General features: G+C 48.0%; 1 protein-coding gene across 6 annotated transcripts; it reads right to left on the bottom strand.

The window, feature by feature from the left end:
* Positions 1 to 1,102: 1,102 nt before the first annotated feature.
* On the bottom strand, positions 1,103 to 34,705 carry TMPRSS13 (transmembrane serine protease 13). 6 transcript variants are annotated; one of them, XM_055423104.2, is made up of 14 exons: positions 34,530 to 34,705; positions 22,621 to 22,855; positions 21,445 to 21,549; positions 18,753 to 18,791; positions 18,529 to 18,651; positions 17,473 to 17,602; positions 15,442 to 15,534; positions 14,403 to 14,446; positions 12,803 to 12,965; positions 11,407 to 11,579; positions 6,175 to 6,285; positions 3,605 to 3,730; positions 3,283 to 3,377; positions 1,103 to 2,586 (listed from the first exon to the last, which is right to left on the bottom strand). In XM_055423104.2, the coding sequence occupies exons 1-14, from the start codon at positions 34,548 to 34,550 to the stop codon at positions 2,560 to 2,562; spliced, it is 1,485 nt and encodes a 494-aa protein (XP_055279079.2). In that variant the 5' UTR covers positions 34,551 to 34,705; the 3' UTR covers positions 1,103 to 2,559. The 6 variants fall into 6 exon arrangements, with proteins under 6 accessions (XP_055279079.2, XP_055279075.2, XP_055279076.2 ...); XM_055423100.2 differs by having other exon boundaries at positions 3,283 to 3,435; positions 3,588 to 3,730; positions 34,530 to 34,702; XM_055423101.2 differs by having other exon boundaries at positions 3,283 to 3,435; positions 3,588 to 3,730; positions 6,175 to 6,273; positions 34,530 to 34,699.
* Between the last annotated feature and the right edge of the window lie 37,073 nt (positions 34,706 to 71,778).

A 71,778-nucleotide genomic window follows, 5' to 3' on the forward strand; every position in this document is an offset into this window, starting at 1 on the left:
CTGCCTCCTTCACATTTTCTTTCCTCTGTTCTCTCACTGGAAGCAGATGACAAAGTCACTAGGCTGAAAAAATCTTGAGTTCCTGAAAAATCACGTGGAAGCAAGGCTCCTGTTGGCTAGACACCCTCATTGGACCCTTCAATAGATGAGACATAGGCTTTGATTGGGTCAAGCCACTGAGATAGTGGGAAACTGTGGGATCTGTGACAGCAGTTGTGTACCCCTACTGCTCATCCAGTGGGCCTGGCACATGCCCCCACCTCATGTTTTGTCATGCAGATGGAACGAGAAAATGATTGGAGGAAGGATTTGCCCTGGCACTGGCAGGGGGAATTAAACACTCTGGAGGCATCCAAAGGCCAGGCCCATGCGGGCAGGCCTGGAGAATTCTGTGCTCATGCTAGAGGCACAAGTGTGTGTAGTGGGGGTAGTGTGGGTGCTGGGCATTCATCATGGGAACATAATATTAAATGAGGTCTATAATATAAAAGAGGTCAATATATTAAATGCAGGAAAAGTAAGTATGGAGCAAGAAGGACTAGATCTTTCAGAAGAGGCCAGTGGAACCACCCATCCAATTCTCTTGCAAACAGTTGAGTAAGCACTGAGGCTTCTTCGTAAACATGCCCTTTGCTGAGCTGGCAAAGTCAGAGGTAGAGAAAGAGGAAGGAGGCAAAAAGGACTACTGGACTGCTCTTCCCCCACTCATCTGCTTGGTGAAGACTCACATACTCTTTACGTCTCATTTCAAACCTCACCTCCTCTGGGAAGCCTTCCCTGACCTCTCTAGGTGAGGCTGCTGGCTGTGTTCCAAGCACAGTATCCACACTGAATCACAGATTCCATCACACTGGGTCATGACCTTGAGTTCCTGAGGACCACAGTTGTTTCTGTACCTCCTGGGCCTGGCACAAGTTCCTGGCACAGGGCAGGCCCCAGTATGGTGGGTAAATGAATAAATAAATGAAGCATGATTAAATGAGCAGAACCCAAAGCTGAGGAACCAAAACTAAGAACCAAACTGAGGATGCCTGAGCATCTGGGTAGACAGACTCAGTTTTCTACCCAGGGTACCACTGAAACATCCAATGACAAATTTTTCAGGTCACATAGTTTTTATTGTTGAAGATCACTGCTGGGGTGTTATGGACATAAACACTGCTGTTCCCAACCCCAGCCTTGATAATACATCACCAGCCCCCTCAGAACCTTCCCAGCCGTGCTAGCCAATCCCAGCTGCTCTTCCAGAACAGTCTATCCCCCAAGCAGCCACCTGCCTGAGCTGGGCTGGGCTGGGCTGATATGCTTGGACCCCGCTTCTGGGAGTCATAGCACCACCAGATAGGCCCAAGGAAGGTAGGAGACAGGGGAGGACCAAGTGCCCCAGAGAAAAGGATGCAGAAGATCCGGGACTTCAGCTGACTCAGAGGCCAGACTCACTGATGCCCAGGAGGAGCGGCAACTCAGATCCTTCAGGAAAGCAGTTTGGAGGCAGCCTGGGGACAGAGTCAGCTTTCTCTCTGAGGCAGTTTTCATGGCAACACTGTGTCCCTGAGAAGGTAAAAGATGAGGAAAGTTGAGAAGAAATTCCAAAGTTCCAGGACATCCCTGTGTACCAGAGATGCCCGTCCACCTGGATTGTCCCAGGCTCTGGGGCCAGCAGAGAAGCAGCATCGGTTCCTTCGTACTCCTGTAGCCCTCGGATACAGCAGCAGTGTGGCCGTCTTGGTGATGGATTTGCTTCTCTGAGTATCTCAAAGGGCCCCTTCATCTGGCCCCTTGAGGCCAAGAGCATTCAACGGGACACCAGGGGGACACAGCTGCCAGGAGTCCCTCAGAGTTCTTGGGGCGATTGAGCAGCTAGCTCTCTTGGCTCCTGGAATTTTGGGAGAACCTTTAAATAATACATTTATTTCTGTTACTTGAATATAAAAATGAAATGAAGTTTGCCTCCAACAGCCTGTGACTGAACGAAGACAGTAAGCCCTGTCCTGAGTGGTCAGAGTGCACAGCCATGGCGCGGCCCCTCTCCGCATCCAGCGAGAGGGCTGAGGGGGGCGGGATGGGCCGAAGGTCAATGGGAATGTCTTCCCACTAGAGGTGGTCCAGGCACTCCGTGAAATCTGATACTGTCCCTTGCTGGCGATGATGGCTGGGCCCCGTGGGCTGCCTGTTCTGGACTAGTCTCCAGTGAGGGTTGGGGAAACAAGAATTCCTGACGTGGCCTTCCAGACCATCCCTGGGCTCCTCCTCCTCCATCCGTTACAGACACTTCCATGTTGGGGAACCCCTCATGGGGCCCAAATGGTGGTCTTCAGGTGATTTCCAGCTGGGGGTTTGGGAAGAGCTGATAGCTCTCCTGATTGGTGAGGACCTTGGGAGAGCAGTGACACACACACACACGCACACACACGTGTGTATTCACAGAGGCAACAGACAGTGGAGGTGGCAGTAACAATGGTGTCTGGTGGCCTCTAGCCTAGGGGAGGTTGCAAATGGCTCAGTCCCTTTGGCCAGAGTCTTCACGGCAGAGTCTGTGAGACGGCGCAGGACAGCTGCTTATGATTTCCGGAAGCGTGCCTCCCTCTGGGGAAGAGGAGAGAGAACAGAGTGAAGCTGGGTGAGCACAGGGCGGGGTGCGGGCTCAGAGCCTAAAACTCAGCCCAGCTGTCACCAGGCACTGTCCCTCAGAGAAGAGGGGCAGCCAAGGGGACAAGATGGAAGCAGTTTCTGAGAGACCCGCCACCCTGGATTTCCAGAGCAGCCTTTCTACCCCTACCCGAGCTCTCACTGTCTGGGTGGAGAAGGGGAGGGCCGGCACAGCTCCAGGAAGGATGGGGGTCCAAGGGAGGCAGGGGCTGGACTGGGTCAGCAGACGTGGGGTAGACCTCCCCTTCCCGATGCCCAGTTTCCTGGGAGACCAACCTCCTGCCGAGGATGGAAAGGCCTCCCCAACTCTGTGTGTGAATTCATAACTGACCATCGCTGGGGAGAGGAGAGGGATACTGGGGGCTGGCCCCCAGCCTGGCCCCCATCCCTTTCCAACCCTCTGAGCTCTGTTTTGCAGGAGGGAAAGGAGGGGAAGAAGTCCAGGCAGCCGGGGTTGGCCCAACATTTGACACCTGTCCTGTCCCGCCCTCTCCTGGCAACTTCTGAACACCCCCAAAGGCAGGGGGTGCGGAGACCTGGCTGAGACCCTGGGGAAAGACCAGGCCTGCTTCCAGGCACCCCACCTTTGGGGGTCCCTGCCAGACAGGAGCACGCCTCCAGCAGGGCTCTCACCTCCATCTTGCTGTATATCCAGGGCAGCACTTCGGTCACCTTGGTGTACACGCCGGGTTTGTTCCTCTGGCCGCAGCCCGTGCCCCAGCTGGTGACTCCTGCCAGGTACCAGCGGCCGTTCTGCTCGCAGACCAGAGGCCCCCCACTGTCTCCCTGCGAGGGAGCACGCACATCAGCAGGGTGGGAAAGGTGGCCCTTGAGCAGGAAACAGTGGGCCCCCAACTCTCCCTCTGACCCCAGCACCCCAACCTTCCTCCCTTCCCTCTGGGTCCCAGGACCTGAGCCCCACACACAAGCACGCCCACCTGGCAGGAGTCTCTGCCTCCTCGCAAGTCCCCTGCGCACATCATCCTCGGGGTGAGGTAGCTGTCGTAGACCAAGTAGTCGTTGCACTTCTTAAAGTCAATGAGGCTGACCTGCACCTCCCGGAGAAAGGGGGAAGTCCTCTCTTCAGTGCGGTGGGATGGAGGAGAGAGAGGGTGGGAAGGGAGTGAGACTCTGGGCGGCTTTGAGGCCTTCCAGCTGCCCACCCCAGGCCCCAGACTGGCAACCTCCCAGTTATGAAGGGTACCATTCCCATGGTGAGCCACCCAGGACACAGGGGCACATACAGCCTCACACCCGACACAAATCCTACACATAATAGAGACACACATGCAGAGACAAACCCACAAGCCTATCAGGCTGCCTGACACGCGCACAATGCTTTTCTGTATTCAAAACAGAAAAGATAGAATGGAAAATCCGAAAGAACTTTTCAATCAACACAATAGATCATTTCATTTGCTTTAATGGCAAACCACTCCAGTATTCTTGCCTGAAGAATCCCATGGTCAGAGGAGCCTGGTAGGCTACAGTCCACGGGGTCGCAAAGAGTCGGACATGACTGAGCACCTTCACTTCAATGATGTGCTTTAAGGAGAGCAGGTGTGATGAATCCACTTACAGAAGGAGAAATTTAGGGCTGAAGAAGGACTTGCCCACAGTCACAGGTGGCACTAGTGGTACAGAACCCACCTGCCAATGCAGGAGGCATAAGAGACGCAGGTTTGATCCCTGGGTTGGGAAGATCCCTTGCTGGAGTACATGGCTACCCACTCCAGGATTCTTGCCTGGAGAATCCCATGAGCAGAGGAGCCTGGTAGGCTATAGTCCATAGGGTTGCAGAGAGTCAGACATGACTGAATCAACTGAGCAGGCATGCACAGTCACTGGATAGTCAGTTACAGAGCTGAGATCAGAACAAGGCTGCCTGCAGCCAGTCACTTCTCCATCCTACGAACAAGGTCTTGACACCTGCAGTGGCCAGTCTCACGAGTCTCACAGCCAGGCCAGCTGACTGATGTGCTTTCCTGACCAGTATCCACAATCCGACAGAACTGACACCAGACAAGGCCGCCTGGTAATCACAATGAAGTGAAGGAAGACCAAACCACTTTCTAACCTTGTTTCAGCCCAGACACAAACAAAGTAGGTCACATCACAAAAGGACCAAAGGGCCCCCTCTTCCAGCAAGAATGAGTGGCTGCTGCTTCTCCATTTCTTCATCAACTATAGCTTTCAGTTCAGTTCAGTTCAGTCGCTCAGTCGTGTCTGACTCTTTGCGACCCCATGAATCACAGCACGCCAGGCCTCCCTGTCCATCACCAACTCCATCTATCGACTGTTTCTAGATGAGGTTATTAAGATATCTGTGGAGTCCTATCCTAAGACCACAGTGCGAGGCTTGCACCAAGGCCACAGAAATGGAGCCCAGAACTAAGGCTACCTCCAAAACTGATTAAGTCCCATTGTAACCACTGCCAAAAGCCCCCCTGATCATCACCAGCAAGCTTCCGGACCCCAAATTGGCAAAAATGCCCAACCCGGTGCTCACCCTATAACACACTTGCATGCGTGCTATCACTTCAGTCATGTCCAACTCTTTGCAACCCTATGGACTGTAGCCCACCAGGCTCCTCTGTCCATGCAAGAATTCCCAACAAGAATACTGGAGTGGGTTGCCAGGCCCTCCTCCAGGGGATGCTCCCAACCCAGGGATTGAACCTGTGTGTGCTGCATTACCGGCAGACTCTTTACCACTGAACCACCAGGGAAGCCTGGCTTTGATGTATATTCAGGTGTATATATACACTTTCACATCCAGGCCCATGAATCTATATATCCGAACCCTCATCACCCTAGGTAGACCCTCATCTCTATACCCCTGCATATCACCCATACACAGAAACACACGCATAGTTTTTCTGAGAAGCAACCTGAGGTGACCTCTAAAAATAGTTCACTATTCACTTGATCCAGAAAATGCCACAAAACTATGCAAATCAAGAGGTTTAGATCTTCATGTTCACTCTAAGAACACTCATGAAACTGCCCAGGCCATTAAGGGTATGCACATCTGAAAAGCCACCAAGTATCTGAAGGGTGTCGTTTGAAGAAGTAGTGTGTTCCATTCCGTCATGTGCTCAGGTCAAACAGTGGGGCTGGAAAGGATTGGTGGCCCAAGAAGAGTGCTGAGTTTTTACGGCACGTGCTTAAAAAATACAGAGAGTAATGCTGAACTTAAGGGCTTAGATACAGATTCTCTGGTCATTGAGCACACCCAAGTGAGCAAAGCCCCCAAGATGGAGCACAGGACTTACAGAGCTCATGGTCGAATCAACCCATACATGAGCTCTCCCTGCCACATGAAGATGATCCTTACTAAAAAAGGGCAGATTTTCCTAAACCAGAAGTGGAGGTTGCACAGGAGAAAAAGATACCCCAGAAGATACTGAAGAAACAAAAATGGCCTGAAAAGAAATGCCACAAAAAAATACAAGTAAAAGAAAAGAAACATGGGTATACAGTCAAACACACACACACACACACAGTCTAGCATCTGCCTCTCACCATCTGTCTCCTTGGTCTTGCCAAAGCCTGTGATCCAGCAGATCTCATTGAGGCCGAAGGTCTGTCCATGCATGGGGAGGCAAGCAGGGTGGACATGAGCTGCGACAAGACCTCAAGAGATCAGTGAAGGGAAGAGGCTGGAGGTTTTGGAGGGGTGTGTGGAAGGACAGGAGTACCAACATCCTAGGACATCCTCCTTCCCCTTAGAGTGCTCCTGAATCTTTCAAGGCCTTCAATTGACCAGGCAAGAAATTCAATCACTTTATCTTGGCCCTCCAGTCTTCAGGGTACTCTCAGAGTCCCCCAGACATTCTGATTTTTCAGTGGGTGCCATGTGGGCATATGCATGTGCCTTGAGGTTTCCCTGTGCCAAGCTGATACTGAGTGGCAGAGGGTGTCTTCACTCTAAGAGCAGCTGTCCTCGCTGAGTCTCTTCCACATCTGTCCCCCAGAGCAAGATGCCGCACCTGCCAGGTATTATTGCCATGATGCATCAGTGGTGGGTCCTGCTTGGTCTGGAGAGGGCATCCCTGGTTACCCAGGGCCTGAAACTCTCCCTCCAGGGTGAGACAACCTCTCCAAGTGGGAAGAGCGAATCCTTAGAGGCACAGCCCACCAAACTGCTGCTCACTCGCTCCCCCACTCAGAATCTTATGAAGGTGCTCTTGTGCATCAGTTCATAAGTTCCCTCTGAGGACTAGTGTTCCCCTGTGGATTAGAGCATCGACCAGTTTGCAAGAGGAAAAGAGTTGATAGAAAGGATATTTGCTGTTGTTTGGTCGCTTAGTCTGATTTTTTTGCAACGCTATGGACTGGGGCCCACCAGGCTCCTCTGCCCAAGGGATTTCCCAAACAAGAATGCTGGAGTAAGTTGCCATTTTCTTCTCCAGGGCATTTTCATGACCCAGGGATCAAACCTAAGTCTCCTGCATTACAGGCAGATTCGTCACCCCTCAGCCACTGGGGAAGCCCTAGACAGGATATTTGCAGTGTTCATAATTGTTATGCATGCTGCAGATTCCTGTACCTAGAATTGTGCCTGATACATATAAAGTGCTCCTGGGAAGGAGGAAGGGAAGGAGCAGGGCAGAGAGGGAGGGAGGGAGGATAAATGTAAAATTTTTTTCCTATAAATAGGGAGTCTAACACATTTACCTGCTAGAGTGTAAACAAACAAAAAATAAATGAAGGCATGGCACTAATTACTAACCAAAACCACAAAATATGACTTAAAATAGTCTATGCCTCCGAAAGCATTCCCCCTAAGATCAGGAACAAGACAAGGGTGTCCACTTTCCCCAAAATTATTCAGCATAGCTCTGGAAATCCTAGCTACAAAAATCAGAGAAGCAAAAGAAGTAAAAGGAAACCAGATCAAAAAAGAAGAAGTAAATCTCTCACTGTTTGCAGATGACATGATACTGTACATAGAAAACCCTAAAGATAGTATCAGAAAATTACTAGAGCTAATCAGTGAATTTAGCAAAGTTGCAGGATACAAAATCAATACACAGAAATCACTTGTACTTCTATATACTGACAATGAAATATCAGAAACAGAAATTAAGGAGTCAATCCTATTCACCATTGCAACAAAGAGAATTAAATATCTAGGAATAAACTTACTTAAGGAGATGAAAGAACTGTACACAGAAAATTATAAGACACTAATGAAAGAAATAAAAGATGACATAAACAGATGGAGAGATATTCCATGTTCCTGGGTAGGAAGAATCAATATTGTAAAAATTACTATACTATCAAATGCAATCTACAGAGTCAATGCAATCCTTGTCAAATTACCAACGACATTTTTCATAGAACTAGAACAAAAAATTTCACAATTCATATGGAAACACAAAAGACCATGAATAGCCAAAGCAGTCTTGAGAAAGAAGGCTGGAGCTGGAGGAATCAACCTTCCTGACTTCAGATTATACTACAAAGCTACAGTCATCAAGATAGTATGGTACTGGCACAAAAACAGAAATATAGACCAATGGAACAAGATAAAAAGCCCAGAAATAAACCCATGCACCTATGGGTACCTTATTTTTGACAAAGAAGGCAAGAATATACAATGGGGCAAAGACAGCCTCTTCAGTAAATGGTGCTGGGAAAACTGGACAGCTACATGTAGAAGAATGAAATTAGAATACTTCCTAACACCATACACAAAGATAAACTCAAAATGGATTAAAGACCTAAATGTAAGACCAGAAACTATAAAACTTTTAAAGGAAAACATAGGCAGAACACTTAATGACATAAATCAAAGCAAGATACTCTATGACCCAACTCCTCAAGTAATGGAAATAAAAACGAAACTAAAGAAGTGGGACCTGATTAACTGAAAAGCTTTTGCACAGCAAAGGAAACTATACGCAAGGTGAAAAGACAACCCTCAGAATGGGAGAAAATAATAGCAAATGAGACAACAGACAAAGGGTTAATTTCCAAAATATACAAGCAGCTCATACAACTCAATACCAGAAAAACAAACATTTCTCCAAAGAAACCATACAGATGGCTAACAAACACATGAAAAGATGCTCAACATCGCTCATTATTAGAGAAATGCAAATCAAAACTACAATGAGATATCACCTCACACTGGTCATAATGGCCATCATCAAAAAGTCTACAAACAATAAATGCTGGAGAGGGTGTGGGGAAAAGGGAATGCTCTTGCACTGCTGGTGGGAATGTAAATTAATACAGCCACTATGGAAAACAGTATGGAGATTCCTTAAAAAACTAGGAATAAAACCACCATCCTGCTGCTGCTGCTAAGTCGATTCAGTTGTGTCCAACCATATGACCCAGCAATTCCACTCCTAGGCATATACCCTGAGGAAACCAAAATTGAAAAAGACACATATATCTCATTGTTCATTGCAGCACTATTTACAATAGCTAGAACATGGAAGCAACCTAGATGACCATCAACAGATGGATGGATAAATAAGTTGTGGTACATATACACAATGGAATATTATTCAGCCATAAAAAGGAATGACTTTGAGCCAGTTCTAATGAGATGGATGAACTTAGAACCTATTATACAGAGTGAAGTGAGTCAGAAAGAGAAAGATAAATATCATATTCTAATGCATATATACAGAATCTAGAAAAACGGTGCTGAAGAATTTACTAACAGGCAAGCAATGGAGAAACAGACATAGAGAATAGACTTGTGGGCATGGGGAGAGGGGAGGAGAGGGTGAGATGTATGGAAAGAGTAACACGGAAACTTACATTGCCATATATAAAATAGATAGCCAACAGGAATTTGCTGTATGGCTTAGGAAACTCAAACAGGGGATCTGTATCAACCTAGAGGGGTAGGATGGGGAGGGAGATGGGAGGGAGGTTCAAAAGGGAGGGGATATATGTACACCTATGGCTGATTCGTCTTGAGGTCTGACAGAAAAAAACAAAATTCTTTACAGCAATTATCCTTCAATAAAAAATTAATTAAAAAAATAAACAAGAACCTACTGTATAGCAAAAAAAAATTAGTCTATACCTATTTTTGAGACATACAGTCTTAAAAACATGTAACACTAGTATACATCTACATTTATAGAGTAATTAAATTTATCAGTGAGTTTTCACAAGCTTTCTCAGCTAGCACAGTGACTTCAAAGTGCTCAGTCTACCAGGCAGTTTAAGAAAATCTGCTCTGATTTCTAAACCAAAAATCAGGGCACATGGTCTGACCACAGGACTACATAAATCCTAGCTGTGATTTATGATGCTACAAAGATGCTTCTTGACCAGAAGTGGGGGGCAGGGAGGGGTGGCTATCAGAGTATAGGGAGGGACTGCTGTAGTCTGAAAAGCATATATAATGCTATAATAACTTAAATTTCATTTTACAAAGTATTTAATTGAATTTGGAATTTCAGATAATGGGGATTTGGGTTGATGGCAAGTGAGGTCTGGACGGTTAGCCAAATGGAGTCTGTGTTTGACAAGATTGGGAAGACCTGTTTCGGTCCTGCAGACTGCCTGCCCCCTTTTATGTGTGCATGAGGCGGGCAAGGCAGGGCAGTGGGGTACCCCTCGCCTCACAGTCCCAGGCTACACAGACAAGAATGTGCGGGGCAGGGGGCAGGCGGAGGGCACAGAGGGCCCGCCGCGTGGGCGTGGCCGAAAGTGGGCGTGGCTCTGGGTTGGCCCCACCCAACCGAATCTTATGCTGGGGATTGGACTCCTCCTCCCGACACCACTCCGATGAGCTAACTTCTCTGACTCAGGACCAACCCAGCCTCCGCAATTCATGTGCCAGGAAAGGCCAGCTCACAGGCCCAGAGTGCCGGAAAGGCTGGACTAACCAGACAGCCCTCCGAGACTTCCGGAAGCCTCTCTAGCCTGCCAAGACTGATTAGGTGCCCACATCTGTGCCACCGTGCCTCCCTCCCACGGTGGCCCCTGACATCACATCAACTAGCTTCTAAGCGGCTGTTTTGTGCGTGCCATCAGTCTTGTTCTCTTTGCAGGGGAACTGCAGAGACGCTAGGTAGTAGACACACTACATGAATAAATGGGCGGATGAAGTAATGAACGAAAACTGATCTGAGAATTTCGGTAGCATTTCCTTTCTGTAGCCCCATTTAGTTCTCAAGGTCTCAGCTCCAACCTTGCAGCAGTTGGCTGTTTAGTTGCGTAGGTATTTTGCTTGTGTTCGCAACTTCGGTGTTGGCAATTTGCCAGCACAGAGCAGCGTGGGAAGGACATTACCTGCGAGGTAGACCCACCTGGACCCAGTCCTGAAGCTGCTTGTTATTACTTCATGGCCTCAGGAAATTCTCTCTCTCTAAAGGTCTTCTCAAAGGGAAAATGAAGCTAATAATAGTACCTGCTTCACAGGATCCGGTAGTGAAGAGTGTATGAAATTGTAGATGTAGAACACCTACCGTGGTGTCTGGCCTCTGTTAAGTGCTGGATATACCAGTGAAACAATTCGATCTGTTTACCTTAATGAAGCCCAGAACCTAAACCCTGGCTGTGTCACCAACTTGCAATAGAAGAGGAGTCACTGGGGCAAGTTTATTTCCAATCTCCGGGTCTCAGCTCTCCCAATTGTAAGACAGAGTTCCACCAAATGATCTCGAAGACTGATATTTGCCATGCTGAAGCTCTGGACCCTGGGATGGGTTTGTGGATGCTGCTAAGTGCAAAGGTTCAGAACCGAGGGGTGCTGGCTGAGCAGGGGGGCTCACTCACCGGACAGGGTCAGGGGCTTGGACAACCGCATGAGGGCGATGTCGTAGTCGTCCTGGTCATCTGAGTAGTTGCTGTTGATGATGATCTGGGCGACGGAGGCTGACTCGGGTAGGTGGTGCAGGTCGTTGGTGCCCACGTACACCTTCCAGCCCTCCAGGATCTTCTCCCGGGTCCTGCCAAAGCCACAGAGAGCACGGCCCAGTTACCACCTGGCAGAGGTCCTGGCAACATCTGCTGCACACAAGGAGCTTCAGCCAGAGCACCAACTTGGAGGCAGGAGGATGGATGAAATGACGTCTGGAGGGGGCACTCTATCTTAGCCCAGGGATCTAGAACAGTCCTCTACTTTCAAAAAGCTGCTCTGAACTGGTGGTTCTGTACCTTACAATAGAAAACAGGGCCTTCCTTGGTGGCTCAGTGGTAAAGCCACCAATGCAGGAGACACAGGTTCGAACCCTGGTCCGGGAAGATCCCACATGCCGAGGAGCAGCTAGGCCCATGTGCTATATCTGTTGAGCCTGCGCTTTAGAGCCTGGGAACTACAACTCCACGCGTCACAACTATTGAAGCCCCAACACCGCTCCTCAACAAGAGAAGCCACCTCAGTGAGAAGCCCACGCATCGCAACTAGAGAGTAGCCCCGGCTCGCTGAAACTAGAGAAAGCCCACATGCAGCAATGAAGACCCAGCAGAGCCATAAATGAATAAATTAATAAAATTTTAAAAATAGAAAATGGGAGGAGATGAGTAAGACTCCTGGGACCACTGGCCCCACTGTCTCCTCTGTATGCCACCAAGGATCCAATGGGGTGGACGGGACACATCTCAGTGGTAGCATTCTTAGCAGAAATGGGGCTTTCGACAGGACAAAGTGACCCGCTGAAGACTCACTGCTGGGGAAGCTGGTGCCCTTGAGGCCTCACCTCCCAGCCCTTTCCTGTCCACCAACTCGAACGACAAGCCTGGCTGGTGACTGTCGAAATCCGACTGCACTGCCCTGCCCACAGCCCCAATTCCTCAGTTCCTGGGATAGCATTCCCCATGTCTCTGGCTCCTCTCCTGTAACTTCCAGGTTCTGGAAGCAGCCACAAGTCCCAGACCTCTTTGTTTCATCCTGTTCTTTAGGGCAGGCTCCCAATTCCTCCCGGCTACCCTCCCCTCTCTCCCCCTCGAAGCCACCAATGGTATTTTCTCACTCTGCACTGGCTCAGGATAAGTAACCCCAACTCACACTCCCAGGACCGATCACGGTCCTCACCACACATGTGCCACCCAGTCCTCAGGGCCAGGCTTACAACCAAAGTCCTCCTTCACAGAGAGAAGTCAGTCCGCCCTCAGCCCCTCCTGGTGTCCAGACCCTCAGCCACGTCGCATCACGGCTCCCTCGGGTACTTACATAAAGAAGCAGTGGGCGGCGGTGAGAATCCACTGGGCGTCGATCAGCGTGCCCCCACAAATGTGGGTACGGGAGAACTGCAGGCTAACTTGCCATGGCCACTTGCTTTCTGGGGCCAGCGCCCCTCCCACGATCCGCCCGGTCATGGCCCTCAGTCCACAGTCTGGGGAGAAGCAGAAGAGATGAACTATGAAGTCTGCTTTTCTTAAAGCTGCTACCATGCTCCTAGGCCCAGAGAAGCTCAGGCATGAGGGCACCACCCACCCACGGAGGCCGCTTTGCCCACTTAATCTGATTTGGCACAGCTATTTCCCATCAACACAGAGCTCCCACATGGCGGGTTAGCTTTCTGGGATCATCCAGTAGGAAGTCTGATCCTAGGAAATATCCTCTTTCCTCCCACTCATTTATTGTTCCAGTAATTCAACAAATGCTTCCTAAGTACCCCCTGCTTTGGGTGATGTGCCAGGCATTAGGGTCACAATGGTGAACCCCAGGGCTGCCATCAAGAGCTTTGGAAAGCAGACCAAGTCTAACACAACCCTGAATTGGTGAGCAATGTGATTTGGATCGTTTCAAAACGAAGGAGAAAAGTCCTTCCCATGATGCACAAGTAGTTGGTGCCCACGTGGTTTCTCAGGGGGTCATTTAGTGCTGTTGGGGACCCTGTGCCCCAAGGGAACATTTCCAAACATGTTCCAGAGTGAGTCATCCCCCGAAATCATGCACAGAGTTTCCTTTCTCCTTTGAAGGAGGAGAGAGTGAAGAGCCAGCAGTGGTCTGAGGGGGCTCTGTCCCTAGCACTGGGCCCACTTTCTCAGGGGGGCAGCCCACCTGGTTATCATGAGAACACAGCACTCGTGGACTGGTTAATGGTTTGGGCCCTGTGGTCAGACCCAAGATTCAATACCAGCTCTTCACCTACCAGAGGTCTGACCTTAAGTAAGGCAAGCATTTCAGTCTCTTTTCAGTAAGTGGACAATAATGGCACCTGCCTCATGAGAATTCAATGCAATCATCGGACACGACTGAGCGACTTCACTTTCACTTTTCACTTTCACACATTGGAGAAGGAAATGGCAACCCACTCCAGTGTTCTTGCCTGGAGAATCCCAGGGACGGGGGACCCTGGTGGGCTTCTGTCTTTGGGGTCACACAGAGTCGGACACGACTGAAGTGACACAGCAGCAGCAGCAGCAGCAGCAGCATATTTATAAAGCCGTAGTGCCTCAGCAACCAATGCCCTCCACAGATTTTGGCTCTGGATCTAGCTCCACGTCTACTGATATGGAGATTTAAGCTGGAGCTTTAAGCTGGCTCTGACATGCTCTGTCAATCCTCTGCCCCCTGCCCAGAATCCAGGACACTTGAATGGTGAGGTTGCTGGGCTGAGCAGAGTCAGAAGGGGAAATGCTGCCCTGAGAGTGTCTATCCAGATGACTTACAGGCACCCTGGCCCTGAAACGGGCCTGCTGCTCAAGGCCCTCTTCCTGGCTCTGATCCCCAGGGTTGGCCCTCTTCCTCACAGGGACTCCATCCCTCTGTCCCCTGACCCCCACCCCACATAGGCCACAATCCAGGAGGAAGAGCATCTTCTTACGGGAACACTGTAGAGCAACATACTGCTGGGAAGGACAATCAGACCTGCAGGAGGAGATACAGAAGTTGAGAAAAGAGCACATCAGCCACTGCCTCCAAGAAACCTTCCATGACTGGCTCCTGCTAAGTTCTATCCTATGCCCTTTGCACAAGAAGATGGAGATTCTGACCTTTCTCCCTCCCAGCTGGTCAGACCCTTCCCGTGCTTTCTCTAGAGACAGGGATGGTTTAGTGCAAACCAGCCCCACCCTTCTCCCCATCTCCCAGTTTTTCTGTGACAGGTTGTATATACTGGCTAGGTCATGTCTTCTGAACTCATGACTTCACTGTCTCAGCATCTTTCTGCAGCTAAACATGTGGCCCAACTCTCCTCTGACACTTGCTCAACGCTCTACCAGCAATGCAGCACGTGAACCACCCAGCACAAAGCAGGAATCCAGGAGGCAGCTCATTTGCCTTCCTTCCCTCCCCACGCCTTTTTCTCTCACAGCCTGGTTTCTTCTCTCCTCTCCCCAGGGTAAACACTGCTAGCTGGTGGAGCACCCCCCATCCCCCTCCACCCAGTGGCGTTGGGACAAGAGCAGCTGCAGTGCAGAGTGACAGATGGCAAAGCCCAGGGGGGAAGAGAGGGTGATGCTCCCCAGATGGGCCTCCCTGCCCCTGACTACCTGCACCTGGCACTCCCCCTCCCCACTGCCACCCCAGTGAGGTTTCTCTCTCTCCACCCCAAGCACCCTCCCTGCAGTGGCTTTCAGTCCTAACATCAGGCTGATCAGTGGCCCCAAGGTTTATTCATTGTCTTTGGCAACCATGTAAATTCTTTGGGCCCCCCTGACTTCGAGGTGCTCTGTGCACCAAGTTTTGACGACTTCCGAGTCAGGAGGCAGGTAGTAAACGAGAGCTGTTTCTGAGATGCTCTGGACATTCATGAAGGACTCTGGAGGTGGGGTCCCAGAAAGGCCGAGGGAGAGGGGCTCCCTGACTCAGAGCAGTCCTTTACACCCCTGCTGGCAGCAGACAGCCACGCCCACCCCACGTACGTGTAGGTGCTCTCCTGGATGGTGGAGTTGAATTCAGAGACTGAGAAACTGCTGTCAACATTCCTATTGGCCACTTTGGTTGTCCAGTAAGCACTGCAAGGGAGGAAAGGGGAAAGGAATGAACCACCTTGAGACAGCGCCCACCCCTGGTTCCCGGGTCTGCATGAGAGTCCCAGTCAGCCCTGCTGCACAGGCCAGAGGCAGTTAAAATCCAATGATCTCAGACCCCATCCACATATTCCACTACTCCCCCCACTAGCCTTACACACTAGCCCAGTAGTTTTGAAAATATGGTTCCATCTCAGGGGACAGTGTTGGCACTGCCTGGGAATTTGTTACAAATGCAAATCTGGGGGCCCTGTCTCAGACCTGCTCAATCAACAGTTCTGGCTCTGCGTTTTAACAGGCTTTCCAGGTGATCCCGCTGCACTCTGGAGTTTGAGAAACATGGAATGAGCCCTTTCCTATCCGGACTGTGATCCGTGGACCCACAGCAGCAGCATCCCCCCGAGACCTGCTGAGCCATGATCTTCATTTTAATGATCTCCATGTTATAGGTTTGCACATTAAAGCCTGAGAACCATTTGGCTGCTTAGACCAGAGTGTGCCTAAGAACCACCCTGTTGTTAAGGGTTTGAAATCCTAATTCCAGAGATTTTGATTTCAGGGTGCATTTTAACAAGCACCCCAGGTGATTCTGCTCTGCGTGATCCATGGACTGCTATCTGGCCCTTTGGTGCGTTTCTAGGACATGGGACGCCCTTACATGCAAGCTTGGCTTTGTGGGCGCTCTGCCTCCATTGCTCTGCTGACCTCCAAGTGTAGTCAGGCACCCTGTCTGTTGTGTGTGCATAATGCTTCCCACGTATTCTTTCCATTACACATCACACAGCACTGTGATTATTGGTTAAAGCCTCTCTCGCCCACACCATACCAGAGATTATCCAATGACAGGGATCTTGTCTGGGTGTCTGGCACATAATAAAAACTCAATGAATATTCTTTGAATAAATGACGCTATCTATTGAAGTCCAAGGGAAGTTCACATTTGCATAAGGTCACACAACTCAATGATAAACCATGTCCGTCATCTTCCAACTAGATCACCCAGGTCATCTTTCACAGATGGGAACTCTGAGGTGGGGGCAGAGAACTGGTTCTCAGTCCTAGCCCCCAAGCCCTGGTTTTCCAGGTGCTTCTGCTACAGAGAACCCACAGTGATATCCTTAATAAATCCTCTCCCCAGGACTTCACACACATTAGTGAAACACCCCCAGACTACTTGGTTTGAAACCCAGACCAAGAGGGAGTATGAGGTGACTATGTGGCCGGAAATGGCAACCCACTCCAGTGTTCTTGCCTGGAGAATCCCAGGGACGGGGGAGCCTGGTGGGCTGCCGTCTCTGGGATCGCAGAGTCAGACACGACTGAAGCGACTTAGCAGCAGCATGTGGCCAGCAGTGGAGGGCTCCTTCAAGCTGGAAGGTCACGGTAAGCCCCATTCCCTACTCCACCCGCTGGTACCAGCTTCCTGTTTCAGCTTTTTAGAGCCAAAGATGCTAAGGACTTTACCTGGCCACATCTGCCCCCCTCACTCTTCGTTTGATGAGTTCTAGCTCGAGCTGCAGCTGCTCAGAGTCCACTGAAGGGTTTGCCCAGCCTGAGCTGCTCCTTATCAGATGTGAGGAGAAGACAAGGCCTGCCCGAATGCACCCCCCCACCTCACAGGGCCACCGTGGCCATTGAATGTGATTGTGGGTATGAGGGCGCTTTGATGCAAAGAACCGTATAGGAGTGCCATCCTGCTGCAGATCTGCAAATAAATACTTTGGCCTCCTGGAAACAGCTTGCCCCCAGACCTGGACTCCCCAGGCTACTGTTCCTTTGAATAACTCGAGGGCACTATGAGCTCGTGACTTCAGCCCTGGTCCCCAAGAGTCTTCTTGGTATGAGTGACCCTCAATGAGCCCGAGGGGCCTGTGTGAAAAGTCTGAGACGTCCCTGAAGTGGGAACTGGTGGGGAAGGTTTACCTCTCGAAACCCAGCTGCTGGCAGGTCTTCTTCGAGTAGGAGTCATTCCAGCTGTCACTGCAGACGGGAAGCCACTGATGGGAGGATCCAGAGTAGACTTTAAGCAGAGACTTGTCCCAGTCAAATCTCACTGCCGGTCAAGAAAAGGGCAAGGAAGGTCCTCAACCCCAGGAGGTTCCAAGCTCTTGAGGAATGAACCGAGTGAGGCTCTGTGATGCTCCTGTCCCCAGGCTTCTCGCTGAGGCCTTGCAAACATCTGGGAGCTTGGCCGGGCTCAGGATGGCCATCAGCCAGTGCTCAGAGCCCAAGATGCTTGGTGAGGGCAGAGCCAAGGCAAGGGGCTGGAGCAGAGCAGAGAGCACTCTGTCCAACAGGACCCAGGAGCCTTTGTTGGGAGAAGGGGTGAGCACTGCCAGGAGGCATCACCCCAAGAGGGCAGTGACGTGCCCAAATAAGAGTGTGACAAGGGGAACCTTGATCCAACTGAGTGCTCACTAGACCTGTGCTGTCACAGTTGGATGTGGTCATGGGCAAGGACACACACATGCACACAGGTGGAAGGGGTAGGTTATGTACCCACAGACACCCACATCACGGCTGTACATAGACGACACTTGTAAAAGCCACTGAGGACAGCACTTAAAGAGGTCTTTGTCTCATCTGCGGCTTCATTTACAAACTGACCTTCGTGAAACCACAGAAGTGGCAGGTCAGAGGCTACCTGCTGGCAAAGAGAAGGGGTACACAGGCCAGGCTTCGGACCCCACACTTGTCTCCAGCTGCAGAGCAGCTCTGCTTTGCTGGGAGCTGTCAGATTTTATTTGAGAAGCACTTATCTTGTCCAATCCACACATTTTGCAAATTAAGAAACTGAAGCCCAGAGAAAGTAAGTGACTTGCACAAGTCATACTCAAAGCCAGGTTCCAGATCCCAGTCTATTATGACTAGAACCCAGATCCTCCAGGTCTCTGTCCATCACCTCCCGTTTGAGCTGATACCCAGTTTGCAGCCCCCAGAGTGCATGCACGAACACACGCACACATCCAACCTCCTTACCACAGCCCAGCTCATCACTCTTCAGCTTACAGTCCTCGACTCCATCGCAGCGCACAGCGTGACTTGGGCAGCTCTCTCTCGGCTCCTTGTAATTGACCCCTGTGTGGCCCCGCCAGAAGTAAACTGGAAAAAAAAAAAACATGAAGCAGAAGCTGGGTCATTGCTAGCCCCAGAGAGACATGACACGATGTAGCCCAAGGCCCAGGGGGTTCTGAGGCACCGACCTGCAATCCCTCTTGGGCTCTGGGGTTCTCGTCCCCCATCTGTATGGAGAGAAAGGCTGCTCAGGAATGCTCTGGAATGTTCCAGAAAGCTCCTGCAAGCAGGACAGCACCAGGCAAACTCAAAAGCAGCCACTCAGAGAGAGAGAGAGAGTAAGGGAGGGAGGTATGGAGATGGGTAATACTCCGGAAGCTCTCCTGCCCTACATGCTGGCCAGAGAGCTGTTCAGATAAATCCTCCTTTTCAGTGTCCCAGAGGCCCCTTCTCAGGCCCAGGCCACCATCCTCACTGTCTCTATGCGCTGCAGGTTGTAGCACACACATCTGCAGCCACTGCCTGTCCCATCTTCTCAGAGGTTGTCCTTCCAGCCTCGAAAGCTCCTAGATTTTCTTCCGCCTCCCTCTTCTCTAAACAAGAGCTATCTCCTAGGCTCAGTTCTTGCTCCACTGCTTGTCTCAAGGCCTTTAACTGTCTTCCCAGGGACTTCCCTGATGGTCCAGTGGTTGTGAATCCACCTGCCAATGCAGGGACACAGGTTTGATCTCTGGTCCAGGAAGATCCCACATACCTCAGGGTAACTAAGCCTGCGAGCCACAACTACTGAGCCTGCACACCCTAGAGCCCATGCTCCAAAACAAGAGAAGCCATGAAAATGAGATGCCTCTGCACCACAGCCAGAGAGTAGCCCGCCGCTTGTTGCAACTAGAGAAAGCCCGCACACGGAAATGAAGACCCAGCGCAGCCAAAAATAAGTAAGTGTCTTCCCACTCAGTGAGCAACTCTAGGTGGCTGATTCCTGAATGCACAAGTTGGGTTGAAAAGCTGACAGCTTTACAAACCATATGTGAGCATCAGCTCCACAACTTCTCCTAAGAGCTCTTTCCATACTGGGAGTTGTCATGCCTCCTGCCTGGAAACTCCTCACCTTGGATGCCTGAGGAAGCCCAGGGTCTGACCCCTCACCCTGCATCTTTGCAACCTGTTTCTCAGCCCTGACCCCCACCTCTGTCGCTGGTCCCACTGTGCTGTCACCCCAGCTGGAGGTCATCCTGTGTGACTGCTCCTCCCTGGTTCAGACACCAGTCCCCCTAACCTGTTGGACTTCCCCTCCTCCTGTGCCCTGGTCTTTCTCTCCCCCCACCCCAGGCACCGAGGCTCCTGGGCTTGCCTTGATGTGTAGCAGAGAGCTCTCAGGAGGTGGGGGTTCTAGTCCTGACCACATTGTCAAACTGCTCAGTGACCACATCCCCAGGAAGTCTGGAGATCAGGGGACTTCAGGAAATGCTGTAAAATCATGTTGAGAGCCCCCCTGCCCAGGTTGCCCTGTCACCTCCCCACTGGATTATTTCCTGCTGCTCTCTGTGCACGGCCAGGGGTCTCCCCTGGAGCGTGTGCCCTGCGTGGGGAAGGGAGGGAACAGGGTTGAGCATCCTGGTGGGAGGTTCACATGGGGGCCACGAGGCAGGCTCTGTGCTGACACCTTCATGGGCATTGTCAGGCAGGCGGGAAGGAAGTTCATTAACTTAAGTGGCTGAGCTGAGATGCTTCAGCAGGTCTGTCTGGTCCTAAAGTTGTACTGGTAACCAGTTACTTCTTTCCATGCAATTCTCTTCCTCAAACAGCCCTGCCAGCTGGGTGTTTCCCTATGGTCACCCAGCCCGCCCTTCACCGCCCTGTGCGGCCTCTGTAACAGAATCCTCACCCCTCAGCCTTGCATTTCATCTCTCTACAACGTGGCCCAGCAGTGCCCAACCCAAGGACAGCCTGCAGGTCCCCAGATGAATATTCACCCTGGTGAATGGGGTCCCTCCCCATGCCAACTTGCCTATTTGCCTCCCCCCACACTTCCTGAAGTTGCTCACGCCACTTCGATGCCCTGCCCAAGAGATCCTCCCCTCCCTGCCATCTTCTAGGTCCTCATCTGGCCCCCCAGCCTTCAGGAGCTGTCCCCTGCCTCCGTACCCACACAGCTGTCCTCTTTTCCTGGTGGTAATACTCAAATCCACTTGGCCTTAATCATTTCCATCTCTGTCCCCCAGGAGACTGCACTCACCCTGAGGACTGGGGGGGTACAGTGGGTACTCCCCTTTGCTTCCCACTAAGGTTTCCCACTGTGCTGGACTCAGAGCAGACACTCCCGCAGGGAGCCCTGGGACAGGTCCTGAGTGTCTTTTCCAGAAGAGGGTGTGGATTTCAGGGAGATTGGACCCCTGAACACTTGATCCCATTGACCAAAAATGCCCAAGGGGCCTTTACCTCATCAGTGTTTTTAATGCTTGTTTTTTAAATAACTCACCTTTTTAGAGTGGGATTTTGTGTCAGGCACTGGGCCATTCGCTCGTTTATTCCTCATAACCCAGTGAAATCTTCAGGATATTTTACTAAGCACATGTTAACTTGAATGAATGAATGGGTTTAATCCCATTTGAAGACACAGAAACTGAGCTCAGGCTGGGGAACTACTACCAAAGGGACCCACTCCCGGTTCCTCTGACTTCCCACCCTCTCAACCCAGCCGCCTCCAAGGGGCCTGGAGGTGCCAGGGTTCATGGCCACTTGTGCGAGTGTCCCTCGGTGGACACGGCAGCCGCTGTGCGTTCCCCTCTCTTGTCTCCCTGCTGAGTGCCCCCATCCCCCACCCCACTCCACCCTGCAGCGAGCAGGGGCCAGCCTTGCTCCCTCCATTAAACTCACATAGAATGATGAGAGACACCACGAGGGCGATGAGAAGAAGAACACATCCGATGAGCGGCAGCCGCTTCTGGCCCTCCTGCCAGCTGAACTTGGGCAAGGTGATATCTAGGAGGAGCCAGCAGCAGGGGAAGGTGAGACTGTGAGAGGGGAGTCCGGCACAGAAGAGCAGGGGTAGGGAAAGAAGGCTGGTCCAGGAGGACCCAGTTAGGCCCTCTCCACCCAGAATATGGTATCATCCCTGCCTGATGCCAAGTTCCCTTTTACTTAGCATCTATTATGGGCCAGTTAGGCATTTGTGTGTGGTATCTTATTTAATTCTCACAGCAACTGTGTGAACTGGGCATTATTATACCCATCTTATAGATGGGGAAGCTGAGGTTCATGGAAGTTAAATTACTTGCTCAGGGTTACTTGGCTAGTGAGTGGCAGAACAGGGATTCAAATGAAATGTGTTTGATGCCAAAGGTCTCTACACCAAAGTGCCTCATTGACTCTTCAAAGGGCAAGACAGGCCCCAAATCTGAGATCCTTCTCCAGGCCTGTTTGTACTGGGGCAGAGTGAACTCGAGGGCAAGAGGAGGGCAAAGTTGGGATGGGGGCAAAAGGGCTGCCTCATTAAGGGCAGAGCCAGTCCCTGAGACCCATTTGGCATCTCTCCATATGAGCTGAATCATAATGGCCAGCTTGGGAAGATGGGGGTGAGGAGAGCCTGCCTGATCAGAATCTCTCCCTTTGTTCCTCCACCCACAGACAGGCCCCTGATCATCACTGTACTCCCATGTAGACCCCAGCTTCCCTGGCAGACCCTCCAGGGCAGCTCTAGGAAAGAGGCCTGGTTTCTAACCAGGAGCTCTAGCTCTTAAAATCTGCACCTTGACCCAGACTGTGCAGCCTCCAAAGTCATACCTCTTTGTTGGTCCTGATTTCTTATGCTTTACCACATTTGCCCCATTTTCCCACTGTCTTGGGTTTGTGTGTCACGGTTGCTTTCTGCCCCCGCCTCTCCAGGTCCCCCACTGCCCATCCAGACCATCCCCGCTCCTTCCCAGACATTGTCATCCAAGAACTAGAAGAGAAGCAGTGAGTGCCCAACTTGGAGATTCACCCCCACCACACCCCCTCCACCTTGGGACGGCTTCGCTGTTCCTCTTGCTTTCCCTGCAGGAGTCCCCTTACCTGGGCTCTCCCTGGCAGCCCTGGCAGCTGGTGTAGACCTGGCGGGAGGTACATGGACAGGCACAGTCCCCCCTGGCGTGGCTCTGACAAGGTGCACTCGAGTTGGCGATGATGTCGTGAATGCTGCCACAGTAGACGAGGACCTGCCAGACGCTGACCTGGAAGGTGACGGTCGGGCTGTGGGTGCTCGGCCCGGGGATGCCCGGGCTGGAGGCGTCCTTGCCGGGGAGGCATTCTGAAAGCAGATTGAAGGATGACCCTCAGGCTGCTCCTCACCCAGCAGTCAGCCCTGCTGACCCAGGAGACAGAGGTCCTGGGGCAGGTGGCTAAGGGGTGAGCAGAGCCCCCAAACAGGGAAGAAGGTGTCTGAGGATGGAATGAAAGCTCAGAGACTGCTGTCCCCAACTCCCTGTGGTCTCTCCCCATACAGAGAGGTGGGCAGAGGGCTCTGGGCCATCTGCCTAGAGCATGGGGCATCTGCTTTGGCTGTATGTGTCTGTGCTGTGCTGTGCTAAGTCACTTCAGTCCGACTCTGTGTGACCCCACGGACTGTAGCCCGCCAGGCTCCTCTGTCCATGGGATTCTCCAGACAAGAATACTGGAGTGAGTTGCCATGCCCTCCTCCAGGGGCTACACGTGTCTGCTGCTGTTGCTGCTAAGTCACACCAGTCGTGTCCGACTCTGTGCGACCCCATAGACGGCAGCCCACCAGGTTCCGCCGTCCCTGGGATTCTCCAGGCAAGAACACTGGCGTGGTTTTGCCATTTCCTTCTTCAATGCATGAAAGCGAAAAGTGAAAGTGAAGTCGCTCAGTCACGTTGGACTCAGTGACCCCATGGACTGCAGCCCACCAGGCTCCTCCGTCCATGGGATTTTCCAGGCAAGAGTACTGGAGTGGGGTGCCATTGCCTTCTCCGACATGTGTCTAGGGACCCTCAAAAAAGAGGCTGCTGGACCAGACCTCACCGTAAGCTGGGAGTTACCACCCTTTCTTCCCTCTTCACTCCCCGGCACCCCATCCTTCTGTGTATGTGTGTTAGATTATAAAACATCATTCTTACTTTGAGCTGTCATCAAAAAGTGTGAGAAGCACTGCTTAAGAAAGCCCTGAGCTGCCTTGTTCTCCCCTCTTCTCAGAAACAAGGGAACTTGTGCGCACTCACACACACAAACACACATGCACACACACAATGCAACAGGAGAGGCAGAATGCAGGGGAGGAAGTGACCGAGGTCCTTAACCCTATTCAGCTACAGGAGAGGTGATTCATTCATTTAGATTTAGCGCTTTAGTCTGTAGTTTCAGAGGACTTGACATGTTTTATATGTATTTACTCATTTGATCTTGAGAAACAACCCTAAGAGGAGGGAACTCTGATTATCCCTATTGTGCAGCCAGGGAAACAGAAGCAGAGAGATTGATCAAACTTGATCAGACTCTCATATGAGAGTGGCAGAGCCAGGATGTGAGCCCAGAAAGTTGGGCTCTGAAGGTCATGTTCAACCAGGAGCCTTTGCAGCCTCTCTGAGGAGGGAGGTGAGAGTTAAAGCAGCTGGGGCCAGAGCAGGTGATCCACGAACACCAGCGCTGTTCCTCCGTGGAGAGCCTAAGACTTTAGGTGTGCTCAATTTGGGACTGGGAGTTGGTGAGTAGTCAGGGCTGATGGAAAGTCTTCGAGCAGCCTCTGGTGGCAGCCACGCCCTGTTCTGTAGGACCCCCAGGCCCTGTCACCAGATTAGGCCTCCTCTCTCCTCTCCCTGGCCTCACAGAGGTCTTGGCCCTCCCTCGCACCACCTCTGCCTTCTAAGCCCGTGTAGGAGTCCCCAGCGCAGCAGGGGGAGCTGGGGACTGGCCTGGCCTAGGGGGTCACGTCTGCCCCTCATTCTCATTTTTGCTGAAGGTTGACTGAACACCAAGGAGGGAAACAGGGGAGCAGCAGGAAGTGGGGGAGCCAGGACCTGTGCTCAGGGTCCCTGCGCTTGCAGTACAGTCAGCAGGGCTGTGAGGAGGGGATGCGCTCTGGACCTCAGGCACCTCCCTTTCATCTCTCACCTACCACTGTGCTTAAATGCATTTGACATTATTAGTAAGCAGCCTAGTTACTAAAAAGTCCTGCTTATTAGAACATCGGACTCAAGTCAACACTCTCAAGCCTACCAGACAGGGTTGGCTTTTTTTTTTAACTCCATCTTCTAAGAGTCAGAGGTAACGGATTTGGTTACTTCTTTGCTTTTCTGGAGGTTGTGAGATGAATCCAAGAAGAAATGTCACATCCCTGACCACACTCAGCTTGCCAAGGGCAGGGACCAGGCGTGACTATCCCAGGAGTCACTAGTCACTGGGGTTCACTGACAGATGTGGGTAAATACACATAGTCCAGATGCCCTGGCCAGCAGAGCAGGGACACACACGTGTGTGTTTAGGGACGTGAAGAGCACCTGCAGCAGTTGCTGACCCAGGTGAACCAGAGCTCGAATTTCCCTCCTACCCCCGTTGTTTAGAGGCTAGAGTTCCACAGAACAAAGACAGGTTATGTCCCCGGAAGCCTCAAGGGCAACAGGACAGGAGTCGGAGCAGGGAGAGGAGGTGAACATATGTGGAAATGTACAATGCCTCCGTTCACAGCACTGGCTTTGGTGTCAGGCAGACCCGGGCCCCAATCCTAGGTCTCACCCGAGGTGTGACTTTGGACAAGCCCCTCAACTTTCCTTTTTCTTAATCTGTAGAATAGGACTAATCGTCCTGAGGATTCAATGAGATAAAATAGGAAACCTCTGGCCAGTGTCCAGCAGGAAACGGTCATTCCTCTCCCCCTTTGCACTGGCACACCCAGCACCCACCGTGCTGAGATTTAACAGCCCCGGGGCATGACCAGAGGGCTATAAGGCGGTGTGAGCTCATCTTTGGAGAAACAGGGAGCTGGACAAAGACCAGACCAAGGTCCTGCCATGAGAGGGTCAAGCTCAGACTGGGTAGGGTCCTGTCCTTCCTTCCCACCCGTCACCCAAGCCTCGGCACCTGCCCGGGACCTTGGCATGGTGGCATCTCCACTGACCTACCAGGCCTCCATCTGTGATGCTCATTTTATAAGTTTATCCCCACCTCAGGGGAAATTCCCATAACTCAAGACAATAATACAATAATAGCTCCCAGTGTGTGGTACTTTAGAATTTGCAATAAACCTGCATGTCTGTGGCCTCCGGGGGTCCTCACTCCATCCCTGGGAGGTTGACACATCTAGAAGCTCATTTTGTAGATGAGGAGTCCAAGGCTCAGAGCACAGATTGCCCAGAACCCCATAGCCCAGAACTGCCATAAACCCGCGTGCGTGTGAGTCCCCTGCCTCCTGAGTCAGCCGTCAGAGGCTCCCGGCACATCTTCGCTCTGAACCCTCTGCGTGGGCTGCTTGTTCTGCATCTGTGGCGTGGCCTGAGAATCGAGCCTGGGGCCTTGCAGGGCTGGGAGCACCAGAGGGGATCTGGGGGTGGGGCCGGGGATCTCGACCTTGTGGAGCTTTCTGTGGGAAACAGTGTTGGTCCCAGTGGCCTGTCAGGATGGGGTGGAACCTGGTGGTCAGGAGCCCTCCAGTACTCTCGGAGCCAGGTGGTAATTCTGGGAAAGTGACTTAACCTCTGAACATCTTGGTTTCCTCATCTGTGCAGTGAGCTGGTCACCCTGCCTCATAGCATCGCAGTGATGGGTGATATATGTAAAGGAAGCGCTCGGTGACCATCACACTTGGTAATGGCGGGTGGGTAGGTGTCTATTTGCTTGTTTGTTAAAGACACTGGGGTTAAAATGGAAAAATCTGTGTTCAAATATGATGACATCCATACCTAACTGGCTCGGGCAGGTGAGTTACCCCTTCAGAATCTGTCTCCCCACTTGCGAAATTGGACTGATCTTGTCTCCTTCCCTCAGATAAGCAAGGAATCAATATGACAGAGCCCGGTTTATAAATGTTCATCGCTGTAACAAATGTAACAGCCCACCAGATGTCTTACTTGATCCCATTTCAACCTCATAATAGCTTTTCGTGGTTGGTATTATTAACCCCATTTTATAGATTTTGAAACTGAGCTCCAAAGTGGTTGAGAATATGCCCAAATTCACATCTCAGTTAATTGATGGGCTTGGATTCTCACCAGGCCCCCTCAGAGCAAGTAGAATCTGGCCCCAGAGTATCAAGAAGGCCCACAGTAACTTCCAGGACTTCTTCAGGGTTTACAATTTGCAAAGAGCTTTTATACCCTTTATTCCATTTTTCACAAGGCTCTTAGTTAACAAGCTGGACAGAAATTTTTATCTCTGGTTTATATATGAGGAAACTGGGGTTCAGAGGCACTCAAGAGCATGCCTAAAACCTCTAAAAGGATTAGTGGTCTTGGGACTTGATCACAAGCTTCTGATCCTGTTACCCCATCATGACGGTCAGGGGCCATGTAAGAGAGAAAGGGCTGAGAGGCCTGCAGTGGCGAAGGCCCACAGGAAGATGGGGGTAGGTAGACTTGGGGGAGGCTGGAGGGAACAGGGGCGGGCAGGGGAGGGCAGGTAGAGCAGGAGGCCAAGAGCAGCCAGGGAGGCAGAGTCCCTGTCCCCGATGCTGGCTTCACTCATAGGTAGGTCCCAACTTACCCACCCTAGGCCTTGACCAGCAGGAAGCAGAGATGAGCTGAGCCCTGGGGTCCTGGCAGGAAACCCACTTGGGTCCCTCTTCTCTGAGTCTAGAGGGAGGTGGGACCTGTAAGATGGAACTAACCCGGGGGCTTGGTGCCCAAGGAGCCAGGTGGAAGGGTGAGCCGTCTCCAGCCAGACTCTTTTAAACTGTTGACTCTGGGCCTCAGTGGCCTGGCACAAAATCTTCCCAGGGTTAGGAGGTGGGGGGCGGGGGAGGGGGTGGAGGAGAAGCTTGGGGGAGGGGAGAAACAGTGATACCCCAGAAGGGGCTGGGGACCCCAGAGGCCCCGGCCTCAGGAGAGCGAGCCCTCTAGTGTCAGACAGGGTGGGAGGCGGTGGAGAGTTTCTGAGCCTGTGGATCAGATCAGGGCAAGAGAATAGTTCTGGACCTCCAGATGCCAGACAGAGCAGCCCATGTGGGAAGCCACCCAAGTGTGTCACCCTAGCAGGGATAGCAGGATGGAAGGGCGACCCCAAGACCAGAGGGACACAGCGTCAGAATGAGGCCATCTTCCTGACTCCAAGCCATCACAGGACATGCTAGGTATTCTCATTTTCCGGGACCCCCAGAAGAGGAGGTTCCACGGCCGTTGACGGCCTGCCACCCCACCTTCCAAGAAGTCCTTCTTGATGTCTAGCCTACTAGAGCAGTAACTCATTTCCTTTCCTCAATTCTTGGAGAGCAGTTGCTGAGATTCCAGCATCCCTCCTGGAGGCCTGACCTCACCCTCAGAGCAGATGCCTTGAGCCAGGTGGGGAACAGGGCAGGGAGGAGACTTCCTGTCCCAGGTCCTGGACACAAGAGGCAGAGCCCAGGCCAGAACTGGCCTGATTCCTGGCCTTGGCCTATGAGCAGCAGACCCAGAAATGGAACTCAGAGAACCAAGGCCCAGGCTTTCCACAACCTGCCTGCAGACCAGAGGCTCCTCAGCCTTCCTTGGGAGGCAGGGGAACAGGGCAGAGCCGAAGCCTGGGTGACTCAGGGCCATTTCCCTGGCTTAGCATTGCCAATCCGTTTCTTCCTATCTAACCCATCCACCCCTGGCGTGATCTCTGGGTTTACCCCCTCAGCAAATAGAGCTGTGAACCCTTACCCTCTTATGGACCAGCCCTACACCCCAGGTGGCCACTGCTGCCCCCTGCCTGTGTCTCTGCAGCTCCCAGGGACTCCTGCTCAAAACTCATCCAGTCCCCACGAGATGCTCTGGGGCGGGAGGAGGGAGGCAGGGCCGCGGTCCACAGGAAGGCATCAGGGGATGAGCCAGCGAGAGGGCAGGAGCAGGACGGCCCTGGGCCCTGGGGCTCTTTCCAAGCACTTTCCTGGCCAGGAGTTACTGAGGATTATTATGCCCATTTTACAGACAAGAAAGTAGAGGCCCTAACTATTTGTGTGCTTTGCTCAAAGTCGCTCAGGTATGTCTTGTCTTATCGCAGAACAGGGACTAAAACTAGAGACCTTCCCTTTGCACCAACAGCGTCCGGGGTAGAGTCACCATGGCTCCTGGGCCAAGGTTATGGTTTCCTGCTGCAGCTCTGCCCTGGCCCCTTACCTGGTGGGGGATGGGAGTGAGCTAACAAGCCTCTGGACGTGTCCTACCCTTGGCCTCTCTGCATCTCCTACAGGCCCAACCAGAGGCGCCAGGGAGGAGGGGGCCTCTGGCTGTGCTGAGTGATGTCACAGTCACTCTCAGATTGCTTCATCTCAGCAGTTTTGTGGCTGCCACCGTGGACTGTGCCCTGGGCTTTCCGCAGAGACAGTTATTTACCCACAGACGGCAGCCTGCCCTCTGTGTGTCACTCAGAGCCCCGGGCAGCACAGGGAAAAGTACCCTTTAATAACATCTCACGCTAGACTTAAGAATGTCCTCCTGCAATAGAGGTGCAGACGTGGAGAACGGACTTGTGGACACAGGAGGGGAAGATCAGGGTGGGACAAACTGAGAGAGTTGCGTTGGCCGGTGCTGAGTCGCTTCAGTCATGTCTGACTCTTTGCGACGTCATGGACTGTAGCCCACAGGCCTCTGTCCATAAGATTCTTCAGGCAAGGATACTGGAGAGGGTTGCCATGCCCTCCTGCAGAGGATCCTCCCGACCTGCATCTCTCGCGTCTCCGGGGTTGGCAGTGGGTTCTTTACCACTAGTGCCGCCTGAGAAGCCCCGAGAGGGCAGCACTGACATATATGCACGACCGTGTGCATGACACAGGCCGCTCAGCCAGGGGATCTGTGATGACCGAGGGGGCTGGGATGGGAGGAGGGGAGGCAGAGAGGCCTGAGAGGGAGGGGGTTTGTTGCTGTTGATCAGTTGCCCAGTCATGTCTGACTCTTCGCGACCCCATGGACTGCAGCACCCCGGGGGCAGGTGGAGGGGGGATGTATGTCTACATATAGCTGATTCACACTGTTGTACAGCAGAAACTAACACAACACTGTACAGCAATTATACTCCAATTTTTAAAACTAAATTTAATTTTTTTTAATTAAAAAAAAAAAGAAGGTCCACCTGCAGCAACTTGAATATGTCTTCATGGCCAAGGGCAGGTCCATCAGGGCCCTTCAAGTCCAGCCTGGACTGACTGGGCCTCTCTCCTCAGCCCTGGGCTGCGCTCTAGGCTGTCTACAGACTAGAAGCATCTTGAAAAACCCCTGGTCCAACCCATTTTCCTACTGCTGAGGTCATTAAGGCCCAGAAAGGCAGTGTGACTTGCCGGAGGTCACACAGCCAGCGGGGGCAGTGCCAGGACCAGAATCCGGACCTTCTGACTCCTGTCCTCAGGCTGCTGCCTACCTCCAGGCTCCCCCCACTGCCCACTCCTTAACAAGCTCAGAAAAGGATGGACTCTTCACTAGCTTGGGGCCCCTGTTGCAGCGTTGCTCTTCCAGGGATCCTGAGCATCAAGGAGGTTCGAGGGGTGGGCAGCCCAACACTCCAGGCTAGGCAGGAAGAGGTGGTCCCCAACCCCTGCAGAAGCCAGGGTACCAAGAAAGATCAGGAGCCCCTTTAACTGCACCGGAAAAGCGCCCTGGCTTATTGGGAGCCTGGGGAGCCCCTGGGCCATGGCAAGGGAGCCTGAACGCCCTCCAGCGTGAACTGGACTAGATCAGAGAGGTTCAGGCTTCTTTCCATCCCCGCTGCCCATGCCAGGCTTCGTCACATCTCCAGTACACAGGGCTGACTCCTCCCCTCCCTTGCCTGGACCCGGAGAAACCCCACAGATACAGGGCCCTCAGAACACAGGCAGATTTCCCAGCATCTCCTCCCACCCAGCCCCCAGCACGCACTCCCCCCACCCCAAACACACACAAGCAATGTTAGCCTCAGGGGCCCGAGGCAGCCTGGAATAAAACTGGGCTCCAGAACAAGGAGCCAGAGCCATGAGGTGCCCCTCTCCCCATGCCCCTAAGGCACCAGGGAGTCTTGCTTCTGCTCTGAACCAGCTCTGTGACCTGAGGGATAACGGCATTCCTTTCTGGAGCTGGCAACTTTACACAATGAAGGGATTGAACAATCAGCTGTTTTCCAGAGACAGACTCACAGACTCTGAGACCAAGCTTATGGTGGCTGGGGTGTGTGGGGTGGGGGGAGGGCAGGAAGGGCTAGTCAGGGAGTTTGGGATGGACATGTACACACTGCCATATTTAAAATAAGGACCTACTGTCCAGAACAGAGAACACTGCTCAGTGTTATGTGGCAGCCTGGATGGGAGGGGAGTTTGGGGAGAATGGATACATGTATATGTATGGCTGAGTCCCTTCCCTGTTCACCTGAAACTATCACAATGTTGTTTGTTACTCGGCTGGTACAGCCCAATACAAAATAAAAAATTTAAAAATAAATTTAAAAAAAACAGCCATTTTCAGACAAGTTTCTATAGAGCATTCGAAGTTCCGTGGAGACGCCTTGGAATCCAGCTTAGTAAGTAAAAGTCTTCAAGTCCTTTTCCCACTTCAAACAGAGCAGATTAACTTTTCAGTTTGATACAGTGGGTTCCAGATAAGATTTCATCTGAATGAAAGAGGCTGCTGCTACAAAGAACTTGAAAATTGCCAGCATGATTGGGAGCTAAAGTTTCTTCTAGTTTACGATGCCTCTTAAACATGTGAAAAAGCTGGGGATCCCTATTAGGCCAGAATGAAAACACCTTCCTATTCATTCATTCATCAAATAGTTCAAAGAGTATGGAGTACTCCCTATTGCCAGGCAAACAATGTTTGGTTTCCCAGGAACTTGGTTCCTCAGTTTCTCCTTATGTCCCCTCTCTGCCAATGCTGGGGTGTTGACACAGTTCAGGGTTGGTATGAATGGGAGAGTCCCGGGGGCAGTCCTGGGTATTGCTACCCTATCACAGACTCCACCTGGCATTACCGAGGCCTCCACTTGGCTGACAAAGCCCGGGGTTCCCTGTGCTAGCTTCCCTCAAGCCCCAGTCCAGCACCCTCCCTGCCTGGCTGGGCACCGTCCACCCGCATTGTTGCCGTACCAAGAGGAAGCTGTTCTGCCAAAACACTTACCCAAGACACTTAAGCTAAGTGGCTATTGTTACATCAGTCGGTCTTCCTGCCCAGCACCCAGGCTGGAGCCCCGTACACACACACCCCCACATTCATGCTCACATTTGCCAGATCACAGGGACAACACAGGGGGAGGCAAGGCAGGATGGGCTCGCTGGAAGGCTGCTCAGCACCAATGCCAACATGGAACCCAGAGGTCTCAAGTGAGGGCTGCATACCTGCAGGGGCGAAGGCAGGTGCCAGAGGTCCTAGGGGGTGCCTACACTTTAGGGTCTAGGGAATGGCAGAGGCACCTGAGCCTACTGTCTGCCATCTTGGGAACCTGACAAGCCCCCTACAGAGAGGCTGCCTCATCCTGGACCAGACTTGGGATCTCCAACCGTTCTCAAGTCCACTGCATCCATGGTCTTAGAAAACCTGCTCCACTTTAAGTAGACCAAGTAGGGGGAAATCCACTCTACAGAGAATTGTTGCTTTATCGGATGGGTGTACTTCTTCTTTAAGGATTAAGAATGTGATGCCTTATGAAAAAACACAAAATACACGCTATTTTTTTAAGAATAAATGTGCATCTCCATTGTGGCACATCTGTAATTCCACTCTATGTGATTTCAGAGAAGGTCAGGGAACCAGGAAAGGGGCTCGGGGCAATTTGTCCAACCCTCTCGTTTTGTAAGTGGGGAAACTGAGGAACAGAGAACAGAAGATATTTGTCCAAATTTAGAGGAACTAGGACTAGACCCTAGACAATGATGACGATGACAATAAATCTTAGCTATGAATATATGTCTGCCTCTATATCTGCATCTGTCTAACTATGCTAGACATTCTCCTCAAAGAGCTTTATTCTAAGACTATTCTAAGACTCCTTGAAGTAGACACTACATTTGCTCCGTTTCACAGATGAAGAAACTAAGGTGCAGAAAGGTTAAGTAATTGGTTCAAAGTCACAGCTGACCTGGAACTTGGTCAGTGTTCCATCCACCAAACCCTACAGCTTCTCCTTTGAATACAAAGAAGCTCTGAGCCTTTTCCACCTTCTTTCCAAGATTCCCCTGAACTCCCAACCAGCTCGCAGAGAAGCTTCATCAGGCTTAAGTCCATTGGCCACCATCTTTCTCACTAGTCTATGGAGCTGATGGTCAAAAAGTACAATGCATCTTTCTACAACAGAGTCCTCAGGGAGAAGGCATGGCCTTGGATGACCAGTTACTCCCACTTTGCTCTTATTCAATTTCATTTGTATTAAGAAACCCACTGAAGATAAGATTAAATCCCTCAGGAAGCTCTCTCTGTCCCCTCCTCAGGCTCACAATCTTGGAGGTTCCACCTTAAATAAGGGGAGAAATCTAAGAACCCCAATTAAGGAAGCAATTGTTCAGTTCTTTCATTCCAAGGTAAGTTAGGATGGCCTCCCAGAGTGAAGATGGCACCTGTCATACATGTGTCATTTATTCCATCAATAATGAAAAGCCTGAACTCCCTCCTATGCCCCTCCAGTGACCTTCCATGTTGGTCCCTAACTCTGGAGAGGTGAGCTTCCTAGGGTATCACCACCCCCCATCACCCTGCCCCAGGGACTGACCCTTCAAATAGCTTCTGTTCTCACCCCTCATGTCTAGGAGCCATGAAGTTTAGGTTCCCAGCAAGTTATCAAGGAACATGACCCATGGCTGAGACCACGGGTTCACTTTCCCCATACCTCAGACATAACTCCCTCTGCACTACCCTTACTGCTCACCAGAGGCTCCAATGACCCCCAGAAGCCTAGGGTCAAATGACCTTGGTGAGGCAGAGACATGAGCCAAGGAGTCCAGAGCAGAGGGCAGGAGAGAAAACCTGGGACAGAAAAGTCAAGAAGCAGCTGGAAAAAAATGGCAGGAGAGATGATGGTAAAGTGTGCAGAAACTCTTCTGGGGTTCAGAATGGACCACAAGCCCACTATCAACCAGAACATAGGCTTCAGTTCCAGAGGTGGCCCATCCTTCCCACATCAGTAGAGAACAGAAGAAGGTGGAGATGAGCAGAAATTAAGATCTGAGGAGAAGAAAAGCTGAGCTGAGGACTAGTTGAACAAAATCTTTGGAAGCCTTCAGATGTACATGGCTGGCTTTTCCACAGAGGACAGTTGGCTGCTGTCTACCACCAAAAGCAGAAGAGGAAAGTCACCTTGGTTGTAGCAGAAGGAATCATGGTTAGACATAAGGAAGCACTTTCCAAGCGTGACGATTATGGAGGCTCAAAATAATGACCAAGCAAAGTTGAAAAAGCCCCTTGAAGGTCTTAAATGCACAAAGAAAGTCACCTTTTCCAGGATGGTTTAGTGAGGGAGTTACCCAAGATAACCCTGAAGCTTGGTTAGAATGCTATTAATAATTTTTCACAATTCTCAAACCAGCAAAGACTTCCCAAGAGCACACACACTGGCTGAGGTTCTCAGGGACCACAGAGTGGGAACCCGGGATCCAGCCACAGAGCCCAGGGGCTGCTTCCTGACCAGTCTCCAAATCCCAGCAGCTTCTCCTCCCATGCGGCCCCTTCTAGGAATTGTGATAAAGCAGGCTGCCCAAGTAGCTGCCAAGCAGCTCCTAGAAAAGGCACCTTCAATTTCCTCTGAAACCCAAGGCACACAAGGGTGCCCGTGCCACACCTAGCTGCCAGACCCATCCCTGCTTTCCCAGTGCTAGGAGGTTCTGGCCCGAGGTCCCCAGACACACTCACCCCGCGGCTGTCCCTTTCCATGGTTTCCCAAGGGCTGAAGCCTCCGGACTCAGCTGGTGTCGAAGGGAAGATCCATGTTGGCCTCTGGCACCCCAGGCATATAGGGAAAAAGGGGGCCGGAACTGAGGGCCGCCCCCCCGCCCCCCCGCAGCTGGGCGGGGAAGCTGGTTGGGACATGTGAAGTAATCCCATGTATGAACAACAGCGCAGAACTAGCCAGACCTGTCCCCTGCCCCTCCTCCGAGGCCTCCCCAGTTACTCAGCAAATGCCAAATACCCGGAGGATGAAGCTACCTTTATTTCTAAAGCTGCCCCCACAAAGTCAGCTGTGGGGGAGAACAGGGGTTCCAGATTACCTCTTTCAGAAGTGGATTCTGGGGAGACATGATGGCCCAAAATGTCCTCACAGTGCCTGTGAGGATGATCTTAGCCCTGACAACCTGAGCTCCTAAAACAGGTGCTTCTGAGTCCTCTGAGGTATGATCCTGTCCCCATGGGGATCGGTCAAGCTCAGAGGCCCACCCACGGCAGGACAGTGTGAACCTGCATCTCTAATGACCTCATGTCCACATCTCAAATCAGGACATGTGGTCTGGCAAAAAGAATTTTTTTGTTTTGCTTATTTCTATAAAAACGCTTAAGGAAATTAAAATCAAATGGCGTCTAATTATGCACATAATGAATTGCCTCTATTGAAAATGATAAAATGTTATGAAACAAGACATCAAAACCAGTGCAAATAAAACATACACATGATTTGAAGGGAAAAGGTTCCAAGAAATACTAGGATGACTCATGGTTCCATACCTCTGCCCTATACTGTCAAAAGAAATAGGGTCTAAAGAAACAGAGCAAGAGGAGCCGTGAAGGGTTACTTAGCACCTCCACACCCAGCTGAGCTGCTGAGAGCAGCAGCAGGAGAGTTTCAGGAAGAACCTTCCAGACTCTCAGTATTTGGAGCACAAAGATCACAGAACTGCAGATCTTTTAGAGCCTGAAGGAAGCTGAGAGTTCATCAAGTGATTCAGTCTCGTCACTTTACAGATGGACAGCCAGAGAGCCAAGAGCCTGAGGAATCTGTACAAGTCACATCTAACAAACAATAGCAACAGCAGAAATAATAATAAGGTGCTGGGTATCCTACCAAATGTTTCACATACAGCGGTGCGTTTAATCCCTACAACAATCCTATTCACCCATCCTTCAGTCATTCACTGAACAAATTTGTGTTAAGGGCTTCTTATGTTCCTGGCACCATTTTAAGTGCTGGGGACCCAGTAAACAAAATAAGTGAATATCCCTGCCCTATGGCACTAGCATTTGGGGGGTGGGGCAGACAAAAATAATTTAAAAAATAGATAGATAATGATGGTGAGAGATAGAAGATACAGTGTGTTAGGAAGGGGAGAGGGTCATAGAGCAAAACAAGGCAGGGAAGGAGATTGAGAGGGCTGGGGAGGCGAATTACGATTCAAAACAGGAAGGTCAGAGAGGGCCTCACTGAAGGGACAGTCAAGCAACAACAACGGATGTGACTACTATTCTCTCCATTTACATACAGGAAAATGGAATGTTCTAGATCAGATTGGAAACCATTGGCTCCAAAGGTGCTTTGAGGGAAATTGAATTCAGAGGCAGAAGGATGGAGGAGAGGCATTCCAGAGGGTCCAGGCAGAGACCCCAGGGATCTCCAGAATTAAGAGGCAGAAGGATGGAGGAGAGGCATTCCAGACGGCCCAGGCAGAGACCCCAGGGATCTCCAGATTTGGGTGATTTCGGGTGTCACTGCCCCGGCTCTCCGAAAGAACTCAGCTTTGACTCCATCCCCTTCTTCCTACCTCTAACAGCCTGCCATGGCAGAGGGACTCCTCCCATGTGGTTGTCCATTCCCAAGGAGATGCCAAATTGTGCCTTGTCTTCCCTTTTTCCTAGGGAGGCACCCACCCCCACCCAGGCCACCAGGGACTAAGGCTGGAGACTGGCATTGGGCCTTTCCTTCCATGTACCAGACTTGAGGACCCCCACTCTCTCCCCCAGGCAGACCACTGGCCTCCCAGGGTCACCCTTAACTTCACGTCATTCCCTGAAGGTCCCACCAGCCTCTGGTAAGAGCTCAGGATTGGGGTTCTGGGCCAGTCTGGGGGGATGGGAACCCCACCTCAGAGATAAAGGCCAGCTAAGTGAACTTGGAAGTCGTCAGATTCACTCTCTGGAAGATGGTGGTGACACATCCACCCCCAGAGAATATGTCCGGCACTGTGAGGCTCTGGAGAGATGTCGGTTGTATTTCTCGCTCTGTTCTTTGGGTCCATCAGAAACACAGGTTGTCTCAGCGTCCCTGCTGACCAAGCCTTAGGACCCACGTGGAAAGCACCACCAGCCATTGGTTCAGTTCAATCAATGCTGATGGCTCAGCACCAGGACCCGCAGTAGCTGCTGGGCTGAGGGTGGCAAAGAACAGAAGGGCGGGATGCTACCCGGGGAAGAGGGGAACACACAGTGTATGTGTTGGGGCTGCGAGGTGGGGCTGAGGCTTGAAATTATTTGCTGGTAGTTTTCCTCTTTCCAGAGGGGTAGGTGCTGGGCTGGCCTAAGGTCTGGACTCTTCCCCAACAGAACTGGCCTTGGGGAAGACCTACCTGGGCCCTCGGCGTCTGCACTTTCTTGTCTCCACAGGAGGAGGACCCCTGGTCACACCATCCTCAGCTCTTTCTGACCAGGGACCCGACCTTGACCACTTCCCACCCAGCAGCCAGCAGTGCACTGAGCCCAGGCGTTCATTTGCTCTTCCTTTCATCTCTGCAGTGGGGACACAGGCCATCCGTAGCCTCGTCCTTTCCTGCCTCTGGGTCATTTTCCTTCAGGGTAGAGGGAGTCTCACATAAAATGTATCATCCACGCAAACAAGCAAGTGCCTCAAGGCAACCCCAAGAGCGTGAAGGGTGACAGAAATCTCACTACTATTTTGAGACTAAACTCTTGGCACTCCACTTTCACGGCTGCTCCAGTTGCCACTACCCAGGTCCTTGCGAGCAACTTCCTAGGGCTACAGACTGGGAATCGAGGCTCTTAGCCATTCTACTTGCACCTGGTTGCCAATGGTCCTGGCTCCTGAATCCTTCATCAGCCTCACTCCTGAATTTCTTCCTCGCTTCCTCCGTGGAAACTGAGTGCCCTCCCTCTTAGGCACCCCACTTCTGAGCTTCTCCATCACTCAGAGCTCTGCAGAGGGGTTTTCCCTCAGGTCTAAGGGAAGCCAGGACACAGAGACCACATACTTAGAGGCCAGGCAGAGAGGAGACACCCTCAAGGGAGTAAGTCACCAGGAGAGGCCCCTTGGGTCAAGACACCTGCCCCACCCCAAGTCTGTACTTCCCCCCTCAGCCCCTGCTCCCAATTCCCCAGCCCCTAGTCCAGCACTCTCCCTGAGTCCAGATCAGCAGGCCACTGGCCCGGATCCATACCAGGTCCTTGGCTAAGGATGCTCCCAGATAGTATAAGGGGAGGCAGGATAGAGTGGTGGCACTTTTTTCCAAACCAAGAAGAAACAACCCATGTGCCTAAACGATGTCCCTGGTCCCAGCTGGCCCCTCAGGCAGTCTAAGGGAGACTGGTAGGGGGCTTGGCTTATGGGACACGGCTGAGGCTTCCCATGACCAGCAGATAAGGGGCCTCTTGGCTTGAGTAATGGGGAGAGCAGAGGGAGGAAGGCCAGGCACACCTAGAAAAGAAGGGTGGGCAGGAAGCCTGAGCGTGGCCAAAGGATCACCTGGTGACCCCACAGCAGAGTGCCTCAGGGGGTCCGGAACCCTCAGGAGCCAGCATTCCCCTTGGTCGTAGAGTTTGCTGCCCCTTGGGTCTGGTGCAGGATCAACAGGAGGCAGAGAGGCACCATGGGTCTTCTCCCCACGACCATCACAGTTCCCATCACTGTCTGGGGTAGTTAGTGTCACCCCAAATCCACAATTAGATGGGATAAACTAGGTAAGACGCCTCTGGCAGAACCCTGGGCTACCTTGGCACACTCCGGTCCCCGGCCCCTCTAACAGTGGGCAGTGAGGAAGGCTGGGCCTGTCCTCCAGGATCTCCCAGGCCACAGCAGCCAAGCCCTCTCAGATGGACCCTCTGTGACGCCCCTCCCTGGAAGCCACCCAGCTGTGCCCAGATAGGAGCAGAAGATGCGCCATCTGGAGACAGTCCTAGGTGCCACCTATTTCCAAAGAAGGATTTGGCGCAGCTGCTCTTCCTTGTGATTCGCCCACACCCATCTCTCCGAATTCCCAGTCCCCCTCCCTGCAGAAGTCAAGTCCCGCTTCAGCACAACAGCCCCTCTCACACTTGAGGGAATGGTTTGACCCTCTGAGTCGGCATATGCCCACCTGAACACACCCAGTTCCTTCGCTTGCTCCTGGTGTGAGGGGATGTTAAGGTCATCTTCCCTCCACGAATTGCTCCAAAATCGGGCCCATGGCTGCTATGGCCCCCCTGAAATGTGGGCCTGGAGCCAGGACCCCCACAGTCATATTTACATGGACTCCTTCTTGAGATAAAATCAGGTGGCACAGGTGGTAAAGAATCCGCCAGCAGTGCAGGAGACCGGGGTTTGATGCCTGAGTCGGGAAGATACCCTGGGGGAGGGAATGGCTACCCGTTCCAGTATTCTTGCATGGAGAATCCCATAGACAGAGGAGCCTGGTGGGGTCAGAAAGGGTGGGACGTGACTGGGCGACTGAGCACACACAGTGGTTCTCCAGGACCTCCCACCGACTGCTGCTAATTTTTCCACAGGACTGAAGCACCTGCAAACAGACTGGTGGTGCTACAGACAGGTGGAGGTTATGCCCTGCAGAGGCAAACTGGGCCTACCTGTGCACAGCCAGTCAAATACTTACAGAGTGTAAGGACAAATAAGATACTGCTGTGACCACGAGACTCCCACATTCGGACAGCAATGTCTCTACTCCTCTCTGATCCATCTGAGAAGGCTTTCTGGAGGAGGAGGTGAGATTCCAGGAGGTGTGAAAGACAGGCAGTAAGACAGGCTGGCACTCTGGGGCTGCCAGGGGGAATGTGAGAGGCCTTAAAGGAACATTCAGGGCAGGGACTGTTGAGTGGTTTGTACAACAGACTTTGAGATCTGGCATAGAAGCGAAGAATTGATGCTTTCAAACTGCTGTGCTGGAGAAGACTCTTGAGAGTCCCTTCGACTGCAAAGAGATCAAACCAGTCAATCCTAAAAGAAATCAACCTGAATATTCACTGGAGGGACTGATGCTGAAGCTGACGCTCCAATATTTTGGTCACTTGACGTGAAGAGGCGACTCACTGGAAAAGACCCTGATGCTGGGAAATATTGAAGGCAGAAGAAGGAAATGACAGAGGAGATGGTTGGATGGCATCACCAACTCAATGGACTTGAATTTGAGTAAACTCTAGGAGATAGTGAAGGACAGGAAAGCCCAGCGTGCTGCAGTCCATGGGGCTGCAAAGAGTCAGCACGACTCCAGCACAACTTAGAGACTGAACAACAACAAACAGAATCTCAGCTTTTCGGGTACTACCTCTGCGTCCTTGGGCAAGTGACTCCTGATCTCAGAGCCTGATTCCTCAGATGGGCATAATGGTTCCTCTCAACTAAAGTATTTATGTCCACCCACTGAAATAATTTGTATAAAACACTTGGCACAGGGCTTGGTACATAGTACCCACCAATAAATAGTAGCCACTGTGATATAATTTCCAAATTTGGTTGAACAGCAAATACTGCTTTGAGCAGGTATAGAGAGGGTTAAGAGCCATGCTTCGAATCCGAAGCCCAGAAAGAAGGATCCCTTTCTGGAAGTGTGGTGGAGGGAAGCCCTGAGCTAGGACTCAGGACTGGACTTTTGTTGCTGCTCTGTTACTCTTAAGCAACTTCTTCCCAGGGGCCCCTAGTCTCGGCTTCCTTACCGCTAAAAAGTGAGGTCCATTTCAACTCTGGAGAACCTAATCTCTAAGCAGAGAGATTGGGCACAAGAGAAGAGAGCCAATGAAGGGGACCAGGCAGTGTGGAGATTGTTGCAGAGGAGCTGAGGAACAGAAAATCTGACAGAGAGAAATAGAATCACAGCCCAAGAAAGAAGAAAATGCTGCCAAAGTTTGGCCAGAAAGACAAGAGCAGAAGGGTGATCAGAACCCAGAGAGAAAGAAAAACAGGTGCATATGCAGTAGACAAGAATTTGAAGGGAAAAGTATACATATACACACATACATATACACACATACATAAATACACACATACATATACACACACACATATACACACACATATATACACACATACATATATACACACACACACATATACACACACATATACACACACACATATACACACATACATATACACACATACATATACACATACATATACACACATATATACACACATACATATACACACACATATATACACACATACATATATACACATATATACACACATACATATACACACATACATATACACACACATATATACACACATACATATATACACACATACATATACACACATATACACACACATACACACACATATACACACACATACATATATACACATATATATACACACATACATACACACACATACATATATACACATATATACACACATACATATACACACATACATATATACACACACACATATATACACACATACATATATTTCATGGTTAAATATAAAAGGAGCACCAAGAAATAATAGCTCACATTTGCAAAGCACTTGCATGAATAGTATTTTATTCTGTCCTCAGAACACAATTTCATTTTGCAATAAGGAAGAAAAGAGTCAATAACCTTGCCACTGTCAATAGTTTATGCAGGATGGAGCTAATGCTCAAATCCAGATTTTCTGCCATACATCTATGTTCTTACCACAATAGTGTCAGTTGTAATAGACCGGTGTGATGGGTCATCATATTTTAAAATTTTCTTAAGTATCAATATGCTGTTTTGATAATAAAAGTTAAAGTATTAAATATGTACATTCTTGTTAGAACCTTTATTCTTTACAACTCAGTGTATTTTAAAAGGACGACTTCATTTGGATGTAAATAACTCTTTTCCTAGCTTCATTTTTTCAGCTGCTTCAGATGTGTTTTTATCAGAGCAGATGAAAAGTGTGAAGTCACTGAAGGTGAAGCCCTGCAGGTCCCCAGATTAATCATGCTGTGCTTTGCCAACTGTCACCAAAAGATAGACATTTATATTGTTTCCCCAGTGAAAGGGAAACATTCTGCATTTTGAACTTTTGGCTTTTCTAATATGAATTATTTTTAAAAAGATACAAAGTTATCCAGACTTTAAATCTAGACAACATGAGAAACTTTAGATATTTTGGGGGCATAGTTAATTTACAATGTTGTGTTAGCTTCTGGTGTATAGAAAGTGACAGAGTTTTATGTATATGTGTATATACGTACTTTTCAGATTTTTTTCCATTATAGTTTATTACAAGATATTAAAAACAGTTCTCTGTGCTACACAGTAAATCTTCATTGTTTATGTATTATACATAGTAGTTTGTATCTGCTAATCCCAAACTCCTAATTTAACTATCCCCTCCCTTCCTTTCCCTTTTTGTAAACATAAATTTGTTATCTATGTCTTTGAGGAACTTTAGATATTCGAGCATGCAACTATGTTATTCCTTTTCTCCAATAGGTTATTCAGAGTTTGGAAAGAAAGCATGAACCTTTCTGGTGTTTTGGCTTTCAAAAGATTTCTCAGTTTAGATCAAATTAATCTTGCACATGGATATTAAGACATTAAAAACCACATTTACAAAGCACTTTCTCTTTGTTTAACTCCTCTAGCCCTCAGGACAGCACTCCTATATGGACAGGACAGGTAACAATCTCAGGAAAGCCCAGAGAGTCTCTAGGTCCCCAGGTTGGTGGCTTGGCTGAGCCCAGCTGCAGCCAAATTGCCTGCAAGACTGTGCACTTCACATTCATGCCCCTAATAACTGTGATCAACATAAAAGTTCATGAAGCAAAACTTCCCTCGAAACTATCTTTATATCCAACCTAGAACACGGCTTAGGGACAATGCACCTTGACCCAGGTCCAGCCCTGGCTTGGTTCCTTCCCCAGAAGTGGAAACTTGGCCAAATCACTCCACTTCAGTTCTCTCAGCTGTGACCTAGCAAAGATAAGGTTTTCTCTGCCTGCCCCTTTGAGATCACGTGCTAGTGTGAGATGGCTCATGGGAAACACTGAAGTAAACTTTTAGGACATAAGATGTTATTACCATCAGCTTGAAACTATGTATAAACACATCTGCCTACAATTTGTCTTCACTCAATGCTTTTGACTGCTATAATGTGCCCAGAATTTAGTTCAGCCTTCCAAGTTTTATAAGTTCATATTGGGGTTTTCTTTTTAGCTTTAATTTTCCCACATTGAGGGAAAACTAAAGGGGTTTGGGGGTTCCTGATGGAGACCCTTGAAGCACTGAATGATGGGCATTACACAGAGCAAGACCAGATTTACAGCTAGTTTCCAAAATTCTCCCCCAAAACAGCCAGATTCCATGGACCTTTGTTGCTGTGACTACACTTTGAACCACCCACTGGTAGGCAGTATCCAAAACTATTTGTAGAACCTTTTGGTTCCCTTTCTTGAGTCAGAACAGAAGGCTCAGGACCCATGACCTTGAAGGTAATTGTTGCTGTTGTTGCAGTTCAGTTGCTAAGTTGTGTCCTACTCTTTGCGACCCCATGGACTACAGTACACCAGGCTTCCCGATCCTTCACAATCTCCCGGAGCTTGCTCAAACTCATGTCCGTTGAATAGATGATGCCATCCAACCATCTCTTCCTCTGTTGCCCGCTTCTCCTCCTGATGTCAACCTTTCCCAGCATCAGGGTCTCTTTTGATCAGTTGGCTCTTCACATTAGGTGGCCAAAGTGTTGGAACTTCAGTTTCAGCATCAGTCCTTCCAAGGAATATTCAGGGTTGATTTCCTTTAGGATGGACTGGTTTGATCCCAGTGCCTGGATCAGTTCAGTTCAGTTCAGTTCAGTCACTCAGTCGTGTCCGATTCTTTGCGACCCCATGAACCACAGCACGCCAGGGCTCCCTGTCCATCACCAACTCCCGGAGTTCACTCAAACTCATGTCCATTGAGTCGGTGATGCCATCCAGCCATCTCATTCTCTGTCATCTCCGTCTCCTCCTGCCCCCAATCCCTCCCAGCATCAGAGTCTTTTCCAGTGAGTCACCTTGCCTGGATCATTTCGCTGAAATACGTTCCCTTCCATTTCCCACTCAGCCCCTGAAATCTTGCTTAACTATCATACATCTGTAAACAATAATTTGCTGTGCACCCATCATGTACCAAGTACTGCTCTGGCCCCTAAGACAGCAGGAGCAGCCCAGCATGGTGCCTGTCATCACGACACTTACCCTTCCACGGAAGCCTCACTCTCCAGAAGAGTAGCCAATGTGTATTGAATCCTCTTTATGGTGACTGTCTCAGTAGACTGCACATCAAACTTATGAATGGATACTTTTATTCCCATTTTACAGATGAAGATGCAATCAAGGCTCAAAAAGGATAAGTAATTTGCCCAAGAACACATAGCTAGTAAGTGCTGGAAATGTGTTTGAAAACAACTGTGACTTGACAGTTCTTTGTATAGAGAAGTTTCCAATTTTCTCTGTGGTTGGTTTTCTGAGTAAGGCTACTATTTTATCTATAATGGTTAAGGATGTAAACTAGACTATGGTTTAAAATATATATACCCTAAAGTGAAATTCTGGTTATATTACTTACAAGTTTACTATCTGGATCTCAGTTTCTCTATCTGCAAAAGAGAATAATAATACCCCATTACTATCCCATGGAGTTTCAAAGATTAAATGAGACAACACTCAATCCAATGGTAGTATATTATATCATACAACTTTCTTCTTAAGCACAACTTTTTCAATAACCTTGAATATTGGAACTTGTTACCATATTTAGAAAATCTAAAACAAATATTGAAAACTAGCTTCTCTCTAGTTGGATTAAGATGTTTGTGACGGGAAAAACTTGGTGTTCATCTTGTGTTTCCCCATTCCTACCTTACCCACAACACTGACACCAGAAGGTGGCTTTTTTCCCCACACCAAGCAATTATGTGACATGAGATGAATGTGGTATGATTTAACTCAGTTCTGACACATCCCACGGGTTAAGGGCTCAGTCCCGTGAGACTGCTCCCAACTTCAGATACCATTGCAAGCAATAAGGTCTCTGCTTACCCACAACTTTCATTCAACTTAAACTGCAAACTGGAGGATCTCATGAGCTCCTCCCCCTTGGATTCAATTACTAACTAAAACAAGTCACCAAACCCAGGGAAACATTTACTTACACTTACCTTTTATTAAAGGATATGATAAAGGACATAGATGAGCAGCCAGATGAAGAGATACACAGGTGAGGTCTGGAAGGGTAGGAGTTTCTGTCTCCACGTTCACTCTCCCAGTGTTCACCAACCTGGAAGCTCCCCATGCCCCATACTATTGGGATTTTATGGTGGCTGCCTCAGGTAGGCATGATCAATTGTCAACCCCGTTTCCAGCCCCTCTGCCCTTTCTAGGGGTTGAGGGGGTAGGGCTGAAATGTCCAAGCTTCTCATCATGACTCGGTTTTTCTGGTGGCCAGCCCCCATCCAGGAAGGCTCAAGAGCCCACCCAGAGTTGCCTCATTAGAACAAAAGACACTTGTATCACCCAGGAGATTAAAAGAACTTTTTAGGGTCATAAACTAAAATACTATAACAAAAGATTCTCCTAGCATTCTATTTTGGAGAAGGAAATGGCAACCCACTCCAGTGTTCTTGCCTGGAGAATCCCAGGGACGGGGGAGCCTGGTGGGCTTCCGTCTATGGGGTCACACAGAGTCGGACACGACTGAAGTGACTTAGCAGCAGCAGCAGCAGCAGCATTCTATTTACAAGGGATGCAGGAGCCCTATGACAGGAATTGGAGGGAGCAGAAACCAATACATATATTTCTTCTTATTTCACAATATATTTTCCTGAATTTGGACACTACTACTTTTACCTGAATTAATTGCCAACATTAAAAAACCTATAGAAGTTTGGTCTCTCTTCCAAGACTGGACAATACATTCCAGAAGAATACACACAATAAGTACTCACTAATTGACATGTAATTCTTTTGCATCCCCTTACAATGTCTAGCACAAATCTAAACAACCAGTCAGTCAACAAGTGTTTATTTTTTTAAAAAACTTTTATTTTGTATTGAGTGAGAGTCACTCAGTCTTGTCCGACTCTTTGTGACCCCATGGACTGGAGCCTGCCTGGCTCCTCTGTCCATGGAATTCGTCAGGCAAGAATACTTGAGTGGGTTGCCATTTCCTTCTCCAGATTTTGTATTGGGGTATAGATAATTAACAAACAACTTTGTGATAGTTTCAGGTAGATAGCGAAGGAACTCAGCCACCCATATACATGTATCCATTCTCCCCCAAACTCCCTTCCCATCCAGACTGCCATGCAACATTAAGCAGAATTCCCTGTGTTAAACAGTAGATCCTTGATGGTTATGCATTTTAAATACAGCAATGTGTACATGTCCATCCCAACTCCCTATCTCCCTTCCCCCTGTCCTTTCCCCCAGCAACCGTAAGTTTATTCTGTAAGTCTCAACAAGTCCTTATTGACTGTCTACTATGTGTCTACAGGAGTTGCTTAATAACTAAACTTCCTCTACTGATCTCCCTATCACAAAGAAAAATTACTGTGAATAGGCTACAGCTCATAGGGTTATGTGAAGATTAATGAAGAGGGGCATATACAGCCATGGCACAGACTAAGTGCTCAGTGGATGTTCACAATCAGGCTTTCAGAATGTCCGAACTGAAAGAACCTCAGGGATACTCTTTTCTGAATCATTCTCTTAAACTACTGACTGCAGGGTAACTCTCTGACATCTTATGGCAGAGCTTTGAGAGGCCAGGATTCTAAAGACCTACTTCCTGTCCTTGACCTTTCTTCCCAGGCCTCTGCCCACATCTTGGGGCCTGAAGGCTGCCCAAGGCTTCTTTGGTTCAATCCCAAACCATAGACCCTCCTATACTAAGTTCAATGCTTCAAGGCCAAATACAAGGCCAACCAGCCAGCCATCCTCAGCTCTGCCCTGAGCCACCACGGCTCCACCCACTCTGGGTTCCAGTTCTGGGGTAAGGAGTGAGGAAGCCCAGAGAGCCCTCTTGTGTCACCACTGTCCCCTCTTCCTCTTATACGCTGAGTGCCCTGGCTTTCCACTCACCCTGAGCACCTGGGAGAGCCAGTTCTCCCAGTCTTCACTGGGCCAAGACTGGTGTGATGCAACGTGGCCCAAGTCATCAGCCCCAAGTTTAGTATAATCGTCCATGTGTGTGGATGACACACACACAGAGGTTGGGGGCGATTAACCCCGGGCAGGGTGACAGAGCCCAGTGACTAAGAGAGGGCAGCTCTCTAGCACAGAGAGCTGGAGAGAAAATTCCAGCAGTCTCTCCTGGGCCTGGATCCTGTGCGGCCCTCCAGGACACCCTTTCCAGGAGGTCTCCCATAGCATCCGGGGATGCTCCATGGGGATGGAATCCCAGAGGGGAACAGGACATGTGTGTGGACATTTCTTGCATCACTGTGCGTTTCCAGAATAAAGCAGAGCAAACCAGCTCATGGGCTTCCCAGGTGGTGCAGGTAAAGAATCCGCCTGCCAATGCAGGAGATATAAGAGACATGGGTTTGATTGCTGGGTCAGAAAGTTCCTCTAGAGGAGGGCACAGCAACCCACTCCAGTATTCTTGTCTGGAGAATCCCATGGACAGAGGAGCCTAGTGGGTTACAGTCAATATGATTGCAAAAAGTCAGACATGACTGAAGTGACTTAGCACACAGACCAGCTCATGGGGGCATGTCTTACTTGATCTGTCTCCCCTAAGAGCCAGGAAGTGAGCAGAAGAAGCAGATTCATGAATTCATCCCCCTGAGCCCCCCCCACCACAGACAAAATTGCAGCTTTTAGATACAGTTATGTATCAGTTCAGTTCAGTCGCTCAGAGTTATGCAATTATCACCACAGTGAATTCTAGAACACTCATTGCCCCTCAAAAGAACATCCCACCCATGAGCAGTCACTCTCTATTTCTCCTCGGCTTACCTCTCCCAACCCCATAGGCAACCACTAATCTCCTTTCTGTCTCAACAGATTTGTCTGTTCTGGACTTTTCTTATAAATGCAATCACACAGCATGTGATCTTCTGTGACTGGCTTCTTTCATTCATCATAATATTTTCAAGGTTCATTCATGCTGTAGCTTGTATCAATACTTTATTCCTTTTTATTGTGAAATGATATTCAGTTGCAGGGCTTCCCCAGTGGCTCAGAGGTTAAGAATTCGCCTGCAATACAGGACCACAGGAGATTCAGGTTCGATCCCTGGGTTGGGAAGATCCCCTGGAGGAGGGCATGGCAACCCACTCCAGTATTCTTATCTGGAGAATCCCAAGGACAGAGGAGCCCGGTGGGCTATAGTCCATAGGATTGCAAAGGGTTGGCCATGACTGAAGCGACTTAGCATGCACACATGCAATATTCTGTTGCATGTTTATTTCACCTTTAAATGATCCATTCGTCAGTTGATGGGCTTTTGGGTTATTTCTACTTTGTGGCTGTTATGAATATTTATGTACAAGTTTTTGTGCAGACACATGTTTACAATTCTCTCAGGTATGTACCCAAGATTGGAATCAGTGAGTCATATGATGACTCTGTGTTTAACCTTTAAAAAAAAACTTTTTCACAAATAATTTTGAGAGCTTCCTGTGTGTTAGGCCTGGGCTGGGTACTGATGATTCTGAACAAATCTGGTGAAAAAATCAGAACAAATTCTAGTGAAGAAAACAAATGAGGTTCTTGTCCTTATGGAGCTCAAGTTCTAAACAGGAAGACAAACAGTAAGCAAGAAAACGTAAACAAGCACAATCATTTCATGTAGCAATGGAAAGAAAATTGATAAAATGGAGCAGAATGAGGGGGTTGCTTTGGGTGATGGAGTCAGGGAAGGCCCTGGATAATGAGAAAGAATCAGAGGTGGTGCTCCAGGTAGAAGGAAGAGCTTTGTGGAAAAGAGAGCAGCATCATGAAAGCAGAAAGAACAAGGAAAAGAGTGGTCCTGGAGTCCCATAGGCCACAGTTCAGTTCAGTTCATTTGCTCAGTCGTGTCTGACTCTTTGTGACCCCATGAACTGCAGCACACCAGGCCTCCCTGTCTATCACCAACTCCGGATTCCACCCAAAGTCATGTCCATTGAGTTGGTGATGCCATCCAACCATCTCATCCTCTGTTGTTCCCTTCTCCTCCTGCCCTCAATCTTTCCCAGCATCAGGTCTTTTCAAATGAGTCAGCTCTTCATATCAGGTGGTCAAAGTATTAGAGTTTCAGCTTCAAAATCAGTCCTTCCAATGAACACCCAGTCCAAGGGACTCTCAAGAGTCTTCTCCAACACCATAGTTCAAAAGCATCAATTCTTCAGTGCTCAGCTTTCTTTATAGTCCAACTCTCACATCCATACATGACCTCTGGAAAAATCATAGCCTTGACTAGGCAGACCTTTGTTGACAAAGTAATGTCTCTGCTTTTTAATATGCTGTCTAGGTTGGTCATAACTTTCCTTCCAAGGAGTAAGCATCTTTTAATTTCATAGCTGCAATCACCATCTGCAGTGATTTGGGAGCCCAGAAAAATAAAGTCAGCCACTGTTTCCACTGTTTCTCCATCTATTTGCCATGAAGTGATGGGACCGGATGCCATGATCTTAGTTTTCTGAATGTTGAGCTTTAAGCCAACTTTTTCACTCTCCTCTTTCACTTTCATCAAGAGGCTCTTTAGTTCTTCACTTTCTGCCTTAAGGGTAGTGTCATCTGCATATCTGAGGTTATTGATATTTTTCCCGGCAATCTTGATTCCAGCCTGTGCTTCTTCCAGCCCAGCGTTCCTCATGATGTACTTGCATATAAGTTAAACAAGCAGGGTGACAATATACAGCCTTGACGTACTCCTTTTCCTATTTGGAACCAGTCTGTTGTTCCATGTCCAGTTCTAACTCTTGCTTCCTGACCGGCATACAGGTTTCTCAAGAGGCAGGTCAGGTTGCCTGGTATTCCCATCTCTTTCAGAATGTTCCACAGTTTATTGTGATCCACACAGTCAAAGGCTTTGGCATAGTCAATGAAGCAGAAATAGATGTTTTTCTAGAACTCTCCTGGTTTTTCGGTGATCCAGCAGATGTTGACAATTTGATCTCTTGTTCCTCTGCCTTTTCTAAAACAAGCTTGAACATTTGGAAGTTCACGGTTCATGTATTGCTGAAGCTTGGCTTGGAGAATTTTAAGCATGACTTTACTTAGCATGTGAGATGAGTGCAATTGTGTGGTAGTTTGAGCATTCTTTGGCATTGCCTTGCTTTGGGATTGGAATGAAAACTGACCTTTTCCAGTCCTGTGGCCACTGCTGAGTTTTTCAAATTTGCTGGCATATTGAGTGCAGCACTTTCACAGCATCATCCTCCAGGATTTGAAATAACTGGAATTCCATTACCTCCACTAACTTTTTCGTAGTGATGCTTTCTAAGGCCCACTTGACTTCACATTCCAGGATGTCTGGCTCTAGGTGAGTGATCACACCATCATGATTATCTGGGTCATGAAGATCTTTTTGGTACAGTTCTCCTCTGTATTCTTACCACCTCGTCTTAATATCTTCTGCTTCTGTCAGATTCATACCATTTCTGTCCTTTATCGAGCCCACCTTTGCATGAAATGTTCCCTTGGTATCTCTAACTTTCTTGAAGTGATCTCTAGTCTTTCCCATTCTATTGTTTTCCTCTATTTCTTTGCATTGATCGCTAAGGAAGGCTTTCTTATCCCTCCTTGCTATTCTTTGGAACTCTGCATTCAAATGGGTATATCTTTCCTTTTCTCCTTTCCTTTTAGCTTCCCTTCTTTTCACAGCTACTTGTAAGGCCTCATCAGACAGCCATTTTACTTTTTTGCATTTCTTTTTCTTGGGGATGGTCTTGATTCCTGTCTCCTGTACAATGTCACGAACTTCCATCCATAGTTCATTAGGCACTCTGTCTGTCAGATGTAGTCCAGACAGGGGTCTAAATTTTATTCCAAAAACAATGAAAAGCCATCGTATTCTTTTAAGTAAGTGGAGTGGGTGGGGGGAGTGTAGTGGCATGACCTGATTTTTTTTTAAATCAGATGTCAGGAAGTGTAATTTATGTTAAACTTCAACTTTCTAAAGTTTGAAACTTGATGAGTTTGAAAAATCTTACAGTTGCATAGCTGCTACTGCATTCAAAATAAACAATTATTTCCGTCTTCCCCAAAGTTTCTCTTATGCTTTTTCTCAGTCAATCCTCTGTCCACACTCCCAGGCCCTGACGACCATGGATTCACTTTTTTGTGCCTTTTTGGAATGTCATATAAATTGTAATCATAACTATGCACTCTTTAAATGTGTAACTTCTTTCGTCAGCATCATGTTTTGGCAGATAACAGTAGTCTGTTATTTTTTTTACTGCTAGTGCTATTCCATTCTATGGATATGCTGCAATTTGGCCCTTTACGAGCTGGTTGACATTTGGATTGCTTCCAGTTCGGAAATTATAAATAAAGCTTCTATGAATATTCATGTACATCTTTGCATGGACATGTTTTCATTTCTCTTGAGTATGAAATATCTAGGAGTGAAATTTCTGGGTCATATGGTAAGTTTACGCTTAGCTTTGCAAGAAAAACTAAATTGCTTTCCAAAGTGGTTGCACCATTTTTGCATCCCCACCAGCAACATATGAGAGTTCTAGTTGCTCTGCGTCCTCACTCATGCTTGCTATTGTTGGAGATGACCACTAAGCACAAGGGCTTCCCTGGTAGCTCAGGTGGTAAAGAATCCGCCTGCAATGCAGGAGACCCTGGTTAGATTCCTGGGTTGGGAAGATCTGCTGGAGAAGGGATAGGCTACCCACTCCAGTATTCTTGGGCTGAAGCTGAAGCTCCAATACTTTGGCCACCTGATGTGAACAGCTGACCCACTGGAAAAGACCCGGATGCTGGGCAAGACGGAAGGCAGGAGGAGAAGGGGATGACGGAGGATGAGATGGTTGGATGGCATCACCGACTCGAGGGACATGAGTTAGTGATGGACAGGGAAGCCTGGCGTGCTGCAGTCCATCGGGTCGCAAAGAGTAGGACACCACTGAGCAACTGAACTGAACTGATATCTCCTTTACTTAAGTGTTTATTCAGATCTTTTTTGTCCCCTCCCCTTTTTATCTGGTTGTTTCTCTCTTTATTATTGAGCTCTAAGAGTTTCTCCTTATATTCTAAATATGTTTTGCACTCTCTATATATGTTTTCGTATATTTTCTCCATTCTACAGCTTATCTTTTTATTTTCTTAACAGTGTCTTTTAAAGAGAAGTTTTTATTTTTGATGGAATTCAACATATCAATTTTCTCCTTCATAGTTTGTGTTTCTCATGACTTATCTAAAAGTCATTTCTTGGGGAATTCCCTGGCAGTCAAGTGGTTAGAACTTGGCACTTTCGTGACCAGGCCCTGATTCAATTCCTTGTTGTGAACCAAGATCCCACAAGCCACAATGTGGCACGCCCAAAAAATTTTTTTAATAAAAAAGTAAATAAAAATTATTTCCTAACCCAAGGGATTTTTCTATTTTTCCCTATAATTTTTATGGTTTCAGCTTTTACATTTAGATCTATAATCCTTTTAAAGTTAAAATCTTTGTGTGGTGCGAGGTAAAGGTCAAGATCCAGTTTTGTTTTGTTTTTTTCACTTTGAACATCCAGTTAAACCAGTGCCCTTTATTGACAAAACTATCTTTTCCCTATTGAGTTATCTTGGTATCTTTGTCAAAAATTCAACTGACTATATATGTATTGGTCTATTTCTGTACCCACAGAGCACATTAGTGTCTGAAGCAGGGAGCTACATATCAATCTCTGACCCCAGAGTAGGAAGGAAATAAGGGTCACCAGGCACCCACATGACCCCTAAGCGGAGGGATGCCCAGGACCCACCTAGGAGGAGGCACACACAGGGATTGTTCTCCGCTGTGAAGAGGAAGAGGGAAAGACTCCCAGGGCACAGTGCCTGGCTCTGGTCCCAGCAGAGGGGACATCTGAACTTAGAGATCTCTTTCAGCTTCTCTAGTGAGAAGTGAGAGAGGCTAGAGATGGGGAAGGCCACGACAGAGGAGGGACAGTAGAAGGGATGTTGCTGATTGGTCTAGGCCTAGTAGGCATAGCTGGGTAGAATCAGCATTAGGAACCTAGGCATCCAAGGTAGAAAGACCACGAGAGCTGCAAAGGGAGAGGGAGAAGTCAGGGAAGGGGTAATCGAGCAACAGTGGCCACATGGGCCAGCACTTGAGCCTGGGGATGAATTACTGCATCACTGACCCCTGGGTCTCACCCCAGTCAAAGCTGTGGAAGAGAAGCTGGCCACTTGTATTTCTGAGATGCTTCCCTAGTAATTCTAATGAGCAGTCAGGGCTGAGAACCCCTGTTCTCATCCAGCTTCTTTATCTTACAGAAGAGGAAATCAAGAGGCAGAGTTGAGTGACGGCTTTGGACTAGAACAACTGACCATCTTGGTTTGCCCAGGACTCTGGGGGTTCCCAGGATGTGGTGCTTTCAGCTCTAAAAGCAGGACAATCCCAGAATGTGGGACTTTCAGTGCCCAAACTGGGTAAGCCCCCGGTTAACCAGGATGAGTTGATCATCTGAACTAAAATGTGTACCTCCCTATTTTCAGTAGCTCTTTCCACTTAAAACGATAGATTAGATGATCAGTGAATCGTGACAACCAACTGGGTGTCTTGCTGTTTGATCAAACCCCTAATGTGGCAGAGTTTTAGTTTCTAACTGCCCCTCAGGACATGACATCCCTGAAATTCAAATACAAAGCAGTCAATCAGCCTCTGAGAGGTCGGAAGTCAGGTGATCTCAGTAGAAGCCACATCTAGCTTTGCTCAGACGTGTTACCATGCTGGTTTCCTGCCTGTGGGTGACAGAGGGGCTCCTTTCCTGGCTAAATTCTCCTAAAACAAGCTTTCATTTCACCGTGCACCTCTCCTCTGTATCACAGTGTGTGCGCGTCTGCTTATCACAGTAGTCATTCTGTATTTGTGTGACAATTGGATGAACCTCTGTCAAGATTTTGAATTCATTGAGAACAGGGGCCACGTCTGTTTCAGCTCATTACTGCATCTCAGCATCTAGTGCAGTATCTGGCACAGAGTAGGTGCTCAAGAGTGAGTAGGCACAGATGAAGGAGGGAATCATGAGTATCACTACCTATAATTGTGCCCAGGGAGTAACTCTGCCCCCATCCCCAAATCCACAGATTTCAAACCAGCAGGAGCTAAGGGTTAAGTGCTTGCCTAGTGGGTCCTACACTGTTATGATAAATGTAATTCATCATCAGCTGAAATATTCAGGATGATAACGAAGGGTGTGCTATCTTTGCTATCTGCTTCCTGAGACATGACTACTCCCGAAAGCAGAGTTGCTGGTTATCCTCAAGTCCAAACCATGCAACACTCCACCTCAGTAACCTCTGACATCCTTATTAGTATCTGTGACATTCAGGGCTTGCTTCAGCAGGGCCTCTGTAGCATTCCTAGTACGTTAATACAGATGGCCCGTGGATTTATCATCAACATCATCACCATTATCATTATTACCATATCTTTATTGAACATCCATCCCTATGTTCTAGTCACTGTACTGAATGCTGGCAAAGAGGTAGCTGGGGTGGGAGTTAGTAAGACAGTATTAACGCATGAAACATAATTCCTAACCTAGCATCTTTTACCATTCAGCTGGTTGGAGAGATAAGATATGCACTTAGAAAAGACTTATCAGACTCTAGGGCAGTTTGCAATAAGTGCCAGAGACATGGTACAGTCAAGAAGTCGTGCGCAGTTTCAAAGGAGGGAGAGTGCAAAAAAGAACCATGGGTTGGGCTGGGCTGGGGTGCTCTCCATTTTGTCATCCACACCCCCCATTTTCCATGTTCAGACACCAGTCTTTGGCTTTCACTCCCCCATCCTCCACTCCACTTCCCAAACTCTAAAGGAAGCAAGACAGGGGTATTTTTGTGGAAATGCTTGCTGTGTCCCTCTAGACCAGGCACTCATTAGAATGTTGATGAATGTTGAATGAATAAGTCAAGAAGGGAACCCCCAGCTGCACCCTCACCTCAGATATAACGAGGTGATGCAGTCCTCCTGGGTTTCACCCCACTGAACCCAGTGATGAACAGCCCACTGATGAAGTCATCCTGGTGAGTCATTTCCTGGCAAGGGGCCTGGAGAACCACCTCCCATTTTGCTCACCGAGCCTTACAGGACATGCTTGGCTTCGGGCGCCACCTGCTGACACTTCTAGGAAAGGCTCTCCAGTTCACCACCTCCTTACCCACCTGGACCAGCCTCAGAGTCCTCCAGGCTAGGAACTACAGGTCACCCAAGACTCCTCCTATAATCCTCTTGTGTGGCCTTGGTCTTGATAATCCTCTTAAGGGAAAATGTCCCCAGTATATCAGTTTTTTATATGTCCCTAAATTGATGCTTTTGAACTGTGGTGCTGGAGAAGACTCTTGAGAGTCCCTTGGACTGCAAGGAGGTCCAAACAGTCCATTCTAAAGGAGATCAATCCTGGGTGTTCATTGGAAGGACTGATGCTAAAGCTGAAACTCCAATACTTTGGCCACCTCATGCGACGAGTTGACTCAATGGAAAAGAGTCTGATGCTGGGAGGGATTGGGGGTGGGAGTCACTCCCCACACCTCCAAGGATGACGAAGTGGGACTCCTGTTTCCCAGTTTCCTTTAGATCTGCATTCTTTCTTCTGGTGCTGGAACTTTGGCTCACTGCTCTGGGTTTTACATCCTATTCATATGCTCCTTTTTCTGAACCAAATACCCTAACCCTAACCCTAACCCTAACCTTATTGTGGGAAGAGAATCTCCAAGACAGTTCAGGTCAGTTCTGGACAGGAGTTCTGTGTGAGCAGATGATGGCCCTGCCCTCATGAAGCTTACATCCTAGTGGAGAGAGATGGGCAAAAAGCAGCAGGACTAGTAGATGACTAGATGACTTCCATAGTAGTAAGTGTTAAAAAGAAAACAAGGTGATAAGGAGTGATTGGTGAGAAACAAGGGAGGGAGCTGCATAAAAATGATGTCAGGGATGACTTCTCCAAGAAGGTGAGAGTCGAGTTGAGATATGAATGGTGAGGAGACAGAGCAAGGGGGAGGGGAAGAGCAAACTGGGAGGAAGAGAGGGAGAAAGGAGTCAGAGAAATAGCCTTTCACCTTTGGCTGAAGGGTCAGAAAGGGACCCCCAAAGCTAGGTAACCAATGTGAGTTTAAAGGACAGGAATTTCAACACACAAATTCAAAATTCTGCATTCGTTAAGAGGTATGGTGTGGTCACCCGTTTTCAGTAAATTGATCATACTCATGGATTTTTTTTTTTTCTTTGCAAGGGAGTTTTTACTTTTGTTTCTGTTTTGGTTTTGGTGGAAATCAAGGGAAGAAGTGCGATCGTCACCATGGAACAGAAGAGAAAACATGATGTGGAAACAGAAACACACAGAAAAGACAAGCGTGAGCTCACAGGTCACCCTGGGAATTCCTCTTGAGCAGGCTTTGAGCACAGCCAGTCTGGGACTTGGAGCTCAAACCCATCTTAGATCCCAAGGAGTAGGGAAAGGATTTACAATGCTTATTGCATAGTTGGGCTTCTCTGGTGGCTCAGAGGTTAAAGCGTCTGCCTCCAATGAGGGAGACCCGGGTTCAATCCCTGGGTCGGGAAGATCCCCTGGAGAAGGAAACGGTAACCCACTCCAGTATTCTTGCCTGGAGAATCCCATGGACGGAGAAGCCTGGTAGGCTACAGTCCATGGGGTCGCAAAGAGTCAGACACGACTGAGCGACGGGACAAACGAAGGAACGAATTGCATAGTTGCACTTTCCCCAGTATCTCATTTTAGCCTTGCTCCCAGGTACCACTGTTATTTCCACATGACAGGTGTGGACGTTAAGGTAAGAGAGGGTAAGTAGCTCGCTGAAGATGATGTAACTCATAAATGGAAGATTAGAATTCAAGTCTGACTCTAATCTTGTGCCCTGAGTCAGACTCTACAGATGGCATAGTCGTTGTTTAGTCACTAAGTCGTGTCCCACTCTTCGCAACCCCATGGATGTAGCCCACCAGATTCCTCTGTCCATGGAATTCTCCAGGCAAGAATACTGGAGTGGGTTGCCATTCCCTTCTCCAGGGCATCTGCCTGACCCAGGGATCAAACCCATGTGTCTTGCTTTGGCAGGCAGATTCTTTACCACCGGGGAAGCCCACAGATGGCATACACAGATGAATTTTTAAATGAATATTTCTCCTTCCTCTCACCCCAACACTCAAACACCCACACACACATGATCAATTCTTCATTCCTTTGACTCCCCCACAGTAGCTGGTCTGTTGAAATCTGAAAGAGACCTAGATTGGATAGAGCAGTGGTTCTCACCCAGGAACACTTGGCATTGTCTGGAGACATTTTTGGTGGTAGCATGCACTTAGTGGGCAGAGGCCATGATGCTGCTAAACAGCTTTCAATGCATGGGACCCACAACAAAGCATTATTCAGACCAAAATGTCATTCATACTGAGGTTGTGAGACTCTGATGTGGAAGATGTCATCAAAGTAAGCCACTAGCTGGTCAACTTGACATTATCTAGATGACTTAACCTCAGTCAGGGGCTGTTTCTCAGCTAGCAGAACCCAGAATTTAGGCTTTATGAATTCTCTGAGACGATAAGGTCCTAAAGAAATGATTCATCTCAAGCCAGACGGACTTGTAGACACAGAGGGGGAAAGAAAGGGGGGAATGAACAGAAAAAGTAGCATCGACATCTAGACACTGTTGGTGGTGGTGGTGGTTGGGTGGTTCAGTCACTCAGTCGTGTCTGATTCTATTACCCATGGATGGTAGTCTGCCAGTCTCCTGTCCATGGGATTTCCCAGGCAAGAATACTGGGGTGGATTACCATTTCCTTCTCCAATATATACACTGCTGCTGCTGCTGCTAAGTCATTTCAGTCGTGTCCGACTCTGTGTGACCCCATAGACGGAAGCCCACCAGGCTTCCCCGTCCCTGGGATTCTCCAGGCAAGAACACTGGAGTGGGTTGCCATTTCCTTCTCCAATGTGTGAAAGTGAAAAGTGAAAGTGAAGCCGCTCAGTCGTGTCCAACTCTTAGCGACCCCACGGACTGCAGCCTACCAGGCTCCTCCATCCATGGGATTTATTAGATAGCTGGTGAGAAGTTGCTGTAGAACACAGGGGGCCCAGCCTGGTGCTCTGTGATGACCTAGAGGGGTGGAGTTGGGGGAAGGGGAAGAAGGCTCAAGAGGGAGATGGTATATGTACAATCATGGCTGATTTGCACTGTTGTTCAGCAGAAACCAACATAGCATTGTAAAGCAATTTTCCTCCAGTTAAAAAATAAATTAAAAAAAAATAAATTTTTGAAGGTGGACCCTCCCCCAAACCAAACTAAAACAAGAACTCTCCCCCTTATTCATAGATGCTATTGCACTAAACCCTAGAAAAACCAAAGGAGGAAAGTGAAAGAAAGCCTCAAGTTCATTGAAGTCCTGGGGTATCAGACCTTTTTCCCCAGCAGGTAGGGCAGGAAGAGCCCGGGGCACTTACCCACAGCTGGGCACCACTCATCCAGGGCTGTTCCACTGGCCCTTGGGAACAGACACCAGAAGCAGCCCTTCTAGAAAGATCCAGACTTGGAGATAGTCTGAGATCCACAGGCACAAAGTCACAGGGAAAGTGCCCGAGAGTGAGGACAAACCCCATCCCAAGGAGACCAGGGTGCTCCCCAAAGCTGTGCTCATTAACTGACCACAGAGAAACTCAAGGGTCTAAACACAGTCTAGAATTTTCTCATAGGCACAGAAATAAATTCTCCCCAGAAGCAAACCCTCAGAAAACCAACTGCTCATTCAATTTGGAGACAATTCCCAGAGGAATGAACTTGATAGTCTCCTTTGAAATTGCCTTCCTCACCCCAGGACTGGTCAAGCCAGACCCTTTCAGAAAGGTTCTAGTCCTGAGTACAGATGACCTTCCAGCTTCTCAGTCCTAGGGAGACCTGGATTCCTCTGCCAGCCTCCCTTCCCACCCACACGTCTTTCTCCTGCAGACATGTTGTCTCAGTCGTAGTGAGTCTTTCTTAGCCAGTAGCGAACAGGTCTCTTGATTTGATGTTGGATATGTTGATTTTCTAGCTCAGTCCTCAAAAGGCTCTCTCGTGTCCCTCGTTCACCAATGCCAGTTCACAGGGGTCCCTGTGCCCTGCTCTGCTGCTCTATGCTGGCTCCCCTATTACTTTCCTTCACAGTAATTGTCCCTTGGGTATGAATGTTACCTCTTGATCCTGAGTCTGCGGTTGGCAAGGCAGATTCAACAGTTAAAACTCTCAATGTGGCAAAGTCGAGACTGAGTCCCAGATGCAGGCCACCCTGGCTGTGTGACCCTGGATGATGGTTTTAACTTCGCCAAATCTCAGTCCTCTCATCTGTAAATTAGGGTTCAGTTCAGTTCAGTCGCTCAGTTGTGTCCGACTCTTTGCGACCCCATGAATCACAGCACGCCAGGCCTCCCTGTCCATCACCAACTCACGGAGTTCACTCAAACTCATGTCCATCGAGTTGGTGATGCCATCCAGCCATCTCATTCTCTGTCGTCCCCTTCTCCTCCCGCCTCCAATCCCTCCCAGCATAAGAGACTTTTCCAGTGATTCAACTCTTCACATGAGGTGGAAAAATGATTGGAGCTTCAGCTTTAGCATCAGTCCTTACAATGAACACTCAGGATTGATCACCTTTAGAATGGACTGGTTGGATCTCCTTGCAGTCCAAGGGCCTCTCAAGAGTCTTCTCCAGCACCACAGTTCAAAAGCATCAATTCTTCAGCGATCAGCTTTCTTCACAGTCCCACTCTCACATCCATACATGACCACTGGAAAAACCATAGCCTTGACTAAACGGACCTTTGTTGGCAAAGTAATGTCTCTGCTTTTTAATATGCTATCTAGGTTGGTCATAACTTTCCTTCCAAGGAATAAGCGTCTTTTAATTTCATGACTGCAATCAAAGGGCAATCTCATGGGGAGGTGTGAGGATGAAATGAGGGGATAGGGATGATGTGCCTGGCCCAGTGCCTGGCAAAGGAGCACTCAAAGAACATCAGCAATAATCATAGCTGTCACTTTGTACAGGATCCAGTGAGGGTGGTGGCACCATGCTTCTCACGTGACCTGTGCCCAGCACGTGTTTGTGACTCGGGGAATCTGGTGGAACTCTTTGTTCACTACTGGTTTCAGGCATACATGATTGTCTGATCAGTGTGGATTACAGACTCTGGGAAGACAGAGAGGAAAGCAGTGCCGTGCAGCAGGCGAGGTGGAGCCCAAGGCCTGGATGTCAATCCTGCCTCCTCCTGGATCATCCGGTGGCTCCTTAACACCTCAGTTTTTTTGTCTGGAAAACGAGGCAGTGGCAACACACACCTCCCTTCAGACCAGCACTAGCCAAGAGAAAAGATGAGCCAAAAATGCAACCACTCAGATGCAATTATTAAAAAGTTAACACCTATATGATAAAGAGAATCTCCAACACTTTGATGACCTGATGGGAAGAGTTGCTGCTGCTAAGTCACTTCAGTCGTGTCTGACTGTGCAACGAGATTGAGGGCAGGAGGAGAAGGGGACGACAGAGGACGAGATGGTTGGAGGGCATCACAAACTCAACGGACATGAATCTGAGCAAACTCTGGGAGATGGTGAAGGACAGGGAAATCTGGTGTGCTGCAGTCCATGTGGTCGCCAAGAGTCAGACACAACTTAGCGACTCAACAACAACAACCTATATAATATAGAGTAAAAAGAAACAGACAAAACTGATTTTCACACATTTTATTTAACCCAATTAATTTTTTTCATGTTAAGTCTTTGAAATATAACATGTATTTTTACATCCATGCTGCTATGCTGCTGCTAGTCACTTCAGTCGTGTCCGACTCTGTGTGACCCCATAGACGGCAGTCCACCAGGCCCCCCGTCCCTGGGATTCTCCAGGCAAGAACACTGGAGTGGGTTGCCATTTCCTTCTCCAGTGTGTGAAAGTGAAAGTGAAGTCGCTCAGTCATGTCTGACTTGTAGCGACTCCATGGACTGCAGCCCATCAGGCTCCTCCGTCCATGGGATTTTCTAGGCAAGAGTACTGGAGTGGCTTGCCATTGCCTTCTCCGTTTACATCCATAGCACATCTCAATTAAGACTAACCAGATTTCAGGTACCCAGTGGCCTCACATAAAGGGGTAGCTGCCACACTGGGCAGTGCAGTTCTAGGAAGTTATAAAAAATTAAATGAGTTGATGGAAATAAATTAGTCAGTCCCAAGTAAGTGCCAGGTAAATGTTGGTATTGTTACTTTACCACTTGAAATAGACAGCACACAAGGAGCCTCTGAGTAATTTTGTGTCAAGATCTTTTTTAATGCCCACCTTCTTCTGTTATAAACACAACATGCAGCAGAGGATAGCAGCTAAACCCATAGTGTCTGAAGTCAAATTGCCCAGGTTAGATCCTCCGCCTGCTGCTTACCAGCTGTGAAGCTCTGGGAAAGTTACTTAACATCTCTGGGCCTCAATTTACTCATCTGTAGAAGGGGAGTAAAAATAGGCCCACCACCATGGGCTAGTTGTGAGGATGAAATGAGGTAACTCATGTAAGTGCTTAGAACAGTCTGGCACTTGGTATCATAATAGTAGGTATTATTGTTCCATGTTTGTTAAAGAAAATCTAAAAATACAGAAAGGTTGGAAGAAAAGTAATCAATTAACCCCAGAGTCTTTTCTACCCAGAACAACCACAGATGATATTTTCCTGCGGTGGTTTCTCAATAAAACTTGAGGCTCCACCTAGTTCCTCTCTTTATGTTCTAAAAGGCCTCTCCCTGCTCCACACCCCTTTGAAGTCTCTGGCCCCTGAAGAGAAGCAAAGTGAAGGTCAAAGAACATTCCTAAGAAAACGAAGAAAAAGCAAAAAAACAGACTTACGCTTCAAGGCAACTCTGCTATCCAGTGACAGTCTGGTCAGTAATCAACATGACATCTTACTTCCATCAAATGTCAGTTGAGATGGGACCGTTGATTTGATCATATCACAGCTCCGTGTGTCAGAGACATGATGCGCCCACATGGGACAAGTCCAGGGCCTTCTCTCAGGCATGCTGGACAGTGCACCTTGGCCACTCAAGTTTGAACAGAGAATGCTTGTCGCTGACGACGACCCCTTCTGCCAGGTCTGCAGCTCCAAATGTGGACACTTCTTTCTAAGACTGCTGCTGCTGCTGCTAAGTCGCTTCAGTCGTGTCCAACTCTGTACGACCCCATAGACAGCAGCCCACCAGGCTTTCCCGTCCCTGGGATTCTCCAGGCAAGAACACTGGAGTGGGTTGCCATTTCCTTTCCCAATGCATGAAAGTGAAAGTGAAATGAAGTCACTCAGTCGTGTCCGACTTGTAGTTACCCCATGGACTGCAGCCTACCAGGCTCCTCCATCCATGGGATTTTCTAGGCAAGAGTACTGGAGTGGCTTGCCATTGCCTTCTCTGCTTTCTAAGGCAGTGGTTATGAGACTGGTTATAAGAATGTGCTTACAAGATTCACCTGCTGAAATGGTTACACTGCAGATTTGACTGGGTTTGACTCTGAACGTCTGATTGAATGGCTGTGAAGATACCCAGGAATCTGCGTGCCACAGGAGATTCGGATGCCCTATGGTCTGCAGCCCACTCTGAGAAATCCTATTAATGTGAGGGCGGCAATTCTCTTTGCAGTTCGCTGATATCTACAGACGCAAAACTAGAGACAGTGATGGTGAGCGTGAGGGAGCAAAGGGGAGAGAGCCTTTCCGCTCCCTGAGTCTCCGATCCACGGGCCTCTCCTTGGAAACACGGTGTCAGCCTTCAACTTGAGCACAGCCAGCACCCTTCACAGTTATTTTAAAATGCTGTGAGACTTCCCTGGTGGTCCAGTGGTTGAGAATCCTCCTTCCAATGCAGGAGACACAGGTTTGATCCCTAGTTGGGGAACCAAGATCTCACATACCATGGGGCAAGATCCTACATGCCTCAGGGCAACCAAGCCCACGCACTGCAACCAGAGAAGCCTGTGTGCCACAGTTAGAGAAGCCCCCATGCACCGCAACGAAGACCCAGTGTAGCCAGAATAAAAATAAACAAATAACATAAAAATGGTCCACATCAAAAGTATCTTTTAAAAAATAAAAACAGTGTGATTCACATATTACATTCCAAAGACAGTGGAAAGAAATACCATGTCTGGAGTCAAATCTGTTAACTTTGAGACTTATTAGCTGTGTGATTTCAGGCAAGTATTTTTCCTCTTTGAGCAATTTCAATTCAGTTCGGTTCAGTCACTCAGTCGTGTCCGACTATTTGTGACCCCATGAACCGCAGCACTCCAGGCCTCCCTGTCCATCACCAACTCCCGGAGTTCACTCAAACTCATGTCCATCGAGTTGGTGATGCCATCCAGCCATCTCATCCTCTGTCGTCCCCTTCCCTTCCTGCCCCCTGTCCCTCCCAGCATCAGGGTCTTTTCCAATGAGTCAACTCTTCGCATGAGGTGGCCAAAGAATTGCAGTTTCAGCTTTAGCATCAGTCCTTCCAATGAACACCCAGGACTGATCTCCTTTAGGATGGACTGGTTGGACCTCCTTGCAGTCCAAGGGACTCTCAAGAGTCTTCTCCAATACCACAGTTCAAAAGCATCAATTCTTCAGTGCTTAGCTTTCTTCACAATCCAAATCTCACATCCATACATGACCACTGGAAAAGCCATAGTCTTGACTAGACGGACCTTTGTTGGCAAACTAATGTCTCTGCTTTTTAATATGCTATCTAGGTTGGTCATAACTTTCCTTCCAAGGAGTAAGTGTCTTTTAATTTCATGGCTGCAATCACCATCTGCAGTGATTTTGGAGCCCCCAAAATAAAGTCTATTTCCCATGAAGTGATGGGACCAGATGCCATGATCTTTGTTTTCTGAATGTTGAGCTTTAAGCCAACTTTTTCACTCTCCTCTTTCACTTTCATCAAGAGGCTCTTTAGTTCTTCTTCACTTTCTGCCTTAAGGGTAGTGTCATCTGCATATCTGAGGTTATTGATATTTCTCCCAGCAATCTTGATTCCAGCTTGCGCTTCTTCCAGCCCAGCATTCCTCATGATGTACTCTGCATATAAGTTAAATAAGCAGGGTGACAACATACAACCTTGACGTACTCCTTTTCCTATTTGGAACCAGTCTGTTGTTCCATGTCCAGTTCTAACTGTTGCTTCCTGACCAGCATACAGGTTTCTTAAGAGGCAGGTCAGGTTTCTCCACATTTTATTGTGACCCACACAGTCAAAGGCTTTGGCATAGTCAATGAAGCAGAAATAGATGTTTTTCTGGAACTCTCTTGCTTTTTCGATGATCCATAAATAGAGACAAAGAAGACAATCTGTTGGGATCCATTAAATTGGATGCTGCTACAATGCTACTTTATTAATAGAAACATATACATTACCATATGTAAAATAGTTAGCTAGTGGGAAGTTGCTATATGACAAGGGAGCTCAGTCTGGCGCTCTGTGACAACCTAGAAGTGGGGTATGGGGTGAGATGTGGGAGGGAGGTTCAGGAGGGAGGGGACATATGTATACTTATGGTTGATTCACATTGTTGTATGGCAGAAACCAACACAACATTGTAAAGAAATCATTCTCCAATTAAAAATAAGCTTTTAGAAAAAAAGAACATAAATAAAATTTTAAAAAATTTTAATAAATACAAACAAAGCAAATGTTGATACTGTAAATGAACCAAACAGAGCAGAACCTCCTTCAGAGTGACTAACTTTGTTTATTTAACGACTATTTATCAGAAACCAGATTGAACCAGGTGGGCTTCCCTGGTGGTTCAGCTGGTAAAGAATCTGCCTGCAATGTGGGAGACCTGGGTTTGATCCCTGGGTTGGAAAGATCCCCTGGAGAAGGGAACGGCTGCCTTCTCCAGGGAAATACTCCAGTATTCTGGCCTGGAGAATTCCATGGATGGTACAGTCCATGGGGTCGCAAAGAGTTGGACACGACTGAGCAACTTTCATTTTCAGTGTGAACCAGGCTCTGTGCTAGCTTTGGAGGCATGAAGATGAATTCAGGGAGCTGCCTTACTACAAGATGTCCTCCAGTTGCTGGAGGAGGCAGGTAGCAGCTCACTACGAGACAGAAGAAAAACCAGAAAGGCAAGATGGCTTCCCAGAAATATGAGTACCTTCCCTTCCCCATATATTCTTTTCCTACACATTCAGAGGTTGGGGAGTGGCCCACTGAGACCCATTCATCTCCACACAGGGCTGGCCATGGAAAAGACATGGCCCAAGGAAAGCTAACCTCCAGCAAAACTCAAGTTCACTAGGTGAGCTAGGGAGTGAAGGCTGATCAGGGTGCAAAACTCTTGCCTGAATGCACATCAAAGACCTTTGGTATATTTATGCCCCATAATCCCTTGACATTTCCTCTAAGGAAATGATTTTAAAACGAGAAAACCCTTACACGCAAAAATGATATATCAAAAGATGTTTAAAAAAAAAGTCCATGCCCTTTAATCCAGTAATTTCACTTCTAGAAATCTCTTCTATGGAAATAATAATAGAGTCACACAAAGAGTGTGAGGTGTACAGTTCACTGCAGTGTGTTAAGTAAAAATTTTAGTCTAATGTCACACAAGACAGGAATTGGCTAGGTAGGAAGTAACAGCCAAAACCTTAAACAACCAGTACAAATAAGGGTCCTGAAGGCCCCTAGTATGCCAGGCTTCTAGTTGCCAGACTGTGCAAAGACTGGGGAGGGGTATCCAGGGCAGCCTGGAAGGGAAGACAGGGCAGGGTACCATTGGCTATCCTCTTACTTACCAAGATAAAAATTCAAATTAGACTCAGGAGAGTTATGAAGTCATTAAAAATGATTGTGGGAACTTCTCTGGTGGTCCAGTGACTCCAAGTTCCCAACGCAGGGGTCCCAGGTTCAATCCCTGGATGGGGAACTAGATCCCACAAGCCACACCTAAGCGTTCTCATGCCATGACTAAAAGATCCTGCATGCTGCAGCAGAGATCTAAGATCCTGCATGCTGCAACTAAGACCTGCCACAGCCAAATAAATAAATATAATTTTTTTAAAGATTGTGATTACATCTATATACATTTGTCAAGACTCACCAGTTTATACACTTAAGATCTGTGGATTTTGCTGTATATAATTATATCACACTTTTTAAAAAGTATTATGGGATAGGGTAGTGGTTAAAAATCTGTATTCTGGCCTCAAATGGATCTGGGTTGGAAATACCAGTTTCACCAATTCCTTTTCTAAGCCTCAACTACCTATCCATAAAGTGAGGATACTGATAGTTTTTACATCATAGTATTGTTGTGAGATTAAGCAAGATGATTAATGAAAAAAACATCAACACAATGCTCAACACTTTGTAACTGCTCAGTAAATGTTAGCAATAACTTGATAATATGAAAAATATATATGATATATATCATAACACATGACATACATATGCATCACATATATAGATATGCATACATATACATACATAATCATATACACACATATCATATATACATCATATATACCCATGATACAACAAGAAACATAAAAGCCAAATAGAAAATTATATCTGCAATATGATTGAAACCATATATATATTTTAATGTTTAACCTTTGCATTATACAGAGAAAAGGATGGAGTGATGTCACCAAAATGATGACATAGGTCATTGACTTCACCCCACTTCACAAGAGCAATGAACAACTGTTCATGGACAAGACACTCACTGTAAAAATCCAAGAACATGGAGGTGAGGATGAAACACCTCCTGTGCCACAGAGGCCCAGCAGACCATATTAGGGGTTATGAAGAGTAGCTGCACGCTGACCACACTGCCCTTCCCCTAGGTTGGCGCAGCCCACACCAAGAGGTTGTCCCTGAGCCGATGGTACCTCCAGAGGGAAAAGGGAGCCCAGTGTGGACATCCAGCTCCCCCAGTGTCTTGGGAGTCCTACTCTGGTTTTGCCACAGGGGGATCACAGGGGAGTCTGTGGAGCTTGACCACTGGGAATCAGATTGGATGGAGAAGAGATGAGGGCTCATAGAAACCAGAGCTTGGATTTTGGCAGGCCAAGTTCCTACTAGCTGCACCTAAGTGGTAGCCTCAATCAGGAACTTTACTCATCTGTAAAGCAAAGATGTTTGTGCAGTCTGATCAGGGAACAAGGCAGGGTACAAGCCTGCCCAATTTGGAACCTCAAACAAAAGGCCTTGTCAGTCCTAGAGCCTGGTCTGGCCCTCCACCCAGACAGGAAAGCCAACTCACAACCCTAACTACTGCTAGCCAGGAAACCTAAACGGAACTCCTGGGAATCTCAGTAGCCCACCCCACAGCCCTGATTACAGTGGCACTTGACTGGAGAACCCAGCCAGTGGCTCTGAATCTGCAGAGCCCACTCAGTGACCATGTCTGTCCAGGGAGCTTAGCACGCAGGTCTGTCTGATCTTATCACCCAACAAAGAACCTTGCCAGCCCTGAGGCCTGTTCCGCAGCCCTGACTGGCAGGGAAACTAATTTATACCCTTTCCCAAAGCTTAGCACAGACCCTGGGTTGAACAAGAAACCTAAACAGAGCTATCTTGCAACTCTGGTTAGAGCACCACTTGAGTGAAGAACCTGGCCAGTGGCCCTACCCTTCTGCAGAACTATGATGGTGGTTCATCAGGCTAGGGAAGTTTGATCCCTAAATAATATCTTTGCAGGACCTACCCCAACAGGGAATCTAACTAGGAGCCCTACCACTGCTGAATACAGCCTTCAGCCTATCCAGCCAGGGACCCTAACCAAAGCAAATAGGAAGCTGTGTAGCCCATCCTATAACCCTACTTTCAGTGGCATTCAGAGAGCATATCCCATAGCTTTTCCTGTCTGCAGGGAAAAACCAGTTCACCCATCTGCCAGGAAAGTCAGTGCACTTTCTTGTCTGATTTGGGTCCCCAAACAATAAGTCATGCAGGCTCTGCCAGTGCAAGGAAGCTAATTCATATCCCCATCTACTGCGGAGTATGGTACCAACCCAGTACCAACAATCTAGGAAGCCTGATCAGAGAACCCAGACAACCACAGAACCCACCCTATAGCCTTGCATGTGCAGGGAACCAAGCCATCAGTCCTATCTAATTGTCCTCAGACAATGGAGTTCCCCAATGTCAGAGCTTGGGCAGTGGCCTCATCCAAAAATAGATCCGGATAGTAAGTTTCACCTGTCCAAGGATGTTACCAGCTGACACATCTAGGTCTCCTACCTGAGAAATCTAGTGAACCACTGTCTTTGCCAAAGTGAAACTATAAAGCGCGGGAAAGAAATGTGTGAGTAACAATGTAAGGAAGCAAAGATTACAAAAATCAAGTACACTACCAAAGGAATAGTGACACTACCAAAGGAAATAATAAAGATCCACTAGCTGACCCTGGGGAAATGGAGATCTATGAACCGTCAGACAAAGAATTCAGAATAATCCTCTTAAAGAAGTTCAAAAGCTACAAGAACACACAAATAGACAACTAAATAAATTAGCAAAACAATATATGAACAAAGTGAAAAGTTCCACAAAGAATACATCACACACAAAAAGAAAAAAACAGAAATCCTAGAGCTCACAAACAAAATAACTAAACTGACTGAACTGAATAATTCAACAGAGAACCCCAACAGCAGATTCAATCATGTGGAAGAAAGAATCAGTGACCTTGAAGGCAGGACAGTTGAAATTATCCAATCAGAGGAGCAAAAAGAGAAAAAAAAATGAAAAAGAATTAATAAAACCTATAGGACTTATGGGACACTATTGAAACAATATCTGCATTATGGGAATCCCAGTAGAAGAAAAAGAAAAAAGGCACGAAGTATATTTAACACAATAATGGCAGAAAACTTCCCCAAACTGGGAGAAATGAATATCGGATCCATGAGGCCTGAAGAACTCCCAATAAGCTGAACCCAAGTAGGGCAACACCAAGACACATTATAATTAAATTGTCAAAAGTCAAAGACAAAGAAAGAATTTCGAAGGTAGCAAGAAAAAAAGACAGCAAGTCACATACAAAGGATCCCCCACAGGATAACTGGCAGATTTCTCAACAGAAACTTTTTAGGCCAGGAGAGCTGGGATGATATATTCAATATATTAAAAGAAAAGAACTGTCAGCCACAAATACTATACCTGGCAAAGCTGTCCTTCAGAAATAAAGGTAAGATAAAGATGTTCCCAAATAAATAAAAACTGAGGGTGTTCATCACCACTAAACCTGCTTCACAAGAAATGGTAAAGGAAGTTCTTTGAATGGAAGTAAAAGGACGCTAATTACATCATAAAGTTTAACATCATAAAAACGTATGAAAGTAGTGTAAAAATCACTGGTAATGGTAAATACATAGTCAAAGTCAGTTTTCTATTGTGGTAATGGTGGTCTGTAATTCACTTATTAATATAACTCCAGTTTTAAAGTTTAAAAGTAAATGTATTGAAAACTAACTGTAACTACAGTAATCTGTTACTGGATATACAATATTAAAAATCTGTTAACACAGGGACCGAGCCTGGTGCTCTGTGATGACCTAGAGGAGTGGAATTGGGGAGTCGGGGAGGGAGACTCGAGAGGGAGAGGATATATGCATCATTATGGCTGATTTGCATTGTTGTACAGCAGAAACCAATACAACATTGTAAAGCAATTTTCCTCCAATTAAAAAATAAGTTAAAAAATTCCGTAAACTGTAACGTCAATAACATAAAATGCAACAGGGAAGAGAAACAAAAATGCAAAGTTTAGGAATGCTATTGAAGTTAAGATACAGCTTAAAACAGGATGTTAAAATTTTAAGATATTTTATGTAAGCCTTGGGCTTCCCTGGTGGCTCAGACAGTAAAGAATCTGCCTGCAATGCAGGGCACCTGGGTTCAATCCCTGGGTCAGGAAGATCCCTGGAAGAAGGAAATGGCTCCACTCCAGTATTCTTGCCTGTAGAATTCCATGGACAGAGGAGCCTGGTGGGCTACAGTCCATGGTGTCACAAAGAGTTGGACATGACTGAGCAACTGATCGTGTACACTTGCATGTAAGCCTCATAGCAACCACGGGCTTCCAAGGTGGCACAGTGGTAAAGAATCTGCCTGCCATTCCAGGAGATGCAAGGAACATGGGTTTGATCTCTGGGTTGGGAAGATTCCCAAAGCAGAGTAGGAAATGGCAACCCCCTCCAGTACTCTTGCCTGGAAAACTTCACAGACAGAGGCGCCTGGTAGGCTATAGTCCATGAGGTCTCAGAGTCCGACATGAATGAGTGACTAAGGATGCATGCACGTGGTAACCACAGGGGAAACATACAATAGTTACACAGAAGAACATAATAAAGAAGTCTAAGCATTCTGATACCGCAAGACATCAAATCACAAAAGAAGGCAGCAGGATAAAAAGCAAGGAACTGTGGATCTACAAAACAGTCCAAAAACAGTTAACAAAATGGCATAGGTAGTTAACCTATCAATAATTACTTTAAACGTAAGTAAATTAAATCCTCCAATCAAAAGACATAGAATGGCTGAATAGATTTAATAAAAAAAAAAAGAAGAGAAAACAAGATCCAACAATATGCTGTCTACAAAAGACTAGCTTTAATAAAGACACATGTAGACTGAGAATGAAGTGATAGAAAAAGATATTATAAGCAAATGGTAACAAAACCAAAGAAAAAGAGAGTAGAAGGTAGCTATACTTACATCAGAAAAAATAGACTTTAAAAATGGTAAAAGGAGACCAAAAAAAAGTCATTATAGAATGATAAAGAGGTCAATTCATCAAGAAGATATAATGATTATAAATATTTATGCACCAAACATAAGAGCACTCTAAATATACAAAGCAAATACTAACAGAACTAAAAGGAGAAATAAACAGCAATACAATAATAGTTGGAGACTTTAATACCCCACTCTCAACAAATGGATAGATTATCCAGAGAATCAATAATGAAACAGCAATTTGAGGAATGCTCTAGACCTAATGTACCTAATATTCACATGCAGTGCATTCTATCTAACAATAGCAGAATATATATTCTTCTTAAGTGCAGATGAAACATTTTCTAGGATATACCACATGTATGACCACAAAACAAGTCTTAGCAAATTCAAGACTGAAATCATACCAAATATCTTCTCTGACTACAGTGGTATGAAACTAGAAATCAATAACAGGAGAAAAACTGGAAAAATAAAAAAATATATGGAAATTAAACAACACTCTCCTGAACGACCAATGGATGAAAGAAGAAACTAAAGTGGAAATAGAAAAATATCTTGGAACAAAGGACAGAAACACAACATGCCAAAACTTATGTGATACAACAAAAACAATTCTATGAAGGAAATTTATAGTTATAAATGCATACATTAAGAAAATGGAAAGATCTCAAATGAACAACCTAATCATTTTTACCTTTCAGTTCAGTTCAGTAGGTATTGCGAGAGGGCATCAGAGGGCAGACACATTGAAATCATTTTTACCTTAGGAAATTAAAACAGAACAAACTAATCCCAAAATTGGCAGAAAGAAGGAAATAATAAAGATTACCCACTCCAGTGTTCTTGCCTGGAGAATCCCAGGGATGGGGGAGTCTGGTGGGCTTCCGTCTATGGGTTCACACAGAGTCGGACACGACTGAAGTGACTTAGCAGCAGCAGAGCAAAAGTAAATGAAACAAAGAATAGGAAAACAGTAGAAAAGATTAACAATGTTGAGAGTTGGTTCTTTGAAAAGACAAACAAAATGGACAAAACTTTAGCTTGACTAATCAGGAAAAAAAGAGGGAGTACTCAAATCACCAAAATTG

The sequence above is a fragment of the Moschus berezovskii genome, chromosome 14 (assembly GCF_049115385.1).
Source record: "Moschus berezovskii isolate FMDL1 chromosome 14, NW_MosBer_1.0, whole genome shotgun sequence".
Classification (NCBI taxonomy): Eukaryota; Metazoa; Chordata; class Mammalia; order Artiodactyla; family Moschidae; genus Moschus; species Moschus berezovskii.

Bases quoted from the DNA above. Each gene is read 5' to 3' on its own strand.
- TMPRSS13 (XM_055423100.2), bottom strand. From the start codon at position 34,550: ATGGAAAGGGACAGCCGCGGG. The intron at 22,856-34,529 runs GTGAGTGTGTCT...ATCTGCTTTCAG, and splicing joins TGGAAAGGGACAGCCGCGGG to AATGCCTCCCCGGCAAGGAC. The intron at 17,603-18,528 runs GTAAGGAGGTTG...CTTGACCGGCAG, and splicing joins GAGTGATGAGCTGGGCTGTG to TGAGATTTGACTGGGACAAG.